General features: G+C 54.0%; 1 protein-coding gene across 1 annotated transcript; it reads right to left on the bottom strand.

Moving 5' to 3' along the window:
• Positions 1-14,375: 14,375 nt before the first annotated feature.
• MYOM3 (myomesin 3) lies at positions 14,376-64,124 on the bottom strand (the record flags this gene model as incomplete). Its single annotated transcript, XM_081087310.1, has 36 exons — positions 14,376-16,996; positions 18,440-18,495; positions 20,265-20,287; positions 20,468-20,504; positions 20,716-20,879; positions 23,423-23,531; positions 23,784-23,822; positions 24,343-24,430; positions 27,265-27,375; positions 28,374-28,441; positions 28,826-28,885; positions 29,018-29,162; positions 30,828-30,964; positions 31,595-31,639; positions 33,303-33,412; positions 34,361-34,517; positions 35,491-35,605; positions 38,117-38,295; positions 39,332-39,458; positions 39,730-39,917; positions 40,235-40,356; positions 43,059-43,233; positions 45,595-45,778; positions 48,619-48,746; positions 49,135-49,188; positions 49,804-50,003; positions 51,103-51,244; positions 51,531-51,692; positions 53,046-53,186; positions 53,627-53,671; positions 55,167-55,255; positions 57,117-57,212; positions 61,468-61,625; positions 62,575-62,734; positions 63,712-63,792; positions 63,964-64,124. The coding sequence occupies 36 exons, from the start codon at positions 64,122-64,124 to the stop codon at positions 16,733-16,735; spliced, it is 4,320 nt and encodes a 1,439-aa protein (XP_080943436.1). The 3' UTR covers positions 14,376-16,732.
• Positions 64,125-70,521: the final 6,397 nt, after the last annotated feature.

Below are 70,521 nucleotides of genomic sequence, written 5' to 3'. Positions count from 1 at the left end.
GACTCTTCTCAGACCAGAGATTGCAACACAGGACTCTGCAAACAACCTTACTCAATTAATTTTCCCCCATATATTTGTCTTCACACAGTTTGCCACCCTTGGAAGCCAAAAGCCCGTGGTGGAATAATTTGAACTTTTATTTGTCCTGCCATTTCTCTGCAAATGTGTTGTTCTTTGTTGAAGATGCTACAGAAGCCTGAGTTCTAAGGCATCTCTTTGAGTTACTCATCCCTGAGCTTCTCCTATGTGCACATGAGATATACACGTTAATAAAGTTATATTTCTTCATCTCTTGTTAATCTGTCTCATATCACAGAGCCCCAGCTGAGTACTTAAAATAGATATAGGGAAAAAAATTTTTTTTCCCTCTACCCAACATCTGAAATCCACAATGGGGTATTTGAATCACACAAGCACAAAATGATATTTGCCTGCTCTTGCTTTATTGAACATTCTTCTGAATTTATTGAGACATATATTTTATGCTCTAAATATTTCATGACTTAGATTTTAAAATTCAACACCCTCCCCCTTCTCTCTCACTTTTCTTTTTTCAAATATGGTCTCACCATAAATTTCAAACACCCTCCCCCTTCTCTCTCACTTTTCTTTTTTCAAATATGGTCTCACCATAAATTTCAAACACCCTCCCCCTTCTCTCTCACTTTTCTTTTTTCAAATATGGTCTCACCATAAATTTTAAACTCAGAAGGACTCTCTTTGTTCTGCCGTATCTTCCATGGCTTCCTGGGAGGGTGTGCTTCACATGTCCTAGCTGCTTCTTGAGGAGGGGGAGGGTTCAGGAGAAAAATCCACATTGGTGACATTGTGAAATAGTATCCTGCACATGGTTACAGCTGTTTGTTTGTTTTTGTTTTTGTTCTGTTTGTTTTGTTCATCCTTACCCAAGGATACCTTTCCCATTGTTTTTTTTTTCTTTTTTCTTTTCTTTTTTTTTAGAGAGAGTGGAAGGGAGAGGGAGAGAGAAAGAGAGAAACATCGATATGTGAGAGACATATTGATTGTTGCCTCCTGCACGTACCCTGAAGGGGCCCTGGGATCAAGCCTGCAACCCAGGTATGTGACCTTGACTGGACACAAACCCAAGACCCTTCAGTCCTAGGGCCACTGCACTAACCACCGACCCAAACCAGCTGGGGCTATAGCTGTTTATTTACATAGGCCTGGGAGCCTACAGTGGAACAATTTGAACTTTGCTCTCATCTGGGGATAGAATTTACTTGAGCATATTTGGTGAGGGGAGTAGGGTGGGATGGGTGTGGGGAGGGTGGATCCTTCCAAGCTCAAATGTAGGTGGATTGTGTTCCAGGGCGGAGCGACAGTGGGGAAGAAGGAATCTGGCCACTGTGAGCTCAGACACGGGGACTTGGGTGGGATGTGAGCCGTGGCTCTCTCAGTGGGTGAGGCTGTGATGGTGGCTCGTGGTTACCCTGGGGAAGGAGCATGCTCTGGGCACAAAAGCTGAGAGTTGTGGCTTCTGGAGCCCAAGCAACAGAGACAGTTGAGTCCTTCCCCTGTGTCAATATAAGAAACATTCAAACAAGGAGGGGATTTGTGGTCTCCACCCTGGTGCATTGACTGTGCCCTTGAAGGGTCCGGAAAAAAGGGAAGTTACCCTGACATTCCAAAGGTATGTTATTGTAGATGCAAAAAGACAATAGGCTCAATGAAGGTGGAAGCTGACCTTTGTCAGGGAAAATTCTAGCCTAGGACATGACTACCCACCATAAACTGTGTTTGGTTAATCCTTTGTGGTTGCTTTAGGTCTCTGAGTTTGTAAGGCCACTCTGCAGGCCTCCCCTGAGCTTGTCAGGGTTAGTATGTGACTCTTTTCATCCAGACCTGCCAACAACAGACAGGGGAGCATCGGAGTCAGATATATAAGTGGCAAGTCATGGTGGTGCCACTGGCTGCTGGTGGGCAAGCGTAGAGGTTGGCGGCAAGTAGGCAAGTAGTGGAGGAAAGCTCAGTCGCTCAAGAGTGGGGATCTGGGTGATGGGTAGTGAGAATTGCAAGAACTCTGGGCACTTGACACTCCATTGAAACCCCTGCACTGAGAGACCTGACCCACCCTACCATGGCTTCTAGCAGCCTAAGGCAGTGGCCCTGGGAACACCCAGCCCCCTTTTGAGTTCTAATCTTCTAAAGCTCAGGGTTGTCAAAAGAATGTACTGTTTGTTCTAGCCAACAGTTGACATAGGCTCTGACTTCTTTCCCTTAGAGCAGCGGTTCTTACCCTGTGGGTCGAGACCCCTTTGGAGGTCGAACAACCCTTTCATAGGGGTCGCCTAAGACCATTGAAAAACACATGTATAATTACACTAGAGGCCTGTTGCATGAAGAGATTCGTGCAATAGGCCTTCCTATCCCCTGGCTGCTGGCACTGGTTTTCCTCTGGCACCCAGGACCCAGGCCTTCACTCTGGCTGGGCTCCGGCCGAAGCTGTGAGGCTTTGCTGCTCTGGTGGCCCCGGGGCCATCAGGCTTCACTCCACTGCTTGGAGCTTACGTATGCAAATTAACCACCATCTTTGTTAGGTTAATTTGCATACTCTCCTGATTGGCTGGTTAGCGTAGTGAAGGTACAGTCAATTTACATGTTTGTCTATTATTAGGTAAGACTAGAGGCCTGGTGCACAAAAAATTGTGCACTCGGGGATAGGGGGTTCCTCAGCCCGGCCTGTGCCCTCTCGAAGTCTGGGACCCCTTGGGGGATGACCACTTGCTGGCTTAGGCCCGCTCCCCAGGGGATTGGGCCTAAGCTGGCAATCAGACATCCCTCTGGCAGGCCGGCAGCCCTTGGGGGATGTCCACTTGCCAGCGGGGAGCAGACCTAAGCTGCAGTCGGACATCCTTAGTGCTGCTGAGGAGGCAGGAGAGGCTCCCACCACCACCGCTGTGCTGGCAGCCATCAACCTGGCTTATGGCTGAACAGAGCTCCCTGCTGTGAGAGCGACTGACCACCAGAGGGCAGCTCCTGCATTGAGGGTCTTCCCCCTGGTGGTCAGTGTGTGTCATAGTGACCAGTCATTCCCGGTCTTTCTGCTGTTAGGGTCAGTTTGCATATTATCCTTTTACTATATAGGATAGAGGCATGGTGCACGGGTGGGGGCTGGCTGGTTTGCCCTGAAGGGTGATCCGGATCAGGGTGGGGGTCCCACTTGGGTGCCTGGCCAGCCTGGATGATGGGCTGATGGCTGTTTGCAGCTGGTCATACCCCCTTCAGGGTGGGGGTCCCCACTTGGGTGCCTGGCCAGTCTGCGTGAGGGGCTGAGGGCTGTTTTCAGGCTGGTGGGCGACTGAAGCTCCCAGCCTCTCCTTTTTTCTTTTTTTTTTATTCTGGGATTTATTTACCTTCTATAGCTGTCACTGGAGCTGAGAGTCGGCTCCAGCTCTGAGGCTGTGGCTGGCTGAAAGCAGGTATCTGGATTTGTTTAGCTTCTATAATTGAAACTCTGTTGCCATCACTGGTGCTCTAAGCTCTGAGCCTGCTGGCGGCTGAAAGCAGGTTTCTGGGTTTGTTTAGCTTCTATAATTGCAACATTGTTGCATCTGGAGCTCAGAGCTGGGCTGCGGCAGGCGGGGAACCTTGGCTTCCTTCGTCACTGGAGCAAGCAAGCCTCCTGTTCGCTTCAGCTGCGTGGCTGCCGGCCGCCATCTTGGTTGGCAGTTAATTTGTATATCTTGCTGATTAGCCAATGGGAAGGGTAGCAAAGTTATGGTTAATTACCATGTTTCTCTATTATTAGATAGGATGTTGTTTTGTGATTAATCACTATGCTTTAATTATGTTCAATTTGTAACAATGAAAATACATTCTGCATATCAGATATTTACATTAGGATTCATAACAGTAGCAATATTACAGTTATGAAGTAGCAACAAAAATAATTTCATGGTTGGGGGTCACCACAACATGAGGAACTGTATTAAAGGGTCGAGGCATTAGGAAGGTTGAGAACCACCGCCTTAGAGCATTTACTAGAAAAGGCTTAATGCCCCTTCCCCTGTCCCTTTGGGATTTACATACACCTGCAGCTCAGGGGGCTCTTTCCCAAGGACCCGAGAGCCGCCAGGAAGGACAGGGCCAAGGTCTCCCAGCTTCTTCCTCCCCTGCTCTCTCATTCTCCTTTAAAATTGCCCTTTACAAATTGGAATTGAACTCAGCAATTTCCTAACCATCAGTAGTTACTGAGTAAGATCTATTTTTGCTGTTTTAAATCATGTCCAGCTTTGTTTATCTTTGAGAGTTGCTAAGGAGTTGGCCTCGGGGAGCTACTCAAAGCTGCAGCCTGGACGATGGGCAAGCACAGTGAGCTGTGTGTCCAAATATGTGATGATGACTGCACTGGGGGAGGAGAGGTAGCCAATGGGACCGGTGCCTTGGGGCAAGAGTGGTTTGAGAAGCACTTGAAGGTACATAGTGTGGACAAAAGGGGCCACATGCTAACCTGACAAGCTCAGGGAAGGCCTGCATGACTGTCTTGCAAACTCAGAGACCTAAAGTAACCACAAAGGATGGTCTGAAATTAAACTTTAACTAAAAGCAGTTATGCTGGGTAGTCACCTCCTAGGCCGGTATCTTCTCGGACAAGGGCAATCTTTACCTTAACTGAGCTTATTGTCTTTTTGCATCTTCTAAGATAACATACCTGTGAAATGTCACAGTAACTTATAACTTCTCTCCCACCCCACCCCTGGGACACAACCAAATGCACCTGGGTGACAAGACAGAGACATAAATTCATTCACTGTTATTGTTATCATGTTAATTGTTGACTGTTAACTATCCTGCATCCACCTAAGTAAAAGAAGTGTGTCTATCCCTGACTGGTTTGGCTTATAGTGGGTAGAGCATTGGCCTGCGGACTGAAAGGTCCCAGGTTTGATTCTGGTCAAGGGCATGTACCTTGGTTGCGGCCACATCCCCAGCAGGAGGCAGCTGATCGATGTTTCTAACTTTCTCTTCCTCTCTGTAAAAAAATCAGTAATATATATATATATATATATATATATATATATATATATATGAAAGAAGTATGTGTTGTTATGCCCAGATTTCAAGACCCCCCAAAGATCCACCAGGGAGCACCAAATCCGATGCAAAAGCAGAGAGTCTTTTATATAAGCTCGCTTGGTCCACCCCCCCCCCCCCCCGCCTCCATTACTGGATGCAAGAGAGAGTCCCGAGTCCCAAGAGAACAAAGAATTTATAGGGCTTGGGGTTGGGGGTGGGGGCAGGGTGCAGCTAGGGTCTGGTTACACAAAGACAGGGGGGTGGCTAGCATACTTTTGGCCTTGGGCTAGTTTCCCCCGCTTTCCCATTGGCCGAGATAAGGGCAGGCTGAGTAACTGATACACCCTGCGGCTTTTTCTTGGAAGAGGGGTTAAGGACACAGCTATCAGTTCTGTTCTGTCCTTTCAGTGTCTATCATTTTACTTTTTATCCAATCCCAGAGGTTCCCCCCTTTTGCTTTCTCCTGCCTCCCTAATCTATCACCACTGGATTTCTTGTAGCCCACTTATGTCTTCTCCTTTGATTGTAATGTATAAAAATAGGTAAAAACAGAAACAAAAACAAACAAAAAACAAAATAAAAAGGCTATTCTTCGGAGCATTATCCCAATCCATTGAGATTCTGCTTTCCAGCAATTGTCGACAGTTTGGCGCAAATAAACTCACAACAATTCTTTACAGGTTTGAATGGGGTTTTTTTGCGTTAACAATAGAGACCACTACAGAGTCACATGGCTTTGGTCCAAAGGGGCAACAAAATGCATAGTCGGGGCAGAGAATGCGGGAGACTCCCCTCTGGTGACTGTTGTCATTAGCTAGTTATTAATATTAACCATAGGAAGAAGGCAAGGGGAGGCCAGGCATTCTAAGCATGGTCATCTTGTTACAGAAGAGCAAAGAAATGCCAAGCCTGCTTCCTAGAGAAAGGGAGGGACCCATTTATTAACACTAGTGACTAGTGGACTCCAGGAATAATTTCCAAATCAGAGTGAGTAACATAAAAAGGCTTCGCTTTTTATAATCTTCTGGGGTCTTTGTCTTGCAGATATGGTTCCTCCGCCTTGTGGGCTTATGGGAAGGCTCCCAGGTGTTGGTGGTTCCCAGGTCATATCCGATGATCTCCTCTGAGCAGGGTCCCGTGGGCGGCCTGTCAGGCCGTGAAGACCCTGGAACCTTCGTGTGGCCCCAACCTCAGCCCCTGTGCTCACAACCACCTTTGTCATCTCAGAGGTGACCTCGCGCAGCGCGAACCCTGCCACCACTGGCGGAAGCCAGTTGCTGAGGGTTGGAGATACACAGACATTTTCAATGGAAGCAAAATTGGGCAATGGCGTCCCCGCCCTCCGGGATGGAGCTCAGGTGAGGCAGGGCGGGTGCTGTGCCCATGTCAAGGCAGCCACAGCAGCCTGGAGGCAGGTGGGCGGCCTGGCCATGGGGGGCCTGTGAGGAGCCCAGGCTGCCAGCTTCATCCCTGGGCAGGAGCAGGGGCTCTGGCCCAGCTGGTTCTGCGAACACCCCAAGGGTGGGCACCACCCAGCGCCCAGAGCCTCCTCAGCTGCACCTAGAGGCTCCCAGAGCCTGGTCAGCTGACTTACTTAATCACACACCGCGAGTCCTCAATCACCAGCCAGTATGTAACCAAGCCCGGCCCGGGGAGCAGGGCGAGCGTGGGGAGGCTTCTCTCTGATCGATGTTTCTCACTCTCTATCCCTCTCCTTTCCTCTCTGTAAAAAAATCAATAAAATATATATATTTTAAAAATACAAACAAACCCACAAATAAAGACCACAGAAAACCCTAGAAAATCATCGAGGCTGTCCAGTGTGCAATTATTTTATTCCCCCTGGATGGACTGAAGTCAGGGGCCTGGATGTTGCACCCTTCCGGTCCCAGCCCTGGGAAGGGAGGCTCTGGCTGCTGCAGTGACATGGGGAAACTGTGCGTTCACTAATTCAGTCCGTGACCTAGAGGCTGCCATTATGAAGCAGTCAGTCCTGGGGAGGCCGCCGTTCACAAGGCCGCCAGGACCGGACAGGTCACCTTTACTGAGGCAGCCAGTCAGCTGGAGGCCGTTGTGATTGCGGCAGCCAGTCCCTTGGATGACACCATTATGGAGGCAGCCAGTCTGTCCAGCGAGGTGCAGGGGTATCGGGAGAAGGTGTTATTCCCACTAGACTCAGCGGCCTCTAAAGAGGCCTCCTTTACTGAGGCACCCAGTATCCTGGAGGCTGCAATGATCGATGCAATCAGTAGCCTAGAGGTGGGTATTACTGAGGCAGTCCTTACCCTGTAGGCTGCTATTATTGATACATTCAGTACCAGGGAGGCTGTCATTGTTGATGGCACCTCCAGATGCAGGGTTATCATGGGAATGTGTTAGTTCCACGAGAAAAAAATTCACTGTAAAGTTTTTGTTGAAACATAGTGAGTTTTTTAAAACTATTTTTTTTTATTGATTTTAGAGATGAAGGGAGAGGAAAGGAGGGAGGGAGGGAGGGAGGGAGGGAGATGGAAACATCAATTATGAGAGAGAATCATGGATCAGCTGCCTCCTGTCCCCCCCCCCCATCCCCCCCCCCCTTCCCCCAGGGATCGAGCCCACAAGCAGGGCATGTGCTCTGATTGGGACTCGAACCAGGGACCCTTCATTTCTTAGGCCGTCGCTCTACCCACAGTGGTCAGGACTACAGTGTGTTTTTTAGAAATATATATTTGTTCTATTTAAGAAAGGAAGAGAGAAATATGAATGATGAGTGATCATCATAGATTGACTGCCTTCCTTCTGCGAGAAGAAAGAGTGACACGTGTTCTCATCTGCTAAGCAGAAGGAATAGGCCCTGGCCAGTGTTGCTCGCTGGTTAGAAGTTCAGATGCCCAGGGAAGGGTCTCTGGTGGTATTCCTGGTCCAGAGCACATACCTGGGATGCATGTTTCATCGCCTGCCCGGGTCTGGGCTCCTGTGGGAGCCCACGATCCATGTGTCTGTTGCATACTCATGTTTGCTTGTTTTCTCTCTCCTCCCCCTCTCTCCCTTCCATGCTCTCTAAAAAAATGAATGGGAAAAAGATATCCTGTGTAAAGAATTAATGAAAACATACACACGAAAAAAGTACAAAGAAGGAAAAGATTTGGAGGGTGTGAGAAAGCAGCATACCTGTAAAGAAAGGCACCATGATGAGCAGAGCATCTAGCTACGCTGTTTTTCCATGCGATGTGTCTATAAGATAAAAATGGAATGTCCGAGTGTCCCTCAGCTGCCAAGTTCCTGACATAACAGGACGAGGCCACTCTAGCATGATCCGTGCAGGGTCTCCCAAGCCATCATGTCAGGGGCGAGGCTCTCGGGGGTGAGGCTGGGAGGAGCAGGGGAAAGCGAGGTGTGAAGGAGGCGGGAAATGGACAGAGGAGGGTCCTGCATGTGCCCCCCCTACTGCCTTGCGTCGCAGCTCCCAGAGTCACCCCCACTGAGAAGATGCGAGCATACTCAGCTGGTGTCGGTGACCAAGGGACACACAGACCTAGGGACACACAGACCGAGGGCCAGACACACCATGGAGGCCGCAGTGGCCTGGAGAGGTAACATCCGGGAACCTGTGGCCAGGGTGCTGGTTCCTTGTATCCTCTCCGAGGTACCTTGTCAGTGATTTTTGACTCCCAAAGCCTGTATTGCATTTCCACACATAGCGCCTACTTCATGGTGACTCTGTGTAAGACACAAGATCTCTTTGGACAACCATGCACACGACAGTTGTTTGGAAAGTGATGTCAAACTTGTTCTATGTAGTTATCATCTGAGAAACAACTCACAGCCAAGCAGTTATCTGTTTGATGTTTAATACATCTGTATTATACATACACTGTATTTTAGGAAATGACATTTCTTGTACAAAGTTGCCTTCCAAAGTGTAGTTAAATGAGCATGTTAAAAAGTTAAAAAGAAGAAGAAGAAGAAGAAGAAGAAGAAGAAGAAGAAGAAGAAGAAGAAGAAGAAGAAGAAGAACAACAACAACAACAACAACAACAACAGCTGGACCTCAGATGAGAGCACCCAGCTTTGATTCTGCATGTTCCTGCCACATCATCCGCACAGCAAAGATTGTGTTGAACGGACGCAGAGCCAGTGAATCATTGGGATGTGTTAGGTCGGAGAGAGCCCAGGATCGGATACATGCAGACATGACAAGATAATGGACTTCCCCTGGAATTTCTCACAGATCAAGGTGCCAGACACAGATACCAGCTTCTTCTCCCTGAATTCACATACCCCCACACAGATAAGAACTTTGTCCTGAATATTCCGCCCATCCCCTGCAGCAGAGAATTCCTCAGCTCATGTCCCCGCCCCTCACCCAACTGCAGTATAAAAAAAGTGCCCGCCTCCCTATTGGCGTGAATCCACGTGCCCTGTCCTGGGGGTACGTGGGTCTCCCGGGGACGCAGAATAAACCTTTTCCTTTCCTTTCTTTTCTGATTCACTGGACTCTATTTCTTGTGCCGCCTCCTGAGCCACCTAACCTAACAGGATGTGTCATAAAAACGAAACAAAACACTACAACCATTACGTGATAATGATTTCTTGTAAGGCATCGACATTCCCATTCATTGTAATTAGTGCGACTGAAAAATAACAGGCTGTATAAATTGCCTGCAAAAGAGGAGCTCCGTGCTCGCTTGTTTGTGTCTAATGTCCTTGACTAATTGCTGGATATGGAACTAAAATGACTCCAGATGAAAAGTCAGCTGAGGATTGGTTTCCCATGGAGTCTTTAAAATGATCTATTATTTAAAAAATTTCAAGCATAAACAAAAGTAGAGAGAATGGTAGTCTGAACCCCCATCCACCCACCACTCAGCTTCAAGAATCATCAATATTTTGCTAACTTATTCATTTATCTCCCTCCTATTCCCCCCGCCCCCCACCCCCCAAACGGGAGTATTTTAAAGCAAATGCAAAGACTCATTTCACTATGAACACTTCTATAAACGGAATGAAAAGACTTCTGTGTGGCCCTGAGTTTCTCTTTCTTAAGATCTGCTAGCACAGGAAGCGATGATATAAAAGTCAGCCGGGGGCGCAGGGATTTCTGGGAGGCCCAGAAGAGGAGAGGCACATTCCTTGCCGGCTGTGCAATTTGTTTTGCTCTCAACCCAGGCCACTTCTTGGCTGAAACTCCTCTGGCCTCGGGATTTACACTTTTCTCAAATACTGGAAGGCAAAAACCTGGCTTCCTTCCTCTAGCTAGAGACAGCTGGGGAGTGCTGCTTCTGAAACTATTTTTGGCACGAACATGTCACCCAAGTTGTTCGAAGTGAGATGGAAATTTTAAGGTATGGAAAGCATCTGACTAGAGCTCGGCTGAGGCTGGGTGGGTAGAGGTTATTACACAGGCCAGTCATTTTCCATCAGGGTTCCTGCTTCTTATATTTCCCCTATTTCCTGCTCTCCATGCTTTACGCCAGTGATGGCGAACCTATGACACGTGAACTCATTTTGTTGGTTGATTTTTCTTTTTCTTTTTTTAAAAAAATATATATTTTATTAATATTTTACAGAGAGGAAGGGAGAGGGATAGAGAGCCAGAAACATTAATGAGGGAGAAACATCGATCAGCTGCCTCCTGCACACCCCCCACTGAGGATGTGCCCGCAACCAGGGTACATGCCCTTGACCGGAATTGAACCTGGGACCCTTCAGTCCACAGGCCGACGCTCTATCCACTGAGCCAAACTGGTTAGGGCTGGTTGATTTTTCTTTGTTAAATGGCATTTAAATATATAAAATAAATATCAAAAATATAAGTCTTTGTTTTACTATGGTTGCAAATATCAAAAAATGTCTATATGTGACACGGCACCAGAGTTAAGTTAGGATTTTTCAAAATGCTGACACGCCGAGCTCAAAAGGTTCGCCATCACTGCTTTAGGCTAAGGATTGCAGGTATTTGAAAGGGGCTGGTATCTGAAAGTGGCAGAAGGGTGTCGGGGAGGAGTGGCCGGTGGTGTGATACAGGAGGAAGCCACTGGCTGGCTGTCCTTCCTTCAGCCTGCACACCCTACCTGGCTCCCTGGAGTCCGGCGTGCCCGGAGGTCCATGGAGGGTTCCTGCAGAATGTTGGGACTGCGTGTTTGCTCCACTAGGTAAGGGAGACAAAGTTCCTGACCTTCTGAGTCCCATGCAGGGTGCCAGGGACCCCGCTGAGACGTTTCCCAGGGTGAGCCAGTAAAGGAATGATACAGGAGCAGTCGGGAGTTATAGCTAGGCAGGAGCCAGAGCGGTCCAGCAAGCCGGATGCGGGGAGTGGTGGAGGCCATGGGCAGGAGTGGAGGCCATCGGGAACGGGTTGGGAAGAGGAGAATAATGTGAAGGGTGGCAGTTCAAGCTGTAGAGCAGGGGTGGGCACACTTTTTGACTCGAGGGCCACAATGGGTTCTTAAACTGGACCGGAGGGCTGGAACCAAAGCATGGATGGAGTGTTTGTGTGAACTAATATAAATTCAAAGTAAACATCATTACATAAAGGGTACGGTCTTTTTTTTTTTTTTTTTTTTTTTTTAGTTTTATTCATTTCAAACGGGCCGGATCCAGCCCGCTGTCCGTAGTTTGCCCACGGCTGCTGTAGAGTGTGAATGAGGTGAAGCTGCAGAGTCTGGCTTCATTGGGTGATAATGGCATGCCATTGCCACCTACCCTGGGCTCAGGAGATAGAGTAGATGAGATGGAAGAGACCCCACGGGGAGGTGGTTGAGTGACAACTCTGAACCTGTGCTGGTTCACAGCACTTCTGACATCAAATGTGTGGGTTTTCCCCACACCAACAACCAGTTCTCCAAATCCCCAGATGTTAATTGGGTGCCCTACTACGTAATTTAATTCTGACACTAACTACCCAGAGTTAAGTGTCTCAATCCCCACAAGATTGCCCTCACTTCAGACACCAGTCACAAGTCCCAGCTTGCCCCCTATACTTCTGTCCAACCAACTATAAATTGAGGGTTCCCATGACTTCCTCCTCAGACTCGATAATTTGCTAGAACAGCCCACAAAACTCAGGGAAACATTTTAATTCCATTGACTGGTTTATTAAAAAGAATACAGATGAATGGTCAAGGGAAGAGGTGCATAGGGCAAGAATATGTGTGTCGTTGCCATACCCTTTCTGGGTGTACCACCAACCCAGCACTTTGATGTGTCCACAAACCCGGAATCCCATCATTAGGGGTTTTAAGGAAGTTTCATTACTGTGGCATGATTGATCAAACCATTGGCCATTGGTGATTAAGTCGATCTCCTGCCCTTCTCCCCTCCCTGGAAGTTAGAGGGTGGGACAGAAAGTTCCAACCCTATGAGCATGCCTGGGCTTTCTGGAGACAGGCGCCATCCTAAAGCTATCTAAGAGCTCCAGTAAGAAGTCATCTCACTAGCATGCAAAAGACACTCCTAGCATCCCTGAGACTCCATAGGTCAGGAGCTGTGTGTCAGGAACCAAGGACAAAGACCAAAGACCAAATATTTATTTATCCTATATAGTAAAAGGCTAATATGCAAATCAACCAAACAGTGGAACGACTGGTCGCTATGATGCACACTGACTACCAGGGGGCAGACACTCAATGCAGGAGCTGCCTTCTGGTGGTCAGAGCACTCCCACAAGGGGAGCGCCACTCAGCCAGAAGCTGGGCTCACAGCTGGCTAGCGCGGTGGCGGTAGCGGGAGCCTCTCCTGCCTCTGCAGCAGCGCTAAGGATGTCCAACTGACGGCTTAGGCCCGCTCCCGGACTGTGAGAGGGCACAGGCCAGGCTGAGGGACCGCCCCCCCCTCCAGTGTACGAATCTCGTGCACCAGGCCTCTAGTTTTATTATATCACAATATCTGTTAGCAAGGTTCGTCCCACTTTCTCCCATCTGAGTGGACTGAGGTTTCATTGGGATTAAGTGGGACGAACTGAGAGAGAACAATGAAAGGTCTACTTCCATCCTCATTGCCCCACTCTTGGAACCTGCCCTGTCCACAGTCTTCCTGGGTGGGACGCCAATGGAGAAACCAGCTGCGCCTGGGCTCCGTGAGATGGAAGCAGGGAAAAAGAGCAGAGCACAAAAGGGTGATGGGGAGCCCAGTCTTCAGGAAGCCTGCTCAAGGATGCTGCTCTGAGGACTCTATCCAGGGAGATTGGACAAAGACAGACTGTCCATATACAGCACAAGAGGGCTCAGCTCTAGTTCCCCAACTATTTGTTACCAAATCACAGTTCACAGCCCCAGGACGCACTGCTTCTGAGCTTCTTAGCATGCAATCCCGCTCCCCACCAACAGGGGGCGCTCACACCATGTTTCATCAGGGCCAACAGGAGGGATAAATGTTACTCAGAGAACAAACAACTCATGACAAATTGCTGTGGACCACGGTCCCCACCCAGCCCCCCTCCTTCCATGGAGGAAATGTTATCCTTCTGGACAATGGCGACTTCCATTTACACATCTGCTCACTGATTTGCTCCTTCATTACTTTGGCAATTCTCACGTGTTTATTAAGAACTATCATTGCTTCACCTCTGGCCTCCATATACCGGTCTGCTCGGCTCAGGGGCAAGTGTGGCAGAGCAGAATGTCTCTGAACCAGGATCCAGGGACCCTTGTTCTTGTCCTTGACCTGACCCGGCCACTTACCATTTAGGCCCTCAACTGCCATATCTGTAAAAAGGGGGCCCCTGATGCCGTCCCACTGAACTGATGAATGCTGCGGTATGAGAATGCTTTAAAACCTCCTAAGTGTTGTGCCTCTGTGATATATTGTCGTCATCAAGACCTCTGCCTACCTCCCTGTGTTCGGTGAAGATCACGTGACGGAGAGGGAGGGTGCTTTGTGTGAAGATGAAGTACATATGGATGCATATCCGGACTGCTGCTAGGGATAGGGTGCATGGGTACTGTGCTGATTTCTTTGAAATTGGTGACATTTTTCATTGACACGTGTAAGAAGCCAAGTCTCTCCTCTGAGATGCCAAGTACGAGAGTGGGAGGGAGGGTGGGGATGAGCCTTTTTCTTCATCAGATCATCATGAGACCAGAAAAGCAGAGGAGGATTGAGTTTGGGGAATATCAGTGTCAGCTGAAAGGGCCCTCAAAAATGATCTTTCAGTCTTCCTTTTCTTTCTTTTAAATTCTCATCCGATGATATTTTTTCCATTGATTTGGGGAGAGAGAGCAAGAGAAACATTGATATGAGACACATGGATTGGTTGCCTCCTGCCCCTGCCCCCAATCAGGGTGAGGGATCAAACCTGTGACTGAGGTACATGCCCTTGACTGGGAATTAAACCTGAGACCCTTCAGTCTGCGGGCTGATGCTCTAACCACTTAGCAAACGGGCCAGGGTAGCATTCTTTTTTTTTATTTTTATTTTTTTATAGGTGGGAAATCAAGGCCCAGAGAAAGGAAAAGAATTGTCCAAAATGTGTTTGCCTCCAAGACCTGCACAATTCCCCATACTCATTCCTGGCCAGGGCATGTTCAAGTCCTCCTGCCACCCCCCTCCCCTGAACACCTGGCATGACTGAACCATGAGCCCAGAACTTGGGCTGGGGGATATGTTACCCACCATTCCTGATGCACGTGCAGGTGGTAGATGTAGGAATGATTCATTTTATCCTTAAGTTCAGAAGTCATTTCAGAAAACAGAGGTGAGTTATCTTCTGGTGTTGGAATTATAGGTGATTTTTATTTTCTTTTTTATAATTTTCACTAGAGGCCCCGTGCATGAAATTCGTGCACTTGGGGGGGGGGGTCCCTCAGCCTGGCCTGCACCCTCTTGCAGTCTGGGAGCCCTCGGGGGATGTCTGACTGACGGCTTAGGCTGTCAGTTGGACATCCTTAGTGCTGCTGTGGAGGCAGGAGAGGCTCCCGCCACTGCTGCTGTGCTCGCCAGCCATGAGCCCAGCTCAGGGCTTCTGGCTGAGCAGCGCTCCCTCTGTGGGAGCACACTGACCACCCGGGGGCAGTTTCTGTGTTGAGCCTCTGCCCCCTGGTGGTCAGTGCACGTCATAGCAAGCAGTTGGGTGGCCTTAGCATATCATTAGCATATTACTCCTTGATTGGTTGAACGGACACTTAGCATATTAGGCTTTTATTATATAGGATGGTTTTCTAAATTTTTACAACAAACATCTATAACCTTATAAACCCCACCCAATCCAAATCTTATTTTAAAAAAGAAGCCCTAGCCAGTTTTTCTCAGTGGATAGAGCATCGGCCCATGGGCTGAAGAGTCACGGGTTCGATTGCGGCCCAGAGCACATACCTCGGTTGCAGAAACCATCTCCAGCCCTGGTCAGGGCATGTGCATGAGGCAACCAATCGATGTGATGTGTCTCTCTCACATTGATGCTTCTCTCTGTCTCCACTCCTCCCTTCACTCTCTCTAAAAATCAATGGAAAAAATAAGGAAATTGGAGAGTGGTGAAATGCCCAGCTCTGACTTGAGGTCCACCAAGCAAGGCCAACTGGTATCTGTCATAGCAGGTAGAGGCCCTGAGCTTGAAGACGTCCTGAAGGTCATCCAGCTCACCAGCCTGGCATCCAATGCCATCCAGGCAGCATCACCCACCTCCTCGCCTTTGCTCCCACCACGCCCCATTCCTGAAATGTCCTCCTCACATCACCACCACCAAACTGGACTCATGTTTCAGGGTCCAACACAATTCTGCTAGTTCCGTGAAGATGTCTGAAAGCCCCCCTCCTCCAATTGGGACGGACGTCTGTCTCTCTCCTTTGACCATGAGTGGCACTTTACTTACACTTTTATAATCTTATCATCTGCCTTGTCCTGGTGTCATTTGTACCCAGGTCTGACTCTCCCCAGTGGACTGAAGCCTCCTGGGCAGCAGGGCCTGAATAGTATTTATCTTTATGCTCCCAATGCCATCCTCAGCCTGGCACATGCTAGACTTCAAATGAATGTTTGTTGAACTTACATGAATGGAAAATATAGTATCCTAGAAGAGGGATATTGTGATATATCACTTTATGGCAGGGCTAGCCAACCTTGGCACCATTGACACTTGGGGTTGAATAATTCCATGTGGTGTGGAGCTATGGTGCTTAGCAGCACCCTGACCTTTACCAATAGACACTTTTACCAATAGACACCTCCAGCTGTGATGACCAAAAACTTGGACATTGTCTTTTGTGGAGGACCACTGGTATCTATATATATAAAAGCCTAATATGCTAAGTGTCTGACTAAACGGTCGACTGCTCGACCAGACGCTATGACACGTACTGACCACCAGGGGTCAGACACTCCGACCCGTAGGTTAGCTTGCTGCTGGGGTCCGGCTGATTGGGACTGGGCGAGACGGGCCAGACATGCCCAGGAGCCAATCTCCCATGATCCCTCCCCGGCCTCTAAAATATTTCTTCTAATTAATTTCCTTTCAATGTGCACGAGTTTGTGCACTGGGCCTCTAGCATGGTTTATAAAAGGGTTTTCATAAACAATCCCTAGGAGTAGGAATTCCTGTTTGATTGACGAGAAAGGCAAGGCTGATGGAGACTGTAGAGCTGAAATTGGGTCTTGCTCAGAGGTGTCTTTTTCCAAGTCCAGGGCTGATCCTACTTTCCTGGAGGGGACCCCACCCTGGTCTTTGTTGCTCCACCCTGGTGTATCCACCCACCCCACCCCCTCTCCTGGCTGTGTCTGATCACTTCTTCTCCAGCACCTTGAGCTCCTCCCCGTGCTTGAACACGCTGATGGTGACCTGGCCTGTCTCAGAGCCATACTTGTTCTTGACAAAGACGCCGTAGCGCCCGCTGTCCTCACTGTTGACCCTCTCGATGGTGATGGTGACCTCTGACCCCCTAACCTCCATGTGGTAGCGGTCAAGGAAGGTGACAGGTTGGTCATTTTTCAGCCAAGAAATTTCAGGGGCGGGGTCTCCTGAGATGACGCAGGTCAGGCACAGGGTCTGGAAAGACAGGAAGGGAACACTTGATCAGCTCCTTGTAGTAACCCCGGGCATTTGCCGTGACTCCCCCAGAGAGCTCCCAGTGCAAGTTGATCCTTGTGATAAATTCATTCTGTGCATTTTAGTGTATCACATAAAGGGATAACATTAAAGGGAGAGACATTTTACTTTAACCCCACATCCTCCATCCTCAACTTTCCTTCATCCTCCACTTTTCCACAAGAATACTTTCTAGTTAGGCAGCGATTCTCAACCTGTGGGTCGTGACCCCTTGGCGGTCGAACGACCCTTTCACAGGGGTCACCTAAGACCATCCTGCATATCAGATATTTACATTACGATTCATAACAGTAGCAACATGACAGTTATGAAGTAGCAACGAAAATAATTTTATGGTTGGGTCACAACATGAGGAACTGTATTTAAAGGGCCAGAAGGTTGAGAACCACTGAGTTAGGGTTTTAGATCATTATTATTCTGCCAGTTATCTGCCCCAGAATGGCCTGAACTTTGCTTTATTGCTTTTTGTGCTATATATGTCATTATGACATATGCAGATAAGGCTATCCTGCTTTAATACAAAGATTTATAAATTGCGTTTGAAAATTCTTAAATAAGCTCTGAATCAGAGCCGTGTAATGTGACGGTCAAACACTCAGCTCCGCCCCTTCACGCGGTGTGACCTTAGGTGAGTCCTTTAACCTCTCTGGGTTTCAGTTTTCTCAGCTATACAGTGCGCCTGGTAATAATATCCCATTCCATGTGGTTGCCTTGGTGGTTAAGCAAGCTAAAATATGTAACACATATGCAATAGTGCTTGGCAAAGAGTAAGCACCGTAATAACAGTGCTGTCATTTTCTAGAATATGAGACTTGCATAGTTGCAGCCCTGGAAGGGCTTTTAGGGGTCATCTAACTGAACTCCGAAAGGAAACTGAAGTTCACAGAGGAAGTTCATGACACCCAGGGCCGGTAGAGCGAGCTGGCAGAGCTGGGGCGAGCACCCCCGTGGGTCTGACCCCAGGCTCAGACGCTTCCTTTATACTACATGTGGCCATGAGGTGGTGTCACTCGGCCAGGCGCTGGAATCCTCAGTGCTACAGGGTGTCATGATTTTTGTTGTTGTTAATCCTCACCTAAGGATATTTTTTCCATTGATTTTTAGAAGTGGAAAGGAGGGAGGGAGGGAGTGAGGGAGAGAAACATTGATGGGAGAGAGACACATCCATTGGTGGCCTTGTGCACATGCCCTGACCAGGGCCAGAGATTGAACCTGAAACCCAGGTTTGTGCCTTGACTGGGAATTGAACCTGTGACCCTTCAATATGCGGGCCAATGCTCTAATCACTGAGACACACCGGCCAGGGCTGTGCCATGATTTTTGATGGACACATGAGGGAACACAGCATGGGACTGCTGGCCCTGGGCTGGGGACGGTCTGTACCTTATCCTCCATGATGGTGGCCACATCTGGCAGGCCCCTCACCACTTTGGCACGATCTGCAAGGAAAAAGGGAGACCCCGGTGATGAAAGTTTTCCTGCAGATTGCGTCCCAGAAGCAAGTATCCATAGAGCTGAGCTCTGCTCCTGTTTTCCATTTTCATCATTTTAGGGATGGAAATCTTTAAATTTGTATCATGTGTTTCCTTGCCTTTATACACAGAAAGTAGGGGACATAATGTGTTTCTGTTATTGACTTGAAGTCTTCGTCGTGATTGGTGGTACCTGGAGGGGGCAATGGGATGCCCCCCCCTCAAGAACTGGGAAAGAAGGTACATAAGATGGCTCTGAGCCTTAAACTGGCAAAAGCACACAGTAGGTGTTGATGAACTGGAAACTCCGGGGGTGGGGGGGAGGGAGAGGGCGCAAGGAAAAATGGGACAGAAGCTTTTGGGACACTGGCTCTGGTCAAGGAGGGGACCTGGTGGCCATTGTGGGTGGGCAAGGGGAGTGGTTGCACACCACTCAGCAGGAAGTCAGTATATTCCTTAGGCTGCAGGTGAGGCTGTGGGAGCAGGAGGGGGTGGGAGCGTGGGCCCTAGAGCACGGACCAGGATGTGCAAAGAGCCTGAGTGGCGGGTGTCAGTCCGATGGCTGGCAGGGGAGCAGGACCCTGGGTCGGGGTGGGGGAGAGGCCCCAGAGATGGACGCTGTGGAATGGTGGCCAGGCCCTTCACAGCTGGTGAAAGGGTCCACTTCCCTGTTCTCTGGATTCCACAAGCCCAGCAACCGTGTGTGGTGAATTCAGCTCCCTCTGTTAGAGTCCCGGACGGGTGTCCTGCCCAGGGACGCACATCCCAGGATGGGAGGGATGTCGTGCTGGGTAAGTGAGTGGATGGCGGTGTGGCGGGCTTGTGAGCCTCCTGATCATGGCGGCACCTCCTGGCAAGGCGCAGGCTGAGGGGGGTCTCGGGCTGCACTCTCGCCACCTAAGAGGCCACGCCCCTGAAGGACTCCCCACTGCCTGGCCACGGGGACCCCCACTTCCCAGCTACCTTAATGAATGCTGAGGCCCGCACTTCCCGCCAAGTGGGGAGACTCAGGGACAATGTCCCTATGGAGGGAGAATCCCCTCTCCCACCGGTGACCCCAGCTAGCAGTTTCGAGTTCTCACTTGTGTTTCTCAGAGTCATTCAGTTTCTTCCCTGGTTGTCGCGTTGTCGGGGGCTGCTTTGTGAGGCCACCAGAAGTCTTTTCCTCATTGAAATTCCTACTCTGATCTGCCGGGTCAGTGGGACCACACAGGCAGCCTCCTAGAACGGGGTGGTCCAGCCCTGGCTGGGGCAGACCTGACGAAGTTCAGGTGCATGGACCAGGGGGTGGACGCCCCAGGCAGCACAGACACGGCGCCACCTCCCTCCGGGTTTGGGGCTGGGCCCTCATGAGATGAGGCTCCAGAACCAGCCAGAACCAGCTTCAGCTCTAAAGTCTCCCCCTCCCTACACCGCACGTGGAGAAGCCAGCCCAGCCTGTTCTTGTCTGTCCCCTACCTGTCGGGTTCCACCTGACCTTGCACTTGACATTGCCCATGGGCCTGCTGGGCACTTGGTCCATGCTGGGTGCCTCCACGCCCACAGTCTCAGGAACCCTCGGAGTCCTTACCCATCTGTCTTCATGCCGTCACCGCCCAGGTGTCCCTGGCAGCTCCGTGACAGCTCAGAGCCACACAGACCCCTCTGGGACCTGCACAGCCTCGCAGGGGCCATAAGCTCCCTGGAAGCCGCCCCAACCCCAGAAATGAAAACAATGGAAATGTCGGTGGACTTACTCTTCTCGATGATGGCCAAGGCTCTGAAACACAGAAATGGGAAAAGGCTCAGGGCTCCACTTGCTAAAGGACAGGGTGCGCGGGTGGGGGTGAGGGGCGAGGAGGGAAAGGGAGAGCTGGCCGGCTCCCAGAAAGGGGTCCTGTGCACAGTTCATGCAGGACCCTCGGGCCTGTGATTTTCACAGAAACACACAGGAACTTACTTCAGTCTCTGATGCTCAGCCATGGCGTCGTCAAAAGCTTGAGAAGGAAATAGGGAAGGGGAAGGGGGTGTGAGGGCGCCTGCCCCTGTGACCCGCAGGTGCAGGGCTCGGGCGCCACCAGCCCTCCACCCTTTCCCCTCCCAGCCCATTTTATCTTGGGGCAATGCCAGGCTGGGTGGGGATGGGCACCCCCCCCCCCCGCAAAGACCATGGGGCTGTCACTGGGGACAGACAGGCGGGCAGCTCACCTTGCCCCGAGAGGTCGGTTGAGAGCTGCCGGACTTCTTTCCCGGCTGCTATCTCCAGGGTGTACCTGCCCTTGTCTGAGTCTTTGGGATCCAGGATGTGGAGCCAGATCTCATCCAGCGTGGTGCCAGCCCTCGCCCGGTCCCCGCTCTCCAGGCGCTTCTCTCTGAATGTGGGCCAGAGGAATGGTCAACACGGCGCAGCCCACCTGTGCTGCTCAGGACAGACTTCTGTCTGCAGGTCTACAGGCTCCCCTGGCCCCAAACCCTCTCCCGGGGTTTTGTTTCCAGATTCCTGAGCTGAAGGTGGTGAGCATCCATGAGACATTCCATAACTGTTCATCCATGCATTCATCCATCCATCCATCCATCATCCACCCATCCATCCATCATCCACCCATCCATCATCCAGCCACCCATCCATCCATCCATCCATCCATCCATCCATCATCCATCCATCATCCAGCCACCCATCCATCATCCATCCATCATCCATCTATCCATCCATCCATCATCCACCCATCCATCCATCATCCACCCATCCATCCATCATCCACCCATCCATCCATCATCCAGCCATCCATCATCCATCCATCCATCATCCATCCATCATCCACCCATCCATCCATCATCCACCCATCCATCCATCATCCACCCATCCATCATCCATCCATCCATCATCCATCCATCATCCACCCATCCATCATCCATCCATCCATCATCCATCCATCATCCACCCATCCATCCATCATCCACCCATCCATCATCCATCCATCCATCATCCATCCATCATCTACCCATCCATCCATCATCCACCCATCCATCCATCATCCACCCATCCATCATCCATCCATCCATCATCCATCCATCATCCACCCATCCATCCATCATCCATCCATCATCCAGCCACCCATCCACCCATCCATCCATCATCCACCCATCCATCATCCATCCATCCATCCATCCATCCATCCATCATCCATCCATCATCCATCCACCCATCCACCCATCCATCCATCATTCACCCATCCATCATCCATCCATCCATCCATCATCCATCCACCCATTCATCATCCACCCATCCATCATCCACCCATCCATCCATCATCCAGCCACCCATCCATCCATCATCCAGCCACCCATCTACCCATCCATCCATCATCCACCCATCCATCATCCATCCATCCATCCATCATCCATCCATCCATCCATCCATCATCCACCTATCCATCCATCCATCATCCATCCATCATCCACCCACCCATCTATCATCCACCCACCCATCCATCATCCATCCATCATCCACCCATCCATCATCCATCCATTAAACCCTGTGGCACATCAACTATGTGCCACTGCTGAGTGTGTTGTGCCATGTCCTGCAGGCTGGGAATCGGAGGAAGTAGTGCTCAGGTCAGTGACCACCAGTCACTCCCTCGCCTCTTCATTCTCCTCCTCTTTAATCCTCCCAGGGCTTTTTCCACAATCACTCCCCCCTCGCCCTTAGGAAGAAACCATTTAAACTTCTTTTTGTTGCTGTTTTTTTTTTTTTGTTAATCCTCACCCGAGGATATTTTTTTCATTGATTTTTAGAGAGAGCAGAAGGGATGGAGGGGGAGAGACAGAGAGAGAGAAACATCTATTGGTTGCCTCCCAAATACAACCTGACCTGAGCTGGGGATTGGCCTGCAACTCAGGTTCATGCCCTTGACTGGGAATTGAACCCATAACCCTTAGGTGTGTAGGCCAACAATGCAACTACTGAGACACATTGGATTGGCCAGGGCTAAACTTTTATTAAAAAAATATTTTTATTGATTTCAGAGAGGAAGGAGAGGGGAAGAGAGAGATAGAAACATCAATAATGAGAGAGAATCATTGATGGGCTTGCCCCCTATTGGGGATCAAGCCCGTAACCTGGGCACATGCCCTTGAATGGAATTGAAACCAGAACCGTTCAGTCCACAGGCCAATGCTCTATCCACTGAGCAAAACTGGCTAGAGCTAACCTTTTTTTGTTTTTATTTTTAACTTAAAATTCATCCTGAAAACACCTGGCCCATGTCCCAGTGCTGTGTTGCAGAAGTTGTGTTTCTAATTCCTGTGTCTGGGCTTAGTCACAGCGCTTAGAAACGCTAGAGTAGGACCTTCATTATCCTGGAATTCAACTTGGCCTCAACTCTCACTCATTTGACAAACTTGACCACGTCAGTATAGCCTTCTTCACAGAACGGGTGCAGCAATGTCTGCTCCACAAGGCTGAGGAGTGCAAATGACGAGAAGCGCCAGAAAAATTCTGCTCTCATACAATCTGGGGTGACTTAGTTCGCAGTCAAATCTTCGTGGATACCTTATCTGTCCTACCTTCAAGCCCTGGCCCTCAGTTAGCTGTCAGCCCCACAGGCCCTTCTGCTTGCGCCTGAGTTTGCTAAGGCTGCAGAGACCCACAAGGGCACCATGACCCCCTCCTCCACCTGGCTGTCTGCTTCGCCCTGGTTCCTGCACCCTTCCCTCCCTCAGTTCCAGAGGCTGCCCTAAGCTGGTCCTACCACCAGGCTACCCAGCTGCCCTGGGGGACCTCCCTTCTGCTCCCAATTCCTGACTCCCTCTGTGGACAACAGGACCAGTGGGAGACCCTGTCTGCCGACCCCTGGGGACTGGGCTGGGCCCCCTACAGCCGGGCTAGGGCTCCAGGGTAAAGCCGACCTACTTGTGGGACCAGGTGGTTTTCATGTACTCCACGTTGTAGTACTTGACCTTGCTGAAGATCCGGACCCCCTCCTCCGTCCCCTGGACTCCCAGCGGGGTGGCAGAGAGCGCTGGCGAGGCAGAGGAGAGGCGTGAGTCTCCCCCGAGCTCCTCGGGCAGCACATTTTGGGGCCCGCCAGCTTGTCCCTGCTCTCGGGTGCGGTGGGAGGATGCAGTGTTGTGAGGAGGCAGGAGCTTCTCCTCCCTCCGCCCCCTGTCCTTGGGTTTGGAGGCTAAGCCCACCCCCAGGAGCCAAGGCTGGTCGGAGCTCCCTGGAGGTGATCTGGCATCAGGGAGGGTGGGGCAGAGAGGGGCTTACTTACCACCAATCCTGCCCAGCTCCGTGAAGACGGCGTCCAGGGCTGGGGGGAGACAGAGAGAGCGGTCAGTGGATGTCCGACTCCCCCGTGGACGCACCAGGAGGCGGACATCCTTAGAAAGGCTGGAGGAGCTCACGAGCAGCTCTCGGGGCACAGGGAGCCCTGCAGGATGCCTGCCACGGCCAGGCGGGAGGGAGCCCGGGCACTGAGTGACGGATAAGGCAGGGGCACCACGGGTGGAGGCCACCTGGGCCGACCTGACAATGCTCTTGCCAGCTGTGCCAACAGCTGCACGAGGAGCCAGGGGCCCCTGTGGGGCAGAGGAGTGAACCTGGGCTGGGAGTTTTGAAGCCTGGGCTCACTGTGGTATGCTTCTGTGAACATGGGCATCAGTGTCACGCAGACCAGGCCCCTGCCACTGACTAGCTGTGCAGCTTTGGGCCTGTCGCTTAACCTCTCTGGGCCTCAGTTGCCCCAAGTGCGATGGGGCTCCAGACCACTGTTCAGTGCGCTCTCCCCCGGCCCCCCTGGCCCGCCTCCGACATCGCCTGTGAGCCCCTACCTTCCCCTGTGAGGTCCAGCATGGTGTCATCCTGCCCTCGGTCATCAGAAACCGCCGCCCTATAAATCCCCATGTCCTCCTTGGACAGCTGGAGAGAAGGGGGTGAAGGCAGGGTCAGCTGGGCTCCAGGCCGGGCCTCGCTCTCTGTGTGATCTCAGGCAAGACCCATCTCCTCCCCAGGCCTCAGTTTACCCATCTGGAATGGGTGCGCTCTAAGGCTCCCTCCAGCTCCAGAGCCCCCTGATTCCAACTCAGGGCTGGTCTGGGCCTGAGAGCAGCTGCTCCAAGCAGAGCGAGTGGCCCTTCCCCGTGGAGCCTGTCCCAGCACCACTCACCCCCCACCTGGGCTGCCTGCTTCCGGGGGCCCTGGAAGGAGGGATCCCTGCAGCTCTCAGAAGGAAGTGTGTTCCTTCCCTCAGGAACAGGGGGTCCTCTCTGGCACATGCTCGTTAACCCCAAAATGAAGCCTGAAGCAACACATAAGTAAACCATTAACTTGTGTGGTACTTTATATATATATATATATTTATATATATTTGATTTCAGAGAGGAAAGGAGAGGGAGAGAGAGATAGAAACATCAATAATGAGAGGGAATCATGGATTGGTTGCCCACTGCAAGCCCCACACTAGGGATCGAGCCCGAAACCCAGGCACGTGCCCTGACCGGGAATTGAACCATGACCTCCTGGTTCATAGGTCAATGGTCAACCACTGAGCCGCACTGGCCTTACTGGGTGGTACTTTTAAAAAAAATATTTTTATTGATTTCAGAGAAGAAGGGAGAGAGATAGAGAGATAGAAACATCAATGATGAGAGAGAGTCATTAATTGGCTGCCTCCTGCACGCTCCCTACTGGGGTGGGGGGTGGGGGGGTGGGATCTAGCTTGCATCCCAGGCATGTGCCCTTGGCTGGAATGGAACCTTGGACCCTTTGGTCCGCAGGTTGATGCTGTATCCACTGAGCCAAACCGGCCAGGGCTGAGTGGTACTTTTCAAACACGGTCCACAGGTCAGATGGGACTTCTCATTACCCAGCATCTCCCTCAGGGCCTGCGGAGTGATGTTTGCCTACCTGTCCCCTCAGCCTCACCATTTCTACATCGTGTGCTGTGAGGCCGCGGCCAAGGCAGAGGCAGCTCCTCACCTGGGGACCAAAGGGCCAAACCCCAAGAGTCCTCTCCTAGTCCTCCCCCCCCCCAAAAGTGAAGGCTCCACAGCCCCCCCCCCCCACCCGGGGAAGGTGACTGCAGTGACTTCTGACCCTGCTCTCTAGCCTTGGGCCTTTGCACTTAAACCCTCTGAGCCTCGGCTTACTCATCTAAGACGGTGGCAGAATCCTGGCCTGGCTCCGCGGTGGCCGTGCTGTGAGGAGCAGGGAGGTACCTCTTCGGAAGCCAGAAAGTTTTGCGCTAAGGGGGTTGGATGATTATAAGACTCAGGAGCTATTAAGCATCTACTCAGTGCCAAGCCCTGTGTGAGGAGCTTGCACCATGAGGACAAAGGCCAACTTGGCATCGTCCCGGCCGGGATGTGGGCGAAGACCCTGAATCATCATTTCCTTCCTCACCAGCAGGTCCGTGCTGCTCCAGTCCCCCTGGGCACCCAGTGCGGCCGCAGAAGTCAGCAGCAGGGCAGAAACACATGCGTGGGGCGCAGGTACGGTGTTTGGGCCAGGTTCAAGCCTCGGACTAATGAAAGGACAGGGTCCTCTCATTGCCACGTGCAAGTCCTAGCTGGAGGGCAGGGCCTCCCAGCACAATCATAGCCAATGGCTGTGGCTGTAAGCTTGATCCTATGGTCCGAACACGTAGTGGCCCCAAGTGATGTGTGCTAGAGTTCAGGTGCATGTAGTTGAGTGAGGTTGAAACTCACGAGAATGCTGTAAACAACGTGATCGCGCCCCTACTTTGCCTCGTGGCATCTGCTATAAAATAAAGACACAGCTTGTGGGCGCTGGCGCTGTCTCCTCATCAGCGAGCAGCGTCCCACCGAGACCCAGCTTTCATTCTCTTGTCTGTCTTTTCTCAATCCTTTCACCCCCCGACTCAGGGTCACTGAACCAGGCTGAGCTGGCATGGCACATAAGGCGCCCTGGGGCTGAGTATGCCATGGCCGGGCCGGTTCCCCCCACACGAATGTTTGAGAACAAGACTTGCGTTTCTATCTTAACCAGGTCACCTCCTCAGAGACCACGGGGGAAGTGGGTGGGTGAACTGAGTCCTGGGCCTGGTGCCCGGCATTCACACCCTAAAACCCTAGCCTGTCAGGGCAGGAAGGAACCTGAGAGAGCATCCCTTCCCACCATGAAAACTGACGTCAGAGGAGAACAGGGACTAGCCCAAGGCCACACGGGGCAGGGCCAGGACTGGGGTCCACACAAAAGGGAAAATCAGTGTTAATGATCCTCTCTTTATTTAAAATCTTGGTATTGTTTCCCCCATGCCTCCCCTGGCCCCATTATTTGTATTTTAAAAAATATTGTATGAAATATCATTTATCTTTTGTTGTTAATCCTCACTGGAGGATACTTTTTCTACGGATTTTTAGAGAGAATGGAAGGCAGGGGAAGAGAGAGAGAGAGAGAGAGAGAGAGAGAGAGAGAGAGAGAGAGATTGATGTGGGAGAGACACATCGATTGGTTGCCTCCTGAACGTGCCCTGACCAGGGCTGGGGAGGAGCCTGCAACCGAGGTATGTGTCCTTGACTGGAATCGAACCCGGGACCCATCAGCCCGTGGGCCGATGCCCTATCCACTGAGTCAAACCGGCGAGGGCTGAAATACTATTTATCTTGATTACTGAGTTTTAGGGCCCCCTTACATTTGTACCTGTGGCATCTGGCTCACCGGCCTCCCCCTAGCCCTGGCCTGCTCCTGACTCGGCACCCGGAGCTCCTGGCACTGCCCGGAGCTGCACTTGCCTCCTCGATGCAGAGGAGCCCGGCTCCGGTCTGCGGGTCGTACTGGCCGTCCGGCGTCTCTTTGTTCTGGAAGAACCACTGGAAGCGGGTTTCATTCCTGGTGTTGGTCACCTGGGGAAAGTGGAGACTGGCTCCATCAGGCTTCCTCTTTTTAAGTAAAAACTCAGCTCATCAGAGCTTTTTTTTTTTTTTTTTTATAAATGTGACACTTTCTCCTGCACACACACACCCTCACTGTAAGTCCCAGCCCCCTTCTTCCTCACACCCATGTCTCTGCTGGCTTCTGGACTCAGGACTTTTGCTAATGCTGTTCCCCCTGCCTCTCGATCCCTTTGCTGCTCTATTTTCCTTGTAAACACCTCTGCATCTTAGCCTTGTCAATTGTCACCTCCCTCAGGAAGCCTTCCTGGAAGCCCCCCAGCATGCACACGAGTCTCGGTCACAGCTGGAGGCACGCTGTTTTCCAAGGATCCTGATTCAGACCGTGGGCTCCTAAGGAGGCCACTTCTTCCTCCTTGTGTGCCCAGTGCCTTGCAGAGTGTCTGGTGCACAGCAGGTACTTTGAGTTTGCTGAACGGATAGGCTCTGGGAGAGTACCCCTCCTCCCCCAGCTCCCTAAAGAAGCCGCAGGGTGCTGGGAAGGAGCACCACTCGGAGTCAGACAGACTCTCGGCTCCACCTGTTGATTTTGAGTGACTTCCCTGTTTGCTTTCCCATCTGTAAAGTGGGGGTGGTAATGCCTAACTCACAGATGCTCGTGAGGCAGATGAAATAAAATCATGCTCTGCAGGGAACCTGCTCAACACATAGACCCCTCACTTGCTCCCAGACCCCAGGCCCCAAAGAACCCCTACCCTGTGCAGCTTGGAGACCTAGTTCCAGGCTGACCCAACTCACCCTAATTCTGCTCCCTGGGCTCTGCGAAGGGTGGCTTTGCTTTCTGGTTAAATGCAGTCTCCCTGGGCTACTTTGCAGGTGTGGGATCAACCAGGCACAGGGTATGGATTTTGTGGGAGCAGAGCAAATGCAGCCACCAGGCTTGGGGACAAGCCACAGATAGAGGCTCAGTGGGCCTCGGGGCAGGGCTGGAGGCAGGGGCAGGGACTTGCCTTGCACGTCAGCAACACTTGGCAGTCCTCGGTGACCTTCCACTGTAAGAACTCCTCAAAGTAGGGACCTGCAAGTGCAAAACAAACACGCCCACCCGTCAGAGCTCCAGGCTCGGCCAGGGCGCCACCTGGTGGCGAGACCAGGGAAGCCAGCTGGGATCGGGGCAGCTAGTGACCACGGGTCCCCTTAGATTCTGCCCCCACCAGAACGGCAGAGGCTAGGGTGAGGCAAGGGAGGTGCCTAGGGTGCAAAATTTAAGGAGGTCAAACTTTCCTCGTGGGGCAAGTGCTGTTTCATTCTGGCACAGGGACAGAGCTGGACTGAATTGCAGTGGCCTCCCTGGGGGCCCAGCAGGGCTGAGGGATCTATTAACCTAATAGTCCAGAGTTCCCCAGTCCTGACCCCTGGCCCCGTGGCCGAGGCCTTTGAACTTCACCCCAGTAACTCTTACCCTGTTTTCTCTTCCAGTCTCTTTTCTTAGCATCTGCCTTCCTCAGAAGTTTGTCAAAATCTGTGAACACATAGGGAGGGGCTGGCATGAGCCGAGAGGAACACCAGTCCACCGGGCATCAGGGTGGACAGAAGACCCCAGAGCTGCGAGCTGAGGCCGGGTGCATGGGCGGGTGGGCAGGGCACGGCTGACCGTCGTCCACCAGGGCCAGGGTGATCTGGTTTTTGGCTTTTCCGTCTTGGAGCTGAGCTGTGTACGACCCTTTGTCCTCCTCACACAAGTTCTGGATGATCACTTCCACCAGGCCCTTCTCTCGCTCAAAATTGATTTTGCGGTCCTGGGGAGAACAAACCCGAGAATCACCTTTGCCCTTTTCCAGTCTCAGGGCATTTGCATTATGGGCACATACGTGCAGTTAGACCTGGAGAGAGGTATGTGCAGAGTAGACGCCTTCAGAGATGGGGAGGGAGCCCTGGATAACCCTCTACTGCTTAAAGTGTGGGGTTCTCCCCCGACTCAGCCTCCAACAACACCCCTGAGGTCCGGCAGGCACAGGGATGAGTCTTGGTGCTTGAATTAATTAAAATTAATAATAAGCTCCAACCCCTATTGTGCCTTTTTTTTTCCTTTTCTACTTCTTTTACAATTCTCCATAAAAGTATAAAGGATAATATTTAAAAAGCCTGTGCAACTTGCTATCCAGAATTAACACTTGTTTGTATTTTGTCATATTCTAACAGTTTTAAAAGTTTTCTTTTCCACATTTATTTTATTTTTTAATGTATTTTTATTGATTTCAGAGAGGAAGAGAGAGAGAGAAACATCAATGATGAGAGAGAAACATTGATCGGCTGCCTCCTGCATGCCCCACACTGGGGATTGAGACCGCAACCCAGGCATGTGCCCTGACTGGGAATCGAACCGTGACCTCATTCATAGGTCGACGCTCAACTGATGAGCCACGCAGGCTGGGCTCTTTTCCACATTTAGAACCTTATTCCCTCTGGTCTTATTTGTATGTGTGGTTTGAGGGAGCCATCCAGTTTTATTTTATATTTCTAGCAGGGCCAGTGATAGTCTAGACTTTGTGACACTTCCTCTGCCATGTGCCAAGTTCATACTTCATCGTTAAGCAGAACATTCAAACCTATTTCCTCATTTGCTCCTCCTGATGCTGGGACAACCAGCCCCATTGTACAGATGCAGAAACAGAGGCACATAGAGGGGAAGGGTCCCGTCCCAGGGCACACAACCGATGGGGATGATAAATGAGTCCTGTGACATCTAACCCTGAGCTCTTTCTCGTCTCTCTACAACACATAGTTTCTGGTGGTGATAAAATTCACAAATAATATGATCTCATAATTAAATCTGTCATGAGATTGAAATTGTAAGTAAAAACAGTTGAATATGGGCAACTCGTGTGTCAACTATAAAAGGCAATGGAATACTACAAGTGTAATAGGAAGAAGAAATAAAAGCAATTTCAGGAAATAAAAGTAATATCAGGTACACGCTCATGCTGCACTGATTTATAATGAATTGGTTTGAATTTAAGAAAAGCAAAAAGATAAAAAATTATTCTGTCCAAGAACAGGAAAATGAATGAAAGAGCATATGTGAAGTGTCTACTTGAATAAAAACTCTATTCAGTGTATGTTAAAACTGTGAAAATTCTCTGTATATCTCAGAGTTAGGGTCTAGGCTTGGATCATTATCCGTATGAGTGTGGGTTTTTCATCTGAAGAATGTCTGGCGGGACATTCAAATGTTGTAGGGGGTGTGGGGAATGCTTTGTGGGATTCGCATTGGCGGGCATCTACCATCCCTGCCACCTGCCCTCCAGGTACTGAAAACCAGGTGTCCCCATCCCCACCCCATCACTGTGACCGTTTCCGATAAGTCCGCTAGGGGGCGCTGCCGACCTGTGGGAACCACTGCCAGGGGACGCCAGGAGCTGGGCAGGGGACCTCACTGAGGAAGGAACCTGAGTTCCAGTTACCGGTGAGCTGAAGATCTCCTTCTCGTTGAAGATTAGATGAAGCTCAGCGGCCGGAGATAACTTTTCCACTTCCAGCCAAAGCCGCACCTCTCCTCGCTCGAGGATGTCGATGTTCCAGCCCGAGATCAGCTTGATCACTGTGAGGCAGACAGAAGGCAGGACGGAGTGGGGTGGGCCTGGGCCCCTTCTCCCCTCCCTACTCGGCACCAGCCCCACCCTGAGCATGTTGTGTACGGCGCTTGCATGTCTGAAGGAGCCACACTGGGGTGGGGCTCGCTCTAGTGAGCTCATTTTAAGGAAGTGTTTCCTCTTCCCACACCTCGGAGGCTGTGCCTCTCACCCTGGCGGACCCCAAGGACTTTCAAAAACATCAATGTCCAGGCTCTGATTGTCTGGGGTGTGGCCTAGGCATTGGGACTTTGCAAAGCTCCTGGGGTGATTCCAATGTGCACCCAAGTGTATGACCCTGCCCGCTACTAGCCAGCGGAGGGAAGCAGAGGTTCCCATGATGCAAAACCCACCTCAGAAGAAACATCCCCCCTGCCCTCCTTGCACTCCCTTTCTACCTGGCTTCCCTTTTCCAGTTCACAGACTGCTGACACCCCAGGTTTCTGCCCTCCAGCCCCATGATGCCCCCATCCTCGGCCTCCCCACAAGCCCTCCCCTGCCACGCTTCCCCCCCCGCCCCCCCCAGCTAGTTTTTTGCTTTTGCTGATTCAACTCTGCTCCAAACACCCCAGGAGGGGTCAAGCCTGAGGATTGCTTACCTGGGTTTCTGATCTCATGGCTCAACTTCTTCAGCTTGTCCAGCTCTGGGACAGGGAAGAGCAAGGAAGAAATCAAAGAGAATGAGATACTGGGATCAGTGGGTCCATGGCAGCCGTCCTAGGGCCCCTGGTGGGTGAACGTCCCAGAGAAACACCCCTCAACCTGGGGTCACTTGCTACACAGGCGTTGAAGATGAGCACTGTGGGCCTTAGCCCTGGGGCGACTGAGGGGGATGCAGAGGGGGATGCGGGTCACCTTGAGATCAAGTGCCACCTCCCTTGAGAAGTGCCTACTATGTGCCGGGTGCTTTTATCTCACTGGTCCTCACACACTGCTGTGGGGTGAGCATTACTGTCCACCTCTGACCGCTCCAGGCCCACTGGGTTCTGAGCTCTGTTCTTAACCCCCTGTGATATGCTGCCCTGGTCTCTGAGGGCTGTCTGGCCCCAACACAGCACTTCAGCCTAGAAGTCTCCAGGGCAGCTCTGCCGAGTGCTGCCTCATTTGCTAACTGCCTCTTTGTTAGGCTTTCTCTCCTGCAAAGCAGAGCTCTGAGTCTACATGAGTGTCTGGCACACAGTAGGTACCTAATAAACATGTGTTGCATGATGACTTGGCAGCGGCAGAGCCCAGTCTCCTTTCCCCTTGTGAGCTCCAGAGACTTCAGCATGAGTCTGGACTCACAGCAAGAATACTGTCAGAACAAAACATAACGAAAAGCCCATCCCTTTTGTTGATGGCTTTAGTTTGCATAGAATCATCTAAATGTTTCTGTATGACATTGTTTCAGTTGAGGCCCCGAGAGGTGACATGACTTGCTCAAGTCAAATAGCCAGAAAACTGTGGAATTGTAATTGGGTCTGTCTGGTTTCTGCTTCTTAACAAAATCAAAGGACCTCCTGTGCCATCAACAGGGCTGTCCCCCAGTTGCTATGGAGACAGAAGAGAGTGAGTCTTATCAGTCATTAGCACTGATTTCAGTTCTGTTTTTATTTATTTATTTATTTATTTATTTATTTATTTATTTATTTATATTTTTATTGATTTCAGAGAGGAAGGAAGAGGTAGAGCGATAGAAACATCAATGATGAGAGAGAATCATTGATTGGCTGCCTCCTGCACACCCCCTACTGGGGATTGAGCCTGCAACTCGGGCATGTGCCCTTGATCAGAATCGAACCCGGGACCCTTCAGTCTGTAGGCTGAGGCTCTCTCCACTGAGCCAAACCTGCCAGGGCTCAGTTCTGTGTAAATCATCCAACATGGATGACCTTTCTATTCTCCGGTTTGTCATAGTCCCCACTGCTCCCTATTGCTATCCTCATTTCTCTGACGAAGTGTTTTGTGTGTGTGTGTGTGCGTGTGCGTGTGTGTGTGCTTTTTAAGGCTATAGAAGGAAGGGAAATAATTCTAGTACCTTTGCTTATATCCAAATTAGAAAAAGGAAAGAGAGACAAGAAGAATACGAACTCCACCAGGCAGGGATTTTTGCCCGTTGAGTTCACGGATGTAATCCTAGGACAGTACCTGGCGTATGGAAGGTGCTCACTAGGTATTTACTAGTTGACTGGCTGGCTGACTGGGTGGGTGAGGACCCACTTCTCTGGAAATCGCTGCTTTACAAACTTTTGTTGCTTTTTGCCGGCCTCTGGGGGACTCGATCTGGGCCTGTCTCTCTGGGCAGGTGGCAGGGGAGCAGGGACTTACCTGCCTCAGTCAGCGTGTGGCTCGCTGAGAGGTCTTCATCGGCATCGGTGACCACCACCGAGTAGGTGCCCAAGTCCTCGAGGCCAGGGTCTCTCAGGATGACCTTGGACCTGGCAGAGAGAGGAGAGCAGGTGCTCCGCGCGGGGCCTTGTGCACTAGAGGCCTGGGGGCTGGAGAGCCTCGGTCAGCTTTGGAGACTTGCAGCCCAACTGCAGACCCCGGCCAGGTTGGGGAGCAGGGTGGCTGCCTCCTCACACTTGGTCCCCTGCCCAGGGCAGCTCAGGCCTGGCATCTTCAGTGGCCCCCGTTAGAGGGCTGGCCGGCACAGGGTCTCACTGGTTGTACGGCCCAACTCCCCCTATAGGGCTCAAGTCATCAGCATTACCTCCTGCTGGACAGGGCCGAGGCCACGAGCTGCTGGGGTGGAGGCATTTGACAGGGACCTTTGGTCATCTGTTCCCAACCCCTCTTTTTATTTATTTATTTGTTTACTTATTTATTTATATTTCAGAGAGGAAGGGAGAGAGAGAGAGAGAGAGAGAGAGAGAGAGAGAGAGAGAGAGAGTGAGAGAGAGAAACATCAATGCCTCCTGCTTGCCCCCTACTGGGGATCGAGCCCACAACTCGGGCATGTGCCCTTGACCGGAATTGAACCTAGAACCCTTTAGTCCGCAGGCTGATGCTCTATCCACTGAGCCAAACCGGCTAGGGCCCAACCCCTCTTTTTTACAAATGAGATGACACAGAGCCCAGAGATGCTCCAAGAACAAGTCATTGGCTCCCAGGCTAGAAAGGGAGTCCTGTGCAGTTGCTTACAGAAAAACACTCCAAATGAACGCTGTCATTTCAGCCTTAAATGCCCTGTTCCTCCATTTCTCCCTAAGGTGGTAGTCAGCATCCATAGTGAGAGACAAGCATCCCTTCTCAGGCCCATTCATTCATTCATTCATTCATTATCTGTGGGTCTTGCTGGGGGGTCTCAGCCACGAGCTTCTGCTGACTCATCTGACAACACGTGGGACCCGTGGACTAGCTGTGCCACCCCTCTCCTCACTCACTTGTTAGCTTCCTCCTCGATCTTGACCCTCTGGGCGTCCGGCGGGCCCTTATAGTCCTTGGACCACTGGAACTCTGAGGAGTCGGGGGCCCCGGGGGCTTCGAAAGCCAAGTAGATGAAGCCCTCCTCATCCACACCAACCTTGATCTCGGGGGCATCTGAGGGCGGGGTCCAACAGAGGGCGCCGATGTTTACAAATAATAACCAGGTCACGCCCCTCCCCTGCTAAACCCTCCAATGGCTGCCTATTGCACTTGCATAAAACAACAACCCCAGACCCTTGCTGTGGCCTCCGAGGCCTTGCAAACGTCACCTCCTCAGAGAGGCCCTCCCTGGGCACCCCGTTAAAGTGACCCTCACCCCACCATATCACCCCGTTGCATTTCCCTTATAGCATTTATCACTGTCTCCTTCACGGAACTGGCTCTTGTTTACTGTCCATCTGTGCTGTTGACCTCCCCCCAAGTCCCCCCCCACACACACACACTAGAGCGGGGACCTTGCTTTCTCATCCCTGCCGTACCCCCAGTGTGATGTGGGCGTCACCAAATATTTGCTGAATGAGTGAATAATTAAAAGATGGAAAGAGATATGCCTTATAGAGAGGAGAGCTGAGTGACTCTGTCATGTCCTAGCTGTGCGACCTGATCATTTCACCTCTCGGAGCTACAATAACTTCCGTTCTAAACTGGTTCCTGGGGTGGCTGGTTGGGAGGGCGAGGGCAGGGTAAGAACCTGGCACACGTGGGAGGGGACCTCAGGAGCTGTGACTGCAGGACAGGCAAACCCTCGCGTGGCACCTGAAATAATTCTTGGGACTGGAGTTGGGCGTTATTTCCAATCTCCATGAAGCATTGTGTGCGTTTATGAACATGTCATGTGAAAACCACGGGAGGCCCCTTCAAACAGAAGACGTGCTCATAACTTGGGATTCCATAGAAATAGACGGAATGGGGGATGGAGAGAGAAACAGCAGGAAGGAAGGAACGGTGGAAGAAGTGTGGAGTGCTGGGGGGCTGGGGTGGGGGTGGGAGGGATGGACAGAAGTCCTGTCCTGCAATTCCACATGCTCCTCTGACCCCCTCTGAGCCCCTCCTCAACGGCCCAGCCCATCCCTCCGCCTGCCCGCACCTGGCCTGTCCTCTAGGAGCACGGGGTCGGTGGGCATGGACGGCTGCCCGGGACCAGCTGAATTCACAGCCTGCACCTGGAACGCGTACCGCTTCCCCGGCTGCAAGTCGGAAATCTGGGGGTGGGAGTGGGGGAGGGAGGCGAGAGTGAGCACCAAGGACAGCAAAGACCACCCTTCCCGAAACCACGGCCACGGGGTGCTGGGAACCGCGCATGAGTGGAACCCCGGGAAGGCACAGGCTGCCCTGGGGGTGGGGACGGGCGGGCTAGGAGCACATCGCTCTCCTGACTTCCAGGTTTTAGTAGGTTCCCCAGGGGGATGGTCTCCATGCCTGTGGCACCTGAAGCCCCATTGGCTCGCAGCTTAACTCATCATCCATCTCCCTGTGAGGACCCCTCTCCCTTCCTGCACCCCGTCTCTCCTCCATGTATTGCCCCAGAGCAGCCTTCAACACCTTTTTCTTAAGACCCACACATGCGATCACCAAGCCCCCATTTCATTTCCCCGGCGTGTGTTCCTCCTCGCCTGGGTTAGTCCAACAGCGCCCCCAGGGGCATCTCCGCCCAGACCCACTTCCCGGCCGATCTTTCCTCTGCCCGTCTCTCCAGGATGCCAGTCGGATTATGCTTAGATCTGTCAGTGGCCTTCAGGGTCAAGTTCAGATTTTGAGGTTTAGTACCGAGACTCCCCCTAATGTGACCTTGGCCCCTGTCCTCTTCCTCCTCTCGGCGCCCCCTTCATTCCATGACCCCTCAGGGGCCCCGCGTTTGTCACGTCCTCTCATGCCTCCCTGACTGTGCCTCAGCCGAGCCCTCTGCCTGGAGTGCCCCCGCCCCCCACCCCCTTTCCCAGCTCATCCTTAAACCCCCCAGCTCCCAGAATCCCTCAGACACCCCTCCGTTGTGTAATACATGGAATTGTAATTGCCTGTCACCCAAGGATGGCTCCATGTAGGACCTGCTTCCAGACACTAAGTAGGTGTCAAGAAGTATTTAGTGAATGAAGAAATGGTGCCAAGTCACTGAGGCCTGCCCACTCTGTCCTGGGCCAACTTATGGGCAGGGGGCGGGGGGTGCAGAGAGACCATCCTTTTCGAGTGGCTCTCTCCGGCCAGCTGTCCAGCACTAGCCGACTCCACGCAGGGAGCTGGCCCCCTGGAGGCGGCGACTGCAGTCTCAGAGCCTTCCCCAGGCCGGGCTTGTCCCCCCTGACTCTGTCTTAGGTGGCCTTAATGTTATTTTTTCAAATGAAAGTATTTTTTTTTTTCTGGTTACAAAAGAAACACATTTGTTAGGGAAAATATTAAAGCAATTGAGAATATAAAAGGAAGGATTAAAACTCTCCCAGCGGTCCCATCTCCAGAGACAACCAGAATCAACAGTTTTGTAATAATCCATTTAGCCTTTAAATGCACACCATTCGTGTAGAAACATGACATGCGCCGTATTGGTTTTTTTTTTTAGTGTCTTATTCTTTCCACTCTGTGTTGGCTCCTTCAGCCTGTCTTTCCGCCTGGTGCTAACGAACCGAATGCTTATGTGTGGACTTGAAATCCCCACCCTCCTTCCTGCTGGTGAAAGACACCTTCAGGAAAGTGAGTTGGAGAAAATACCCCTCTTTCCCGAGACCCAGAAAAAAAACCCTAATCCACATCCCAGAACTGTGCCTTAAACGAGGGAGGCCTGTGAGACCTGCAGCTTCAGAGCTGGCGGCGGTGACCCAGGGGCCTGGAGTCTGGGCTTCTCATTGATTGTCTATCGCCCACTTGTGTCTGTGAAGAATGCTTCCGTGGACGCCTGAGTTTCCTGGCCTGTAAAGGTGTCTTTGTTGTGCTGGGGGATTGTTAGTGCTTTTCTTTCTCCTACAACCACCACAGGTGAATACAGCCAGTGATTCTGCCAGAGTTCTCGTTTATCCAAAGAGTTTTTGTTCCTCATTCAAATGAAAAAACATACATCTGCATATCTGTTTGTTAATATGTAATATGTGTACTATGATATACAGATGGTACTTAATGTATGTATGTCCTACTCTGAATTCTGCTTTTCTTCCTTAGCCACATATGATGGCTATATTTTCATGTCAACACGCACATGTATGTCTACCTCATTCTTTGTCCTATCGCCACTCCTTGAACCACCTAGTCTTCATGCTCCCTGCACAGGATTCCACTTAAAGATGCACTCTGACTTATTTATGCACACCCCTTGAGGGACAGTTGTTTCCAAACTTTGCCTTTATAAACTATGCAACAGTGAGCATCGTCATCCTCAGATCTTTGCACACTTGCTTAATTATTTCTCGACACTTCAGCCCTTGAAGCAGAATATTCCTGGTTCCAGGGATGAGCATGTCCACATGCTGATACGCCTCACCGATTATAAGTGCATTTTTAGGGAGGAGTCTGCTCAGAGTGGAGCAGCTTGTCTACCAGCCAGCCAGCTAACCTACTACCAATTCCTGTGTGACCCTGCGTCAGTCACTCCCCCTCTCTGGTCCTCTGCTGCCATTAAGTGAGGACAGTACTCCCTGAGGGTCCTTCCAGCTCTGACGCTCTGTAGTCCTGCCTTGTCCAGTGGCAGGGAAGGCTCAGGTGGGCCAGCGGATGAAGGGGCAGGGACTCACCCTCAGGTGGGTGCCAGAGATGGGGTCTGGGGTGAGTGGCTTCCACTGCTCAGAGCCTTCCTCCTGGAAGCTGATGAGGTAGCCTGTGACCGGCCCGGCCCCCGTGTATAGCGGGGGCTCCCACTGCAGCATCAGGGAGGTGGCCCGCACCTCGAATGCTCGCACGTCATACGGGGGACCTGTGGGAGATGGGGTAGAGAAGGAGCTGGGCGGCCAGGCAACCAATTCAGACAGCCCAATGGCCAGCCAGATAGCCAGGTACTGAGCAAGCTTGTCAATCCGTCAGTCACGACCAAGCCTGGAAGCCCCTGTTCTGGGCATGGTGGGGACCTGGCTGGCCGTGGCTTCATGACAAAGCTTGTCCTGGGCCTGAAGTAGGGCTAGAGCCTCCATTCCCCGTGCCAGTCAGCATGAATCCTTCTAATGTCTTTGCCGTTTCCGTGTTTAGTGGAGGGGCCACGGGTGTGGCCTCCTGAGTCAGATCACCAGGGCTCATGGCCCAGCTCTACCCTTGCAGCTGTGGAGACTCTAGGCAAGTTACTTAGCCTTGATGTTCCTGTTTTCTCATCTGTAGAATGGGGATAATAATAGTTCTTACAATATAGTGCTGTTGTGAGCATTAATGACATAATTTATGGAACGTGTAAGTACATAGTAAATACCCGGTAACTATTAGTTGTTTATCATTATTGTTGACTAAAGCATCACACATAGTAATTACCTGCCATTCAGGTAAAGGTTTTGTGTAGAAAACAGAACCGAGCTGCACAGAATGATGGAGGGTCATGATCCTTCCTTCCTGGGGGGAGGTGAGGGGCTCATTTGTGAGGAAACTAACAGGGCTGGGGAGTGGTGTGCAGGTGACCAGGCCTCCTTGTTGGTCCCGGACTTTCAGCGGTAAAACCGAACTGGGCAAACTGGGACGAGTCAGTCACCCTAGCAGAGTGCCTTTGAGCCTAGTCTGTGGCGGGAACCAGAGGCCGAGGATGTGCTGAGCTAGAGGACAGTTTGTGCTGGGGTACAGGGCCAGCTGACGGTCAAGGTCAGGGGTCCTGCAAGGCAGGGTGAAGACTGTCTGTGTGAGCAATTACAGGGTGCGTTGGTGGAAGGGCCAGGGGTCTGGTGTCTGGAACCCACAGCGGGAACATGGATGCCCAGAGAGCTCGGAGCGGTCCTCGCATTGGTTGGATTTGGGGAGGAGGGGTGCCCTCTCACCTGGCTGGGGCATCGTCCACTCTTTGCACTCAAACAAGCTGCTGGGCGCCGACAGTTCGCCGACACCTGCCAAGTTTGCGGCCCGGGCACGGAACTCATAGAAGTGGCCTTCGCGAAGGTTGCTGACCTTGAAGAGCAGAAACACAGACTGAAAGCCGAGGCTGGGGCCTGGGCGATGGGGGGGCGGTGGGGGCGGGGGGGGGGGGGGAAGCAGAGGAGCAGCAGGAACGTGGGGAGAGGTTCAGAGCAGGGAGTCCTTGGGGCTTTAACAAGATTGGCCACGTGGGTCTGCACGTGGAGGCCAGGGAACCCGAGGCCCCTCTCAGCCTCAGGACCTCCACCAGCAACTCACCCGCACAAGCCGGGACGCCAGGCGGGCGGCCACACTCCAGCCTTACCTTGCAGACCTGGGTGGGGACCGGCTGCTGGTTGACCGGGTGCCAGTCCAGCTCCTCCGAGTCGTGCTGGTCCAGGAAGTAGCCCAGGATCTTGCAACCTCCACGACGCTTGGGGGGCTTCCACCCAATGACCATATCATTTTTCCCACAGTTCAGGAGGATGAAATCATAGGGGGCAGACGGCGTAGCTATGGGGAGGCAGGAGGGGAGGCCAGGGGCAGTCACCAAGCCTCCCCAGTGGGTGTCCACCCTGCTCTGGGGGTACCAATTTAGCCAGAGGTGCCCGCTAGTAACCTTGACTTTGCCCCTGGGAGGGCACCTGGTCAGGTGTCACTGCATGGCCTCAGACCATGGGTGCCTCCTTCCCAAAGGAAAGGGTGGTCAGGGAGGGGACACTCCCACTCCCCTCGGGGGCTTGTCCCCACTGGCCTCTGGGATGGACCCTCCAAGATGTGGTGTGTAAGCCCTGCTCCCTGCCTGGCCCCGAGCTGCCCCGAGGACTTACCCAGAGCCTGCTTGACCCTGATGGGTTCGGTGGCCGCTGAGCTCTCTCCTACTCCAGCCTCACTCACTGATCTGATGCAAAACTCATATTCCTTCCCCGTCTTTAGCCCAGGAACTGTGAACCTGGGAAAGAAATGTGCGCCGCTCAGGGATGGCCTCCAGCTCGCAGACATCCCCAAACTTTTCAGAACAACCTTGTGGGATGAGTGTTAGCCCACGTGGCAGGATTCCAGGGTCTTACCTAGAGGTACTGCCCTTACCCACAAAGTGATGCGCACACCTGCAGGGTGAAGTCCTTAATTAACGGTTGGAGGAAGGTGGTCAAAGGGATGCACTTCCAGCCCAACCGGTTGCTCAGTGGTTGAGCATCGACCTATGAACCTGGAAGTCACGGTTTGATTCCCGGTCAGGGCACATGCCCGGGTTGCAGGCTTGATCCTCAGTGTGGGGCAGGCGGGAGGCGACCGATCAATGATTCTCTCTCATCACTGATGTTTCTATCTCTCTCTCCCTCTCCCTTCCTCTCTGAAATCAATAAAATTATCTTTAAATAAAAGGTACAAACTCCCAGTTATAAGATCAGTAAGTACCAGGGAAGTAATGTCCAACCTGATAACTATCGTTACCTCTCCTGGTTGCTATATGGGAAAGTTATTATGAGAGCTCTCATCACAAGGATAATTTTTTTTCCTTTTCTTGTACTTGAATCTGTATGAGATAACGGATGCTAACTAAACCTATCATGGTCATCATTTCACAGTGTCTGTAACTTAAACCATCATGTTGTACACATTATACAGTGAAGCATGTCAATTATTACTCAATAAAATGCTCTTAGAGCCCACGGCTAAAATGTGAATGTGCTGGGGAAGGTACTGTTGGAGGCCCAGGTAGCTAACCGCTGAACCGTGCTCCCTGGTACATCTCTGGGACTTTGTCCTTGAAACACAAGTGGCTTTTATTATCTGCATGGATGCTGAGATTCTAAAACACGGAGTCCCTTTAAAGACCCCCAGAGAGAACTGTCGTCCAGAAACATACAGGTTCCCTCGGGGTTGGAGAAAAATGTCCTTCTCATGCTGCCCTTTCTTAATAAAACCCAAATAGTGGACTTCTTTCTCCCTTTCCATTTATCAACATTTCCCTCTAGCAAATCTTGTTCTACAGGGAGTTTGACCTCGAGGAGCCCCAAGGACTTAAATCAAGGTTGATGGTCGATACAGCATCAAGTTCACTGCGCAGGGACACCCACCTCTAACGGGAAATATGCCTTTAAGAGAGAATGAAGCACTGCAGGGATGATGGGCAGGCAGCTTGAGCAGGTGAGGCTGGGGTGACTCTGGACCAGCCCCTGCTGACAATGAATGACAACAGTGACAATAGTGCATGCTTGTCTAGCACCCAGTTTCTGCCGGGTCTGTGTAAACTCAAGGCACTTGTCCGAATGCCCTCTGTTACTTATCCCTGTTGAAGATGAGGATGAAGTTGAAAGCTGGAGGGGACCTTATGGATCACACTGTCCAGTTCCTTCACTTTATAGGTTGGAAAAGCCCCCCCAGAAGGAAAGAGGTGTGCCAAGAGCACACAGCCGATTGGGAACACAGCTGAGTCCCAGCACAGCACCATTATGCCCATTCATTCATTCAGATACTTTTGAGCACCTCCTATGAGCCAGGTTCTGTGGGGCCCAGCAACATGGCACTGAACTGACCACCACACCCCACGGAGCTGCCTTCATGCCGTCACCCAGGCAGCTCTCCTGGGCAGCACGTCCAGCCTCTTTCCAGCCATGAGACATGTAACCTGCCACATGCTCATGTGTGATGAGCTCCTGGACTTACCAGAGGAGCATGCCACCCTCCCATGTGTGACACATCCCCCAGGCATGTCACACCCTTTACATGACTCCCCTTCAGCCCCTGGCCTTCCTCAGGAAAGTACATTCAATGCAAGTCGGGGGAGAGGTGCTATTCTAGGAATAACTCGGACCTGGAGCTAATTTGTCAAACACCCAGTTTTCCTCCAATTTAGACACTTCAGCAGTAACCAATCATGAGTGACCCCCGCAGCGGACTGGGAGGTGCCGGAGACCAGAGGGTCAAGCTCCTGTCGCTTTTTCAGGGTAAGATGATCTCGGGGTCTGGGGCCCAGGTGAGAGGAGCACAGCCAGGGGTGCTCAGGGCCTGCCCAGGTCACCACCTGAGCCCGTACCCCACAGAGCCTCTAAACTGAGCAAAGTCATGAGCCCAGAAGCCTCAAGGCTCACGGAGCCTGCAGGACCAGGGCCTCTGAGAGAGGAGGGGCCTCGGCGGGGAGTGGGAGCTGGAAAGGCAAGAGGACCGAGTCTGAGCTGAGGCTGAGAGAGGACCAGTCCCTGACCAGGCAAGTGAGGGATGGGGTCTGAACCCAGGCCTCCCTGGTCCTGGAGCCACTGGCTGCCCTGCACCCTCTGCTCTCTGTATCTCTAAGCTCCTGGAAGGATGAGACCTAATGAGTCACCTCTGTCTGCAAAGAGGAAGCCTTCCTCGTGTGTTTGCTGAAGAAGAGGCCATCTGGGTCAAGTCCTAGTTCCTCCATTTGCCAGATAAGGGAATTCTGGCAAGTCACATGGCCACCCGGTGCCTCAGTTTCTTCACCTGTCCAGTGATAATAAAGATAACAGTCCTAGGATTATAGGATGGCAGTTAGTACTAAATGACCTAATATCTGAAAAGAGCTCAGAACAGTGCCCGGCACCCAGTACCGTGTTGTGAAATGGGCTTCATTGTCCTTATGGCGCCTCCTTGGAGGGTGCCCTGGTGCAGGAAGGGGTGTGGCAAACTCACTTGTCGCCCTGGATGGGTTTGTTGTTAACTGTTTGCCACTCGGACGATCCTGCCTCCCGGGAGTAGATGTAATACCCCAGGAGCTCTGGGCTTTCTCTCACGGGATCCCAGGTCAGGGAGACAGAGGTCTGTGTGTCTCGGAGAGCTTGAACTTGAGCTGGAGGAGGCAGGGTCGCTAAAGACAGAAACATGGACTGAGTAAGGATGCTGAGCTACATGGTACTAACACGACGGGGAGTGGTGGACTGTGGGTTCCAATGTGCCCCGGGGCTTTGGGCAGCTCTTTCCTTGTCCCAGAGGCGTGCCCCAGACTCGTGTATTCCCAAAGTCCTCTCCCCTCTTACCTCCAAACATCTCCACTTCCTCACTAGGGCTCCAGTCATCAATCCTTACAATCTTCCTCACTTAGAAGTCACCAGGTCTGCAGTTTTCCTCAGCGTTTTATCTTCAATCGCTAGAAAACTTGACTTTCTTTCCTTGAAATTTCTCTATTGACTTTCATGGCTCCCTGAGACTATGCTCCTTGAAGTACAGACTGCCCTGATTTGTTAAATGGACAGATGGATGGATGGATGGATGGATGGACAGATGGATAGATGAACAGATGAACAAATGGAAGGGTGGATGGATGGAAAAATGGATGGATGGATGAATAGACAAATGGATGGATGAATGCATAGGTGAACGGATGAGTGAATATGGCTGGTGCAGGAGCTTCCTTCTCTTTCTACTTCTCAAACTCCTTATATATCTTTTGGGGATCCCCATCTTTTTTCTCCCCAAATGTGGGACTCCTTCAACTTCTGTTCCTTGTCTTGCTCTATTTTTCTTCTCTCTTCTCATCTATTCCTATGCCTTCAACCCTCACCTCTCTGCAGGTGACTCCCCAGGCTTTAACTCCAGCCTTGCCCTCTCCCCTGAGCTCTAGAGCTCATCTTCCATTCTCCCCAGACACTTTCCCTTGTGTTCTGGTGGTGCCACAAAGTCAACAGGAAAAGGCTGAACTCAGCATCCATCCAACATAAATCCAGTTTTCAGCAAGTGCCTACACTGAGCCAGGCTCTGCACTCGGCACAGGGGATGTACTGAGAGATGGGCTTGAGGTCCTGGGCACAGGAAGGTCCTGTCAACAACTTCAGCCCCTCGGGCTGAAGACAGTGTGGCACCGGATGAAGCCTGGATGGAGGGGAGAGGCTGGAAGGAGGCCACTCAGGGGCCTCATGTGCACAAGAGACCTGATTCTACCCTTGAGCCGAGGGTTCCATGGCATCGAGTAGTCCTCAGACATTAAAATCAGGACCTCAAGGAGGATTTCATGACCCAAGGAAATGTTTGCAACATAATGTTTACTTTAAAAAGCAGAATGCAAAGCTCTACTATGGTTTGATCAGACTTTGAAAAAGATGCATTGATTTGTGTGTGGTCAGAAGGCCAGAAACCCAGGCATCCAGATACTGGGCAGTGGAATCATGGTGGGGGAGTACTCCTTTCTTTCTGTTTATCAGTTTCTCAGTTTATTCCTCTTTCCCTTCCTTCCTCTCTCACTCTTTTGCTTTTGGGGGGTACTTTCCCATTTTAACATAATTTTACGTCTGGAATACAAGTCAATAGCTTTTCTTTTTCCTTCCCTCCTCCCCCATCTTTTCCTCTCCCTTCCTTTTTTTGAACTGTGCTGGAACCTTGCCCTCTGGCTAGTGGTCCAGAGACAGCCCACACTGTCTCTCTGGCCACTCACTGGCCACTCACTGGCCAGGCCCCAAATCAGGCCTAAACCTTCGCTGGACCAGAATGAAAGAAAAACTCTACTGGCCCACCAACCCATTCACATTTATTGTAAATACTAGAGACCCGATGCATGAAATTCATGCAAGAGTAGGCTTTCCTTCCCCTGGCTGCTGGCACCGGCTTCCCTCCGGCACCCAGGATCTGGGACCTGGGCTTCCCTTGCAGTCCCAGCTTCATCCAGAAGGTTGTCTGGAAGGACGCCTGGAAGAATGTCTGGTCTATTTAGCATATTATGCTTTTATTATTATAGATGTATACTCATTTGGCAGGTGAGGACACCAGGTCTGTAGCTCTGAGATGACGTGCCCAGACGCATGCCGTGCTGAAGATGAGAGCTCCCTAGCAGGTGAGCCAGGGCTCAAGTGGGACAGCTGAGCCCCCACCAGGAGGCCTGCTCAGGAAGCAGGAGTGGGTGCTGGTTGGAGACCTTTAGAACTAAGGGCCCACTTGGTCACACTCAGCACCTGTGCTGGACCCAGGTGGATGCTGCAAACTGTGAACTGTGGTTTGGAAAGAAAAGCCTGTATGTCCATGAGCCCTCTGCCCAGAGAAATGTGATTGCTGATGTCCTGACACTTCCCAGGCTGAGGTCATGCTGCTTTTCAGCTCCGTGGAGGCAGAGGCGGTCAGAGACAGGGAAATGGGCCTGGCCCTGGCCCTGTGGCCTGGGGTCACAGCCCTGAATGCTGACAGCCCACCACCCGGGCTCGGCCTGCCCCACCCCCACCCACCCTCTGCACCACACAGGTACCTGGCTTTCCCCGCAAGGTGATGGGCTCGCTGGGCTCCGAGGGGTCGCTTATGCCATACTGGTTCATCGCTCGCACCCGGAAGACGTACGACTTCCCTTTCTCCAGGTCCAACAGTGCGAATCTCGGGGATTTCACGGGAGTTTCTGTGCTTATGGCCTCCCAGGTGCCACTTCCTATGACCGACTGACAAAGGAGAGAAACTCGCGTTGGTTAAGCAGTTGCCGGAGCTGCTCTGTGCCGCCCACTTCCCACACATGCTCTCACTAACGTTTATCCCGGCCAAGGCTGCCCCTGAACGCCGAGCTCTGGATCCACCTGCCTCCTCGCCATCTCTACCTGGATGCCCACTGAGCATCTCACCTGCAACATGTCCAGAACTCGACCCTGGAGCGTGCCCCAAACCAAAGCTGCCCACATGGGTTAGGTTTTGCTCATGCCCAAACCTTTGGAGCGGTCCAGGACTCCTGCCCTCTTTCCCGCACCCCCCAAATATGCTCCACCCCCAAATGCAGTTGGCTCTACCTTCAAAATGTATCCAGACTCCAACTATGACTTACCGCCCGCAGGTCCCCTGCCACAACCTTGATCCAAGCCACCACTGTCTCCCAGATCTGAGTTATTTTAATGGCCTCCCAGCTGGTCTGCCTGTTTCTACCTTTAATTCCCTTCAGCCTTTTTCTCTCCAAATGATGGTCTGAGGCCTTCTTTTACAACACGGGTCAGGGGGTGTGCTGATCTGCTCAGAACCCTCCCCAGCCCCACAGCTCCCTTAGAGCGAAAGCTTCTCTAGGGTCTGGCCCTGGCCACCTGTCTGGCCGCATGTCATGCTCCCTTTGTCCCCCCACCATGGCTCTGTGCCCCCTGCTGCTCCTTGATGGTGCCAGGCCCAACCCCCGCCTCGGGGCCTTTGCACTTGCTGGTCTCTACCCGCCCCCTCCTCCCCACTCCCCCCCCACTCCCCCCCGCCGCCCCCCAATGTTTTTCCCTCAGAAATCTCTTGGCTGGCTCCTCATTTCCTTTAGGCCTTTATTCAGCACTCCCTGTCCTGGGGAGGCCTCCCCAGCCCTTCCACCTATGTCAGCAGCCCTCCCCGCCCTGCCTTATGTCTTCCTCCTCAGGGCTACCACTAGCTAATGTGCTAAATATGTTACTCATCTGTCTTGTTTATCATGCGTCTCCACTCCCTACTTGAATGCCAGCTTCAGAGGCAGGGTTTTGACTGTCATTGGGGCCAATGACAGTACCGGCACACGGGAGGTGCTCCATCTATGTTTGTGGGATAAATACTAAATGAATAAATGGATGGTAGGTGTTAATTTCCCCGCCGATGGGAAACACAGGTTCAGGGAGTTTTGGTAACTGGGCAGAAAGTCATGCATCTAATAGCTTGTGTATTTGGTATTTAAGCTCAGGTGTGAGCGCCCCCAAACCTGCTCACTCTCCACAGTGCCAGGGGCCCCAAAGGCAGCCATAAATTCTGCGTCTCTGGGCAGATAGAGGGTGAAGAGCTGAGGGTGATGCAGGCTGGCGAGGCACCCAGAGGCCACTCTTCTAAGTCTGGGTATGAGACTTACAGCTGAGAAGCACCAGGGGACCCCTGACCCTGCCTTCCTTGTGCTCCCTCACCACCTCCACCCCAAGGCCCACCCAGCTGCCGGTGGCCTAGAGCCCAGCGAGGCAAGAAATCGCCAGAAAACCAGTGAACGTTTCTGAACACTGGTGCGCCGGATTCTGTTTTAAGGCTTACAGGCTTTAATTAACTTGATCCTCGTATTGACCCTATAAAGTGTGTACAATGATTATCTCTATTATATAGGAGAGAAACTGAGGCACAGGGAGACTAAATAACCTGCCCAAGGTCACACAACTAGCAAGTAGCAGAGATAGGATTTGAACCCAGGCAGTCTGACTCCATGGTCTAACCACCAGTGGTTCTCAACCTTCCTAATGCCGTGACCCTTTAATACAGTTCCTCATGTTGTGGGGCCCCCCAATTTCATTGTTACAAATTGAACATAATTAAAGCATAGTGATTAGTCACAAAAACAATATGTAATTATATATGTGTTTTCCGATGGTCTTAGGCGACCCCTGTGAAAGGGTCGTTCGACACCCAAAGGGGTCGCGACCCACAGGTTGAGAACTGCTACATTGGACAGACTCCACAGCCTCGCAAAACAAATCCTCAGTTCTTGGAATAGCTTTCCTATGTCGGAGAAATAGATTACCCGTGAGTGTGTGAAGAGAGGCCCATTTGGGCAACCAGAGGCAGAGACGCCTCTCTGGAACCTTTTACTCATTGATCCACTAATCCTGTACTGTCCGCCTACTATGCGCCAGGGTCTCCTCGGGAAGTGTTCACAGGCCCATGGCTGCTGGCCTGGGCTGAGTGCTGCGTCTTATTTCACCCTCAGGGGGAGGATGTCAGTCTATGCTGGAGGAAATGAGGTTCAGAGAAGTTAGGAAACGGGCTCACGCAGCACAAGTCAGATTGGAATGATCTGTCGCCACACTGTCCTTCTCCACTGTGACATCCACTCCACAAAGCTGCCCCCTCCCAGACACCTGCTCCCACCCTGCCCCGGTGAGAATGGCCTCCTCTACACCCCCGCCGCCCCGTGCCCTGTGAGTGCCGCCGCCATGACCCCGGCTGGCGCGGGCCCGCCTGGCTTCCCTCCCGTCATGGCTCTGGCCAAGAGGAGTTGTGTGGCCTGATGCATGGCCCGATGCCAGCCAGACTGGGCGCAGGGATCTTACTGTTGTATTGTCTGTGTCTCTTAATTTTGTGTGTTTCTATGAATAGCCTCAGGCACCGCCATCAGAAACTGCCTCTAGGGCTGGAGGAAACCTCAAAGGGCCATTTGCCTGCCTGCTCCTGTGAAGGGCCAGCTCAGGGACCGCTCTTCCCTGCTCTGAAGGCCTCCCCAGGGGACACGGCCTTGCCAGGGGCTCTGGGCACTTCCCTGACTCCCCACAACCTGCTCCCACAGCAAGTCTATTTCTCAGGTCTTGGGGTCTCCTACCTTCTCCAGGGAGTACGTCAGCGGAGCTCTGCCCCGGGGTCTCGGCTCCTCCCAGCCCAGGACCGCGTAGGACTCACGGATCTCGCTGGCATGGACATTAGTTGGAGGCGAGGGGATGGTCACGAAGCCTAGAATCAGAGTCATCCAGGGCAGAGATGAGTGGGCCCTTAGAGAGCCCTAATCTCAGCCCCTCATTTCGTAGAGGAGGAAACTGGGGCCCAGAGAGGGGCAGGAACTGGCTCCCGGTCACCCAGCAAGGCCGGCAGAGCTGGGGCCAGAAGGCGGGCTTCCCGATGTCCTGCCTAGGACTCTCCACCCCGTCCATGAGGGGCACAGCCAGACGGGCCACCCTCACCTGAGAACTCTGGCTCTTCCAACTAAAACCCTCGCTCACACCCCCCCCCCGCCCCCCCCTCCAGGGACAGCTTCTGTCTCTCTGCCAGTTCATGGACCAGTTTCCAGAACCATAAAGGGGGCTGGAGTCTTGAGGCAAAAGGTCAGGAGGTTCCCACGTACCTTCCAAATCATCTGTGCTGATCACGATCTTGTTCCCCAGGTCAAAGGGGATCTCTAGGATGGAGAATGGAGCAAGTTGGGGGAGAAGTAGGGGTGCAGGGTATGTGGGGGCTGGGTTAGGAGGGTCTGGGCAGGACCTGCCCTGCTCAGGGGTGCCGATTCCTCCCCCTGTTCCTGGCCATGGCCTTTCATTGTGTGACCTCAGGGAGGTCCTCTCTGGGCCCCAGTATTTCCAGGGGTCCAAAGTGGAGCACTGCTGCTCTAGAGCTTGAGGGATGCTCTGTCCTCTCAGGAAAACGAGGACCGTGATGTGCCTGGGGTCAGAGACCTTCTGTGTCCCCTCCCTTCCCCCGGGGCCCTGAGGCAGGGCTGTTTCCTCCTTCAGATCGAGAGCATCTGTAGCGGCGCTGTGGTCCTCCCCCAGCTTAGCATCTCCTGTGGACAGGTTTGTGCTTCCTCCATCAGACCACCTGTGCCCTCCCCTCAGGCCGGGGGTTCCTAAGGACCCACTGTGTTTCTTCCAACCGACTAGAGGCTCTTGAGGCCCTGTCTCCTCCATCGGATTAGAGTCCCTGAGGGCTGGACTGGGCTCGCCCTTGGAATAGGGTTTGGAATGGGCTGTACCACCTGTCTCCTGGGTGAGTCAGTCCCTCAGGGCCTTGCACCCACCTGTCTTCCTCTGAGCTTCGTCGGGGTCGCCCATGACAACCGGTTCTGAGGCCTTGGAGGGGAGGCTGCTGCCCGCCTTGCTGACGGCTCTCACCCGGAACCGATAGCTCTGGCCTTTGACGAGACCTTGGATTGGGCACCGACAGGTCCCGCCGGGGGCCTCATGGCAGGGCACCCATTGCCCAGACTCGCCCTGGCACCTGTGGGGGAGACGCCAGCTTCAGCCCCTGCCTGTGACTCACGCCTTCCCTGTGTGAGCCTCCACGAGGGCCGTCTCCCTGTCCGGGGCTGCCTGTGAATTTAAGTCCTGCTCCCCATTCAAATGCCTGGCTCCAACCTCGGGCCCCCAGGAGGTGGGGGTCATCCTCCACCTCCCGTGATGGAACTTTCCATGCCGTTCATGGAGCTGCCCCAGGTGCCTGAGCCGTGCTGTGCCGTCCACACCCATCAGCTCATTGAATCCCAACAGTCCGCGGAGTCAGGTGTGATGACTGTCGCTCTACAGCCAGGGATGCACAGCTCAGAGAGGGAGAGGACTTGCCCAAGGCCCACAGCGCGGGAGTGGTGGAGTTAGGCTTTCACCCGAGGGCTGTCCGTGCCCGAAGTCGCGTGTGGTCCAGATTGACCCTCAGAGCTGGGCACCGTGCCCTCAGGCCATTTCACAGCAACATACGGGTGGGATGGGGCAGTGGTCACCTGACTCCACGCTAATGAGCAATGTGACTTTGGGCAACATCATCGCCCCATGTATCTGTTTCCTTATCTGTAGATCGGGGCACCCAGGAGCCCGCTGCCCCTTAGATGGGGAGGTTGGAAGGACGCAGTGATCAGGCGTGAAGCCCCAGGTACACGGTCCTCGAGTGACAGGACTGCGTGTTGCGTCAGGTTTGGGCCTCAGAGCTGGCGGCGCTAAGGAGGCGGGTGTCCTGGGGCCTCCCCTGCCTGGTGTGCCCCTCCCTCTGGGGTCACAGCCACTCTGTCTGTCACTCAGGAAGGGAAACAGTCAACAAGGGCACATGTGTCGGGTTTCAGGCACTTAATGTCCCCCCCCCACCCTCCCCCACTTTCCTCACCCCCACCCCCTTACTGTAAACAATCCAGAGGCCAGCAGCTGACTCCAGGGTGGAGTTTCACTGAACACCCTTTTATTGCCCCTAAAGTGAGCAGCACAGTTGACCTTCTGCCCTGTTCGGAGACTAGGCATGGGGCTTCCTCTCCTCTGGCCCCATTCTTGTCCTCACAGCCAGGCAGAGGGCGACCCTCCCCGCCAGGGACTCTCCACTCAGGCGGCTGACTCACTGCTCAATGGAGTAGCCGGTGATGGGGCTGCCCCGAGTGTCACTGGGCGGGGTCCAGGTCAGGATGAGGCAGTCTCTGTTCACATCCAGGCACAGGACGTTCAGGGGGGAGCCCGGGGCCCCCATGTTCTCTGCTGCAGCATCTGAAACCCGGGTGGGGTGAGAGGGCGGACGGGGAGAGAGGGGATGGGGAGGCTCTTCCAGTCCATGTCCACTGGGCAGCGGCTCCCTCCCATGCCTGCCCAACATCCTCTTCTGTTCCCCGTCCAGGGGCTCAGAGCTGATCTTGAAGACCAGGACCCGAATAATAGCGTCCTCCTCTCAAACCACAGCATCTGGGTTGGGGGACTACTGGGGGCCACTCTACACCTCGCATGTGGACAATTGGTCTCTGGGCTTCAGCGGGCCCTCTGCCCTGCCCCCACTCACCTCTCACAAACACGTAGGTGCTCTGCTCCCGGGGCCCCAGGGGCGAAGGCACCTGGATTGTGTAGAGCCCCTCGTCCTCCTTGTAGGCGCAGGACACCTGCAGGGACGCCTGGCGGTCTGCATAGAGGGTCTGCCGGCGTCCTGAGGACCTCATCCGCCTCCCTGATGAGGAGAGGGGTCCTGTGTGAGCTCATGGGGGATCCCGGCCTCACCTGGGAACCTGCAGATGCCCTGCAGGGGGCGGTGGGGGGGGGGGGTCCAGGCAGAGGTGGGGCTGGCGTGGTGATAGCCTGAGGCTCAGCTGGGGAGTCTGGGAGGGGGAGGTGGCCTCCAGGGCTTTGCTAAGGTGGCCACTGAGCTCTCCAGAAGGCTTGGGGGTGGGGCAGGGCCCAGGGAAGGGGTTTGGGACCTCAACCAGGGAAATGAGGATTTAGGGAAACGGCTGGGTGGGTGGCTCAGTGAGTAGTTGGAGGTTCTGTGAGAAAGTGAAAACAAGAGATGGGGCCTGTGTGAGGGTCAGGGGCTCTGTGAGGGGACCGGGGACCCACAGAAGGGGCTGGGGATCTAGGAAGGGATGGGAGCTCAGTGAGGGGGGATAGTGACTGAATGAAGGGAGTGAGGGCTTGTTGAGGGGGTTCAGAAAAGAGGTGGGGCTCATTGAGAGAGCTGGGGTGGCAGTGAGGAGGGTAGAGGGCTCACTGGGGCGTAGGGGTCATCGAGGAGAATGGGGACTCAGTGGGTGGGACCTTAGGGAGAGGAATGGGGACTGAGGAAGGGGCTCTGGGACTCAGGGCGTGGGCCCCGCCCCAGGGCCACGCTGTTGGGCCGTCCTGCTCTTTATCCCACTCCCAGGCCCCTCCCTCCTGTCGGCACCTCTATTCTGGAGGACCCACGGGCTGGGAAAACATCTACACTGGTTATTGCAGCTGTTCCTCGGGGCTCCCCGTGGCCCCTCCCCTCCTCTGCCCCTCCTGTCCTGGCAGGTGCAGCCTGCCCGGCTCAGAGCTGCCCTGCTGGGGTGGGGTGGGGGCGGCTGTATTCCTTGTCCTTTGGCTGTGGGCCTGGTCACAGGTGGGGAGGAGGTCCAGCCGTCCTCCTCCCAGGCCGGGCACCTCTCTGCCGTATCTGACCAGCCTTCTGCAGCCTTGCCTGTGCCACCCGGGTCTTCCAGCTCCTGGGTGGTGTTTATTCACCAGCACCCACCCCCGGACTCTGCAAAGCCCTGCACGACTGTCACAAGCTGCCCTGAACCCCCTCGTGCCCTCCTGGCCCCTGGCCTTGGCCTCTGTTCCCGGGGCTGTGGGTGCCATCGCTCACTCTTAGGGCCGAGCCAGGGCCTGACCATGGCGGGCTCTCCGCGGGCAGTGGCTTCCTCCCTCCCCCCAGGCCGAGGGCCCCTGAACGCCCTGCCCTGCCACACGGATGCTCGGGGCCCAGGGTTGGCCATGGAGCCAGGGCTGCAGTCCCCCTTCCACGTCTGCCTCCGAAGGCTGGGGCCCGGCACGGGGGTCCTACCGTCTCGGAACCACTGAATGTTCTGCTCCGCGTCTAATACGTCTTCTGAAAATGAGCAGGTCAGGGAGAAGGGCTCCTTCTCGCGGGCGAAGACCGGCTTCAGCACCGAGGTGAAGTCCACGTTGGGGCCGAACGTCAGTCCTAAGAGGGTCCGACATTGAGGACAGAAGTCTCCTGAGGCCGCCGGCCTGGCCTGGGGCTTGGGTGGGAGCAAGGACCCTTCTGGGGTGTCCCCACTCTCTAGTCACAGTTCTTGAGGTGCTTTTAACGAGGAGGGGGGCCTGGTCCTGGCGTGGGGGAGAGATGATCTAGGTGGGACCAGATGAGCCGAAAGAGCAACTGCCCCATTTGTCTTTTTGCCTTTGCCCTTTTCGCTCCGTTTTGGCCACTGGGCAACTCCGCAGCTGCCTTGGGACCCCCAGAAACCAGCCTGCAAATGTTAACAGCTCAGAGGCAAACCCATGGGGACATTCCTTAGTGGGCAATGGACGGCTGTATTCTAAAGGGGGGCTGTGGGCGGCCTGATGAGAAGTCCCAGACCCCCTCCCCCCCAAGGCTCGGCCCTCCCCCAGCCTCCTTACTTTTAAAGATCTCCGAGTCGAAGCCGGCATCCTTCCCCAGGTAAGCTGAAAAGCAGAGCACGCGGAGTCTGAGGCAGTTCAGACCCACGTTCCTGCTAGATTGCGGTAGCATGGCCCTTGGTGTGGGTTTGAGTCCTGCTCAACAGAGGGGCTCCCCCTTGGGCTCTGGGAAAGCTCCTTCACCCCTCTGTGCCTCAGTTTCTACCTCGGTAAAATGGGGACTGCGATTCTGATCTGGTGGTGGTGGGGTTCTGAACAAGTGAATTCACGTGAACAAAGCCCTCAGCCAGAGGCACTCAATAAAGGGTTTCCTGCCCAGCTGGCTGGCTGAGTGGTTGAGCGTCCACTTATGAACCAGGAACTCACGGTTCAATTCCTGGTCAGGGCACATGCCCGGGTTGCGGGCTCCATCCCCAGGAGGAGGCAACGCCAATGATTCTCTCTCTCTCCCTCTCTGAAATCAATAAAACTTTTTAAATAAGTAAATAAATAAATGGCTTCCTTCCCTTGCCCGACTCTCGGCCAGGATCACACAGTCTTCATAGAGGTAGAGCCTGGTCAGACCAGGGTTTCGGGGTGGGGTGGGGGGTGAGGGGATGGGCAGTGCTAAGGGAGCCATCAGGGGGCTTAAGGGTGAAATCCAAATAGCTATTGGCACAGACACCAGAGGATAGTAAGGACGCTTCTGGTCACATAGTAAGTACCACGTGCCGCATATTAACTTAATTCCACACTAGGCCTGCGGGCTGGTGCCCTTATAACCCCCTCAGACAGATGAGCAAACTCAGGTATAATCGCCCAACCAGCGGGAAGCTGTCCTGTGGCATTGGCCCCCGGGAAGCGGTCCTGGACCTGCTGCCCGAGGTCGCACAGAGTCAGTGGAAGACTCAGGATGAGAACATAGAGCGCCGGCCTCGCCGCCCGAGGCCTCCCGCGAGGACCCCCACAGATGCCACGGAGGTGAGAGCAGGGGCGGGTGGGCTGGCAGGCAGAGGGTGGTCTTAGTGAGAACCTGGCCGGAGTCTGGGGGCCAAGAAGACGCCTGGTGGATCCGAAGTCGCTGGCCGTGATGGAGAGGGAAGCAGGACCTGGAGGAAGTGAGGGGAGGATGGGCGGGCAGAGGGGGCGGGGCCTGAAGCCTGACCTTGGGCTTGATTCTGGGCACAGCCAAATGGGGCAGTGGAGTCAGGAGGGAGTTGGTAGGGTTTGGCCTTTGCCCCTGAGGAGCCCTCAGCAGGGCAGGTGGGGTCAGGTCACCCTCAGAGGCCCTGAGCTGGACCTGGACCCAAGCCCAGCCCGGCAGGACAAGCGCTCTTCGGAGACGGCTGTCTAGGACGTGCAGGCTGAGGGCAGGGACTCTCACTTGCTCCAAAGAACCCAGGGAAGCAAGCATCTCCTTGGCTGCCCTGGTCACCTGATCCCAGGCCGAATACCCCTGCGCCGGGGCCCTTCCCGGAGCCTGACCGCAGACTCAGGTCCTCATCTGCTCATCCTGGGTGTGCTGTGGGCCGGCCTGGCCGGTGGGCGCGGGAGGACTTACTGCGGACAAGGACTTTGGCGAAGGAGGAGGCCTGGCCGTGGGCGTTCTTCACCTTCACCGTGTAGGTGCCTGTGTCCTCCATGGTGCACCTGAGGGGGGGAGAGGGAGAGGTGCCCCCCAAGACTGCTGGGCTCCCTGGGAAACCCAAGTCCCCAGCTGCGGGTGCGAAAGGTGGGGCTTAACGGGGAGGCCTGGGGCTGGGGAGACTTCCGGCTCTGGCTCGGCTCCACCTCTGAAACGCCGTGTGCCTGTGGGCTGGCCACTGCCCCCTCCATGCCGTGTCCACCTCTGGGAACTGGGGAGCTGACAGCACCTAACCCCTCTCAGGTGACAGTGCTCTGAAGCGATGATGGTTATTGCCGACGCAGCAGGAATAGAGAGGTTGGGTGCCGAGCCCAGAGTCACACAGCAACTGGAATTCAACCAGCTTTAGGGCAGAAAGCCCTCTCCCAGTCATGGCCTTCCCCATCAACACCTGCAGATCAGAGGCCTGGAGCAGGCTCCGGGCACAGGCTTGCCGAGACACGCTGCCAGCCCGTGGCAGAACTGGGCCCGATGCCCAGGTGTTCTCAATCTCAGGCCCAGGTCTCCCCACCACCCAGGCCAACCCTGTCATGTTCGCAGCTCCATCCCAGAGGCACCTAGTGACAGAGTAGTTGGCAGGATGTGGCCCATCTGGGGCCCATCAGCCAGCAGAGAGGCCCCTCGGTGTCCCCTCTACCCCCCTGGCAGCTCAGGGCAGGAATCCTTCTTGTTTTGAGGGCCAGTCCCACCTGCCTCTACAAGCACCCTCCACCCCCACCCCCAGGCCTGCCTGCCTTCCCTGGCTTCGCAGCCCAGGAACACCTCCCTCTGTAGCATTGTATGGCCAGGTGTTGATCCGTGTGCCCCTCCATTGCTTCGGAGGGTAGGATCAGTGTCCGGATCACACCCGTGTCTCTGAAGCCCCAGCTGGTTGAAGTAGAGCAGGGGTCCTCAAACTTTTTAAACAGGGGCCAGTTCCCTGTCCCTCAGACATTCCACACATGCGCACTGCGGGCCCGGGACAAGCCAGCTGCTAAGCAGGACAGGCAGCGGTGGCAAAAACACCCGGTGGGCCGGATGAATGTTTTCGGCGGCCGCAGGTGGCCTGCGGGCCGTAGTTTGAGGACCCCTGGAGTAGAGGGTTTGGTGTATGGGGAGGAACCCAGATGGAGGGACTCGCTCAAACCCCGGGCCTGCCCTGTGAAAGCTGTGCAGGACCCTGACCTCTCGCAGCTTCTGTCTCCTCACCTGCCACAGGCTTCCCTGCAAGAACAGCGGTGGGCGCTGCCCCTGACTGTGCAGCACCGAGCACAGGGCTTGGCGCTGGTAGGAATCAGCACGTGGCAGCCCATGAGTCATGCTACTTGGGGACTGCTCATGTGCCTTCCCCGCCACACGTGGCCCCTTCCTGCAAAACCTTCCTTTAGACTCACCATCTCCCGAAAGGCCTGTCTACCTCTCCCTTCCAACTGCTTCCCCTGGCACTTGTGTGTGTGAGTGTGTGTGTGTGAGTGCATGCACGTGTGTGTGTGTGTGAGTGCATGCACGTGTGTGTGTGTGTGTGTGAGTGCATGCACGTGTGTGTGTAAGGATTTGTGGTTTCTCTCCCCCAGCAAGGAGCTCTCCCAACTTGCCTCGCTCAGCATTCAGTCCTTGCTACTAGCCTCTGGCCCACGCTTCTTGTTGTGTATTCCAAGGCATTTGAACCCCATGGGGGTGCGTGTTACACACTGATTCCTGGCCCCCACTCCACACCTACTTCATCTGAATCTCTGGGGGTGAGAGGAGAGTCCTTCCACGAATTGGTGTTTTAACAAGCACCCCAGACACTTCTGAAGATGCTGCGCGCCCAGGAAACAGCTCCCAGGAAGGGTTGGGAATCCTGCTTCAGGGGTATGGGGCCTGGGGCTCATGGCTCTGTCTCACCTCCTAATCTCCAGGGTCAGCAGCCCGTAGTTGTTGGTGATTCGGTACTTTCCAGGCGGGAAGAGGCGGGGATCGATTTGCATGTCATTTTTGTACCTGTGGAGACACAGTACATCGAGCTGCGGCGGGCCGTGTGGTTTCCAGCGAGCGGGAAGGATTTGGAGTCTCTCGGACCTGGGTTCCAACCTCAGCGTTGTGCTGCTTATTCACTTGTGTGATCCTGGGCAGCACGTTCACTGATCTGAACCTCGGTTGTTCTCATCTGAGAAATGGGTGTAAGCAAGGCAACCAACTTTGAAGGGTTGTTACACTGATTAAATGGGATAAGATGTGGAAAGCTTTTCTCCAGCGCCCTGAACATTATAGGTGCTCTCGAGTTCATTCCTCTACTGGGGGGCAGAGAACAGAGAAGAGGGGGCCTGTAACTAGGGATAGCTGCTCCTCCCCATATCGGGGTACCTCCAGGGAATAGGCCCTAGATTTTCTCTCCTCTGAGGCGGGTGGCCAAGGAAGGAACCCCCATCCCTAACCTCCCTCCCTGCCGACCCCTCAGAACAGCGGCTCTTTATCTTGACTCTTGAGACACTAGAGGCAACTTTAAAAATCTCCATGCCCAGATTTGAAACATAAGAATTTGGGAATTTGCATCAGAAACTACGAATTATTCTCCTACAGACATTCTCCTCTTATTCTAAAGGGACAGAAATGATCCCTGAGCCTCTAACTATAGAGCATCTTTCCTAGCCTCTTTTTCTGGTAGGTGTAGCCATGCGACTGAGTCTTGTCAACAGAAAGGAAAACAGGTGCCAGGTGGCTGCTCCCGCCCCTTTCTGTGTCATCTCCCTTCCACCCCGAGGCAGACTGTGGCCGGGATGACTGCCGTCTGGCAGAGGGAAGACCAGGCCTGATCCCTGAGTAACCCGGGAGCCGAGTTGCCACGGCAGCCCCACCCTGTCTACATCAGACACTTTTATGGAAGAAAAATAAACTATCTATTTAAACCATTAAAAAACTTGCCCTGACCGGTTTGGCTCAGTGGATAGAGCATCGGCCTGCGGACTGAAGGGTCCCAGGTTCGATTCCAGTCAAGGGCATGTACCTTGGTTGCGGGCACATCCCCAGTTGGGGGTGTGCAGGAGGCAGCTGCTCGATGTTTCTCTCTCATTGATGTTTCTAACTCTCTATCCCTCTCCCTTCCTCTCTGTAAAAAATCAATAAAATATATTAAAAACAAAACAAAAAACTCTCCATGCCCAGGCTGCATCCCAGAATTAGAATCAGAATTTCTGGAGGTGGGACCTGGGCATCGGTGTGCTTGAAACACTCAGGTGATTCCCAAGGGTGGCCCAGCGGGTCCCCTCTGCCCCTGGATGCCGCTGCTTGTCTCCTGTGCACACTGGGTCCTGCTTTCCCTTCTGAGGTGATGGTCTTGCCTCTGTCCATAGGCCATTGCGGGAGGTCTGGAGCCTGAGTCAGGGCTGGTAGATGAAAGTCTGTGAAGGTTACGAGGCCTTGACACATATTGCTGTGTGACCTCGGGCAAGTCAGTCCCCCTCTCTGGGCCCCTCTGCGACCACGAGGCTGTTGCATGGACAGTCTGCCCCAGTGGTGGTTGCAGTTGACAGCAGGCCTCAGCCGAGAGAGGGCACCCTGGCCTCAGTGCGCTGCCTTCCTTGGACCTGGCTCTCCCACGCCTTGCCCTGTTTGTCTCCATGGCAACCAAACAGTGCCCTGCCCACGCTCTACCACATAAACCTCAGGCTACACCCTCTTCTGAAAGGAACCCAACTAGGTCTTCTGTGGGGAGGTGGTGCCTCTTCTGCATGCCCAGTCTCTCCACCTCTCCCAGGCTTGGGGGCCAAGGTCAGTCCCTCCCTCGCCGCGCCATCGGAACATTCCAGACACCTCAGCCTGGCCAGCTCTGGGAATGACCTGGACCGCCAGGGACCGCGGTGCTCATCTCGCCCTCTCTCTGGGCTTCTCCTGCCTGTACAGTGGGCCCTCGTTGGCATGGGCTATGCTGATGAGCCCAAGTGGCAGCCAATCATAAAACAGCATTAAATGAGACAGTGAGGGCAGACGCCCAGCCCAGAGCCTGGCTTAGAGATGGCCACATAAAAGAGTTATCAAAGTTTATATTTTTCTTTACATATTTGGTGTTAGATTTTAATTTTTAAGGCTGCTCGGCCTAGGAGATTGATTCTGGAACCTGGTAGAATCATGTCCAGGGCCCGCTTCTGCAGCATTAACATGGCCGGACGGGGGCCTCGCCTACCCTGCCCTGTTGTTGGCCCTGCATTCAGGAAGTGCTCAATAATTGCCGAATGAAGGACTCTCCTGACAAGCCTGGTGGGCCAGGATCTTCCTCCCGGCCTGCGGGCTGGGTCTCTCCTGGGGCCTGGACAGAGCTCTGGAGGCCAATCCCAGGATGACGTGTGGCCCTGTGGGAGGTGATTGATGATGGGAAACCAGCCCCCGAAGCCAGGAGCCACAGACGCCACCTGAGTCCCTGCAGCGGGAGGTGGGCCTGGCCTGGCTCCCACCCCTTACAAACAAGGAATGCTGTTGTGGCAACGTCGCCCTGCTGTGGCAACAGTGCTGGCAGGGGTAGAAACAAGCCCCTTGTCGAGAGGCTCTCACAGAATGTCTTCGAGGTGGGCCTCAGTGCCAGGGTGGGCAGGGCAGGGCTGGCTGCCGGGCCAGGACAGCTGAGGCCTGACCCCCACTTGACCCAGCCCAGCTGTCGGACACGGTCCTCCTATGGGATCAGAAACTTGCAGGCAGGCACTGCTTTGGACCCCACAGCATTCCAGTTCCCTGCATGGTGCCTGGCACACTTGTTTGAATGAATGCCACCTGGCAATGGCCTGCCCCAGTGTCAACACCCTCAAGATGCCTTTTTTGAGTGCTCCTGGCCTAAGCGCTCTCTATTTCTCTGACTTCTAAAGCACTATATGTGCTTTAAAGAAAAAAAAAGAAAAAGAACTATAATTATGACGTTCCTACTCTCTCAGCTGTGGAAAGAGCTATGGGCTGGAAGGCAAAAGACCTGAATTTGAATCCTAGGACACATGGCCTCTCTGAGCCTTGATATCTTCATCTATGAAATGGGGACAATAGTCCCTCCCTCATGGGTGGCCTCGAGGCTCAAATGAGAGAAAAGTGCTGAGTCAACGAAAAGCGGGTTCAAGTATTAGATGTTGCTTTTTCTTTTGTGACCTCGTTTTTTGTGTGCTTATCTTCTCTCTCCTACTAGACCATGGTCTGTTCACCCTCTAGATCTGGCTTATGTGGCACCTCCTCCGAGAAACCTTCCTGGATCCTCCAGGTGGAGGTAGCCACTTCCTCCTCTTCACCTTCACGCTTTTAGCTCAAACGTCACTCATGAATTCATTTCTCTGTGTGTCGACGTTTCTCTTCTGGGCTGAGAGTTCCCCCAGGTGAGGCTGTGTCTGAGTCATTTCTATACCACGGTGCCCGCGTCAGGGCCTGGGACAGAGTTTGCTTGTAAATATTGGCTGAAAACCCTTACTCATCTTCCACTGTGAGTGATAATGGGCCTTAGACTCAGGGGAACTCAGGAAGCAGTGGGCTCAGCTGTGTGAAGGACACGCCTCCTTCAGTTGTAGAACCGAGACCCTGAACATGGCCATGCCCAATCCCATCTCCACCAGCTTGTTCAGGAGACACCTGCCATCCCCCAGGAATGACATCTGCTTTTCGAGCACCTTTCAAGTTCTGAGAGCGTCCACATTGTTGTGGCATTAGATCCTCAGCACATGCAAGCTGGACAGGAGGTCTTCAACCCATTTTACAGAATAGGAAACTGAGGCAGGACTGGAGAGATTAAGAGATGTAGCTAAGATCACACAGTGAGTTAGTAGAGGGAGAGAGAGCTAGGCCTCGAGTGAAGGGTTTCCACTCCAGGCCTGAGTTCCTCCTTGTAGGGCCCCTGCCCTCCCTGCCTCCTCCCCTGCTTCCCTGCCCCCTTCCCTGCCTCCTGCCATCATCCTCTAATCCTGGAGATCCCCAGCTGGGAGCAGCTGCCTTCTCATGCCACCAGAATCGTATTTTTACAAGTGCTGGCTCCCTGGTGGCTCAGTCTTCTAGCCCCAGGCTGGCTGGGAGGCAGCTAAGAATACCCCCTTCTGAGCCTCCCCAACAACTGCTGCTCTGTTTGGGGCGGGGGGGCGGGGGTGGTTGGGGTTGGGCAGGGCTGCAGCTTTTCTAAGGCAGCAGGAACTGCTGCGGGAGGGACAGGGCTCCTGGAGGATGTTGGGAGTAAGGAACTCACACTCACGTAACCATAGAGATGAGGCGAGGGCCCTTCTCTCCGGCCCCAGTGTCTTACCAGGTGACCTGGGGTGCTGGCGAGGCCTGGATGGTGCAGGTCAGCAGGACCGTGGTGCGCTCCCAGACGGCGTGGGAGCGAAGTGGGATCCAGAACCAGGGCCCGCGGCCGGAACACAGCTCCCTCAGCTCTTTGGCCTCCCGAACCTTCTCCTCTGTCTGGAGGCAGGAGCAGGTCTGTGACCGCTCTGAGCCTGGGCACCAACTCCCCCCCCCCCCCCATCTTCACAGCCACCTCTCCCGACACCCGGCTCTGGAGTCAGATCCACGGGAGCTGGAGCATTCAGCAGCATCGGAGAGGCAGTGCGGCCCATGACCCGTGGACCTAGCGGGCCAGGGTCACGGCCAACCTCTGCCACTTCCTAGCTGTGAGACCATAGGCAAGTCCGCAGGTTCCTCTTCTGCAAAATGGCTGATAATAACATTCCCCCGCCCTCCTGTGGGGCTGGAGTGAGGATCCAATGAGTTAATATGTGAAAACCATGGGCATTGTTCTCCTGCCCAGGGAGGGGGTACAGAGTGTGACTTCAACCCCTGACATTTCTCAGGAATAGATTTCCCGAGGGCCTGCTGAGTTCTGGGCCCTGGGAAAGTGACGTTAGAAGCTCAGTCTCATTTAATTCACATCTCAGCACGGGGCTGGTACAACCACAGACATGTATTTTGAAGACGAGAAAGCCTCAGGAGGAATCAGTGCCTCGTCTAAGGTCACACAGCTGGGGATGGGGCACCGGGATTCAAACCCAGGTCCACGTCCAGGGCCGGGGTTCTTTCCTGATGTCCAGCTGCTTCTTGAGAAGCGGGTAGAGAGCCCAGCTGGTGTGGCTCAGTGGTTGAGCACCAACCTATGAACCAGGAGGTCACGGCTTGATTCCCGGTCAGGGCACGTGCCTGGGTTGCGGGCTCGATCCCCAGTAGGGTGCGTGCAGGAGGCAGCTGATCAATGATTCTCTCTCAGCATTGATGTTTCTCTCTCTCCCTCTCCCTTCCTCTCTGAAATCAATAAAATATATTTTTAAAAAAGAGAGAGAAGGGGGTAGAGTGAGGTGGGTGGCATGTGATGGGTCCCAGGCCTCAGGCCCCTGGGGTCCCCAGCCCATCCCCTCACCCGCCGTCTCAGCGCCTTCCGGTCGCGGCTCTGGCGCAGCAGCCACTGGGTCCGGAGGAAGGCGATGTCCGTCCTCTCCAGGTCATTGCCGAAGCCCACGTGCCTCTGTCCTTGCTCCTCCAGCTCCACGGTGGAGGTTTGGCGCCTCAGCTGGGCCTCCCTGTGGCGACAGAGGACTCAGTGGCTGAGGACCCAGCGTGGGGAAGGGCAGTGCCATCCCCACGCCCAGCATTGCCACCTGTATTTTACGCTCCTTGAGGACAAGAGCAACTTTTAATCCTCTCTTGCCTCCAAAATACCGTGCATGGGCCCTGCTTACAGAAGGTGCATAATAGCTGCTCTCAATATGGTTTGCAAGGCCCTTTCACAAACCATCGTCCCTCCTGTTTTCACTGCAACTAAGTGGACAGGCACTAGTCTTGCCATTTTATTTTATTTATTTCTTTTTAATATATTTTATTGATTTCAGAGAGGAAGGGAGAGGGAGAGGAAGAAACATCAATGAAGAGAGAGAATTATCAATCGGCTGCCTCCGGCAGGCCCCCTCCTGGGAACTGAGCCTCAACCCGGCAGCTGCTGCTCTGTTTGGGGGTGGGCATGTGCCTGGGCTGGGAATCGAACCACAACCTCCTGGCTCATAGGTCGACGCTCAACTACTGAGCCACACTGGCCGGGCTAGTCTCGCCATTCGACAGGACAGACACCTGCGGCTCAGTGACTTGCTTCAGGTCAGCCAGGACCAGGACCCAGGCCTCCCAGCCCAGGGCGCGGCTCCCTGATGTTCTCACACTCAGAGGCCTTTCCAGTCTTGGGACTCGTGTCTGAAACTTGGGGCTCCTTTACATGCTCCTCAGCTCCCCAGCCCCTCCCGCACCATGTGCAGCCGGCTGGGGAAGGGTGGATCCCCACCCTCTCTCTCGGGGATGGTCCCTCACGCCTGCCTGTGGACTCAGGGTGGCGAGGTGGGCTTTGTGGTCAGACATCCTGGGCTTTGACCTTGGTCTAGCTAGCCCCTTTAGTCTAGATGTGTCACTGTGGGCAGCTTTCAGCGCAGAGTGGGAGCCCAGGAGGGAGGTGGGGCCTGGATGGGATGGCCCCTTTGAGCCCAGGGCTCTCTGGAAAGGTCGCTTCACTTACCAAGACATCTCGGAGGAGGCTGTGAGGGCCAAGGCGGCTGCGAGGGCGTGGTCTGCGGCGCTGAACTGGTACTCTTCCTCACTGCCCCGAGAGAGAGAGGCAATGGTGGGGTCTGGCTGGGGCTCCCCGAGTTTAGGGCTGCAGCTACCCACCTCCACCCAAGCGACTAGGAGGCATGGCTGTGCCTTCCCCCTCGGACTAGGGACCCCAGGGGTAGGGCAGTGGCCGGGGCGGGGTCCCTGATGCTCCCACCTGCTGCGGAAGGTGCGCCTCTGCACCGAGGAGCCCATGTGCAGGCTGTGCTGCCGCTGCTCCTTCTGCTCCTCCTCCTGGCGGCGTTCCACCCTGTGGACCTCCACGGCCTGTGGGGGCTGGGGCTCCCCCACATTTCCAGGGCCGTGGGGCAGAGTCATGGCTGCGAAAACGACAACCTGCCAAGCCAAGGCCGCAGGGTCACTCCACCAGGCGTGGGCCCATCCCTTCCCCACGTGGTCCCAGCATCTCGGGGAGGTTGGTGGGTGGCGGGGTGGGGGTTCTCTCTCCCGTGGGCAGGAGGGGAACGGAGGCCTGAGAGGGAGAGGGCCTCGCCCAAGCTGACGGAGGCGGACTTTGTGCCCCGAGCCTGGCTTATCCGCCACCCCCCGCCTTCCCCAGCTCAGTGAGTAGAGCCCCGCTTTGGGGATCAGGCTTCCAGCCGCAACCCTGTCCTTGCCTTCCCTGGGCCCCAGCTTCCCAGATGATTGATGGCTGTAATGTCCAAGGGGTGTTCTAGACCCAGGATGGGCAGCTGTCCTTGCTCTGCTCTCCCTGCATTCGCCACACACAGTCCTACCCCGCAGCCTTCACTGGTTTCCTCACTTGGAGCATCTTCTCCTCCTGCTGTTTTTTCAGTCACACTTCAAAGCCCAACCCGAGCATGTGAGCATGCGTAAGTGAGCGTCAGTGAGCACGAAGGCTGAGTGTGGAGACTCTGGGGCCAGCCCGCCCCCCGCCCCGCCCCGCTCCCCACTGTGATCACAGCTTCTCATTCCAGTTTACAAGTGTGTGACCTTGGGCAAGACTCTATGACAGTGGTTCTCAACCTTCTGGCCCTTTAAATACAGTTCCTCATGTTGTGACCCAAGCATAAAATTATTTTCGTGGATACTTCATAACTGTAACGTTGCTACTGTTATGAATCGTCATGTAAATATCTGATATGCAGGATGGTCTTAGGCGACCCCTGTGAAAGGGTCGTTCGACCGCCAAAGGGGTCGCGACCCACAGGTTGAGAACTGCGGCTCTATGACTTGGTTCCTCATCTATAAAATGGGTCTATGGACCTCTTAGGTGGTTGTAGAGGTTTGATGAGTGGCTGGCGCATAGTAGGTACTTACAAGTGATAGACATTCACGTTATTTTTTCTAAGCGCTGCTGAAACACTGCAGGCCACTTGAACAGTGGTCGCCAACTGGTGGTCCGTGGACACTGGTGGTCCATGAGGTCCGAAAAGTTGGCGACCGCTGACTTAGACTTCCCCTCCTTTAATTCCTTTTGTACTTTGTATCTGGACTTGACAAGTTAGCTCTGACTCAAAAAATGCCTCCTCTCACCATTTAATTACTTCCTATCTGTGCACCTTGACCTTCAACAAGGTTGTAAATGAATTAAAAGTCACCACAGCACGTGCTCACTGTGGACCAGGCTGCATGTTAGGAGTTTTCAGATGCATCGTTCCCGGTCCCTGCAATTATCCAAATCACACGGCGGCGCTGTCATCAGCCACTTTACCTGTAAGGAGGGGAGGTGCTTGCCCAAGGCCGCTCAGCAGGCGGTGGCGAGGCCACGACTGGCACCGGGTCTGCGCCACTCAGCTCTCCCCACCTCCACGCCACATATCTACGCAGGGCCAGGCCTGGGCCGAGGCTGGGGACACAGTGGGCCACATGGCCTTTCTTCTTGTAAGGGGGTCACAATGGAGTGGGGTCCCCCTTGTATTCCGGAGGCTCAGGTCTGGGCCCCAGGTGGTGCCCAGTGGGGTTGGGTCAGATTGGTCTGAAAGAGGCTCAGGGATCAGGGAGCGAACCCAGAGAGGTGAGGAGGCCCGCGCTCGCTGCTGTGGGTTCTTGTGCTAAGTCCCCTCCCAGAGGTGGGTCCGTGCCCCCCTGCGGCCCCTCTGAGGCCGAGGCTCTGGGATGCTTGGGGAGTTCCCTGAACGGCTTTGACACGCTCTCCAGGTGGGGGCTCTGGGGGGCAGGCCTCTGACCTGCGAGGGTCCTTGCCCGGCTTGGACCTGATGCAGACCTTGGACAGGAAGAAGCAAGCAGACGGGACTAACACTTCAGCCTGGTGCTGCCTGCTCCCACGAGGCCCAGCTTTGGGGGTCCCGCCCCCCAAGGGCGTGTGTGTGTGTGCATGTGTGTGCATATGTGTGTATGTGTGTGTGTATGTGTGTATGTGTGTGTATGTATGTGTGTGTATGTGTGTGTGTGCATATGTGTGTGTGTGTTCTGACCTGGTGTGAACAGGGCAGCTGAGTGACCACGTCTCTAAGTTCATGGCAGGAGGGCCCACTGGCCTCCCCGGGACCCTGGGCCTGAGGCCTGTGTGGGGTGTCAGGGGCTCAGGCGCCAAAGGCCACCCCTGGTGGGCACTCACTGAGGCCTCCCAGTTCCTGAAGGTTTGTTCCTTTTGTGTGTCCACAAAGAGCCCCCAAGAGGGACTGGACCACGGAGGGGTGTTGCTGGGGCCACGGCTGCCCCGGGTCCTCGGCCTCATGCCCTGACCTCGGCTGAACACAACAGGGCAGCACCCGTGGGTTCCCATCCGGTCGCCCCGAGGAAGAGGGTCTCTCTCACCCAGAGAACGGCTGTCTCCTGCTCTCTGCTCCTCACAGCCGAGAGGAGAGCTGTAGGTACCACCTGGGGGTGGGGGTGGGGGGCGGCTTTCCCGGGACACCGTGGCCCTGGCCCCAGCCGCTGCGGTTTCACGTTCCCTGGCGTCAGTGGCTGGCTCCCTTCCCCATGCTCCGTCCCAATTAGCACAGTGGGTGGGCCTGGCCCCCATCCCTGACCTCCTGGGCCTCCCCGAAACCAGACGCCCGCTTTAGCGGATGAGCCATCGGTTCTTTTTAAAGCGCTGACTGAGCTCAGGATTAAGCATCAGGAGCACAGCCTCCCCTGCCCCCTTCCCAGGTGCTGTGTGTGCCTGGTGGGGGGGGGGTCTGTGGGGTGAGGGCTGGTGAGAGCACCCCCCCTGCCCTCTGGTCGGGGTGGCGGGGGGGGGGGGCAAAGCTGGGGCTAGAGGTCCTGCACATGGCCACTTGCCTCCCAAGCCTCAGCCTGCTGCTGCACGGCCCCTGAGGGGCAAGGCGCCTCTCCCCGTCCTCAGGAGGGGAGGGGAGGTGCTGGGGGGAGGAGAGGTGCTGGGGGGAGGAGAGGTGCTGGGGGGAGGGGAGGTGCTGGGGGGAGGAGAGGTGCTGGGGGGAGGGGAGGTGCTGGGGGGAGGGGAGGTGCTGGGGGGAGGAGAGGTGCTGGGGGGAGGAGAGGTGCTGGGGGGAGGAGTGGGGGGGGAGGGGGTGCAGCTTTGTGAGGGCCCTGCCGGCGGAGCAGACAGCCTGTCGGTCTTCCTGCCCTGGCTCCACCAGCGTCTCAGAGGCAGGAATTCTGACCTTGCTCTGAGCAACGGAGACCATTTCTGCCCTGTCTGGGCCTCAGTTTCCTGCCGGGGACCAGGCTGGGTGAGCGCCCTCTGGCCTGTGGCTTGGGCCCAGCGGGCTGGCTCTCTCTCCCTGTCACGCAGGACCGGGCACGGCCTAGGTTTGCTGGGCCTGCAGCCCCCCTGCCCCTGCCATGCAGGCGCCTCACCCCCAGGTACCCCCAGGGGCCTTTTGTTTCTCAGCTTTCGCATCACAGGGGCTCAGCTCAGAAGACCTCGACCGCACAGCAGGGGGTGGAGGGAGATGTCTAGGCTCCCCTCCCCCTTTCACTGGGTGCTGCCTAAGCACATGTCTCCCTCTCTTTCCACATCTCCCAGCAGCTCCTTCTCCAGCACACACACACACACACACACACACACACACACCATGCCACACACATCATATACACACCACACACCCCACACACATCACACACATTACACACACACCACACACACACACACACCCCCCACACACCACACACACACACACCACACACACCCACCCCTCCCACACACACTCCCCACACACATCACACACACATCACACACACACACCCCACCCCCCACCCCCGACACCCCACCCCCCAGACCCCATACTCCACCCCCCACACCCCATACCCCACTTCCCAGTGAGAAGTGAGGGCCTGGTTCCCTGGAGGGTCCCTCCCACCCTGTCCCTGGAGGTGCTCACAGCGGCAGCCTGTCCACTTGGGCGTCTGTGGGGAGGAGAGTCCAGAGGACGGAGGATGCCTGGTGTCTTCTTGCCCTGGGCTCAGCGGGGACGGGAGGAGAGTGCGATGCTGGAGCCGGCACGGCCTTAAATATAGCAGCTGAGACAGCGATGACAATGGACGGGGACTGTGCGGGACGGGCTGCTCCCTCCGGCCAGCAGTGCTCAGGCAGCGGCAACAGGTGGAGCTGTCCCCACCCACCCGGCCTCCCCAGTGGCTCCTCCTGCTCGGCTGGGTCCTGGCTGGGTCCCTCCGGCCCAACTCCAGCCCCCATGAGAGTGGAAGGAGGGAACAGCTCAGGCTGGTTGTATGGAGAGCGGATCAGGGGAGTTTCCCAGCTGCCGGGAGTTCTGATCTGAATTCTCCCGCCGCTGACCAGGGCCTTGGGGAAGACACCAGCCCCTCTGATCTAATTCCCTCCTAAAAAACAAGGACAGTGAGATGGGCACCCTCACTTCACGAAGACAGTGGGAGGCATGTGCTCAGAGTCATCACTGGCTAAAATGGAAGTATGTGGCTTTTTTTTTTTTTTTTAATATATTGATTTCAGAGAGGAAGGGAGAGAGAAAGAGAGACAGAAACATCAATGATGAGAGAGAATCATTGATCGGCTGCCTCCTGCACGCCCTGTACTGGGGATCGAGCCCACACCCCAGGCATGTGCCCTGACCAGGAATTGAGCCATGACCTCCTGGTTCATAGGTTGATGCTCAACCACTGAGCTACACCAGCCGTGGTATGTGGCTTCTAGTCTCTCTACCACCCCCAGCAGCTACTCACCCAGCGCCTGTGTGGTCACAGTCATGTGTGTGTGGGGACGTGGCACAGGCAGAAGGGAGTGGGGACGCCATCTCTTCTTCACTGTCCAAATTCCTCAGGACCCTTCCTCCCAACCTTCCTGCACCCTCCCCCTCTCAATCCTTTTCCTTCGCAGTGGTCATACCTGCCCTTTGCCAGGCCTGGTGGCCACTGAGAAGGCAGATGTGAGTAAGATAAGACCATGATGTGGAGGCATCTAGACGGAGACAGGCAGCTACAACAGGGGAGATCGGGGAGGTACCCCTGAGCCAGGTCTAGGGGATGACCAGGTCTGGGGAAGGCTGTCCCTGGGCCTCAGGGGCCCAGCAACACTGTGCCTGTCACTCTTTCTGGTGCCTTGGGGCCTCTCATTGGGGGGTGGGGGGAGCGAGAGAAAGAGAGAGAGAGAACACAAGTGATTTCTCAGCCAAAATCTCAGTTTCCTGCCCATTTCTGTCTTTTCTTTTTTTTTCTTTTTTTTACTTTTTATACTATTTTATTTGTATGCTGCTGCCAGTGTATCTATATTAATAAAAGGGTAATATGCTAATTAGACCAGACATCTTCCGGACATCCTTCCAGACAAAGCCATGGTGGTGGGGGCCAAGGCAGAGGCGGTAAGGGGTGATCAGGCCAGCAGGGGAGAGCAGTTAGGGGGCAATCAGGCCGGCAGGGGAGGGCAGTTAGGGGGTGATCAGGCTGGCAGGGGAGGGCAGTTAGGGGGTGATCAGGCTGGCAGGCAGAGGTGGTTAGGGGCAATCAGGCAGGCAGGCAGGTGAGCAGTTAGGAGCCAGTGGTCCCAGATTGGAGAGGGTGCAGGCCAGGCTAAGGGACCCCCTCCCCCATGCACAAATTTCATGCACCCCGGCCTCTAGTATAAAATAATCATTGTTGTGAAATAGAAATTCATGAAAATTCAGAGAGATAGATGTTAAGGACTGACAAAAGCAGAAGTTTGTATAGTATGGCACATGTTATAGGATAAGCTTTTTGTACAGGCTTCAGCTTTAGCTCTCTTTGAATATTCACTGATTCAAGAAAAGTGGTTTAGCCCTAACCGATTTGGCTCAGCGGATGGAGCGTCTGCCTGTGGACCGAAGGGCCCCGGGTTTGATTCCGGTCAAGGGCACATGCCGGTTGTGGGCTCGATCCCCAGTAGGGGATGTGCAGGAGGCAGCCGATCCATGATTCTCTCTCATCATGGATGTTCCTATCTCTCTCTCCCTCTCCCTTCCTGTCTGAAATCAATAAACATATATTATAAAAATAAATAAATAAATAAATAAAATAAAAGAAATGTGGTTTAGACACCTTCACAGTTCATTTCACTACAGAAAGGAACAAGCTTTCTGGGTCTGAAGGGATTGGTACTCGAAGATACTCCCATCAGCAGAGGGTCACGTTGAGTATTCTGCAGACAGAATTGTTTCAGATTGTCAGCTGCCTGGGAAACCTCACGGTTGAACCACTTCCTTCATAGCGGTGACGCTGGAGGAACCAGACACGGTGCACACGAGTCCCAGGCAGATTGGTCAGTAGCGGGTCACCAGTTGTGAGTCCGCGGGGCCAGACAGCGGGGCAGCGACGTGAGGCCAAAAGCCCC

The sequence above is a fragment of the Myotis nattereri genome, assembly GCF_964212035.1.
Source record: "Myotis nattereri genome assembly, chromosome: 3".
Lineage (NCBI taxonomy): Eukaryota > Metazoa > Chordata > Mammalia > Chiroptera > Vespertilionidae > Myotis > Myotis nattereri.
This window is presented reverse-complemented; position numbering and strand designations above follow the sequence as displayed.